The sequence below is a fragment of the Coregonus clupeaformis genome, chromosome 3 (assembly GCF_020615455.1).
Source record: "Coregonus clupeaformis isolate EN_2021a chromosome 3, ASM2061545v1, whole genome shotgun sequence".
In the NCBI taxonomy this organism is placed as follows: domain Eukaryota; kingdom Metazoa; phylum Chordata; class Actinopteri; order Salmoniformes; family Salmonidae; genus Coregonus; species Coregonus clupeaformis.
This window is the reverse complement of record NC_059194.1, coordinates 42,346,323-42,418,411: the sequence shown is the minus strand read 5'-3', so window position 1 is coordinate 42,418,411 and position 72,089 is coordinate 42,346,323.

Here is a 72,089-nt window from a genome sequence, read left to right as displayed (position 1 = left end):
TCCAAGCCACTAAGAGACTCAACTCACGCCAAGCCAGATGGGCCCTGTTTTTTAGTAGGTTTAACTTTATTCTTACATACAGACCGGGGTCAAGAAATGTTAAACCAGATGCTTTGTCCCGCCAGTTTGCTGACCCTTCGGAGACCAGCGAGCCTGAGGCAGTCCTGCCTTCCTCATGCGTCGTGGCGGCTGTTCAGTGGGAGATCGAGTCTCTTGTGAAGACTGCACTTGCCACGGACCCGGGACCGGGTGATGGACCTCCCAACCTACTCTTTGTTCCCGAGACGGTCCGGTCTCAGGTGTTGCAGTGGATTCACACCTCCCGTTTTGCTGGTCACCCTGGGATGAGACGCACGTTGACGCTGCTTAGGAGACATTTTTGGTGGCCTTCAATGGAAACTGACGTTCGGGCTTTTGTGGCAGCCTGTTCAACCTGTGCTCGGGGCAAAGCCTCCCATCAGTCCCCTTCGGGGCTGCTGCTACCCCTCCCAGTTCCCAGCCGTCCCTGGTCCCACATTGCCATGGATTTTGTCACCGGCCTACCCAAGTCTGAAGGTAATGATACTATACTTACCATTGTGGACAGATTCTCTAAATCTGTCCACTATATAGCATTACCAAAATTACCGTCTGCCAGTGAGACAGCGGACCTCCTAGTCCAACATGTATTCCGTCCCCATGGAATACCTGTGGACATCGTATCTGATAGAGGCCCACAGTTTACTTCCCGTGTTTGGAAGGTTTTCTGTTCTGCTTTGGGTGCTTCCGTTAGTCTGTCCTCAGGGTTTCATCCCCAGACCAACGGTCAAACAGAAAGAGCCAATCAAAACCTCGAAGCAACCCTTCGTTGTGTGGCTGCTCAACATCCATCATCCTGGGCCAAACATCTGCCCTGGATAGAGTACGCCCACAACTCCCTCACCGCCTCTGCCACCGGTCTTTCACCCTTCGAGGTTACCATGGGTTATCAACCCCCTCTGTTTCCTGCTCAGGAGAAGGAATTGGCTGTTCCTTCGGTTCAGGAGAACCTCCGCCGCTGCCAGAGAGTGTGGAGCGACGCTCGGGAAGCATTGCTTCGGACCACCGACAGGAACAAGACAACAGCGGATAGGAGCAGGACTCCCGCACCTGTGTTTCATCCTGGTCAAGAGGTTTGGCTGTCATCTAAGAACGTACCTCTTCGTACCAAATCACGCAAGCTGTCTCCTCGGTACCTGGGTCCGTTTGTGGTGGAGTCCATCATTAACCCCGCTGCGGTTCGTTTGAAGTTGCCTTCAGCCATGAAGATACACCCTACTTTCCACGTCTCCCAACTGAAACCTGTGTCCTCCAGCCTTTTGTGTCCGCCGGTTGATCCACCTCCACCTGTTCGCCTCATTGACGACCATCCGGCCTACACCGTCAGTAGGCTCCTGGACTCTCGGAGGCGGGGTAGGGGTCTCCAATACCTAGTCGATTGGGAAGGTTATGGACCAGAGGAGAGGTCTTGGGTCCCTAAGCGTTTTGTGTTGGATCCTCAGCTGATCACGGACTTCCATCACGACAACCCTGACAGGCCTGGTGGGTCGCCAGGTGGCGACCATTGAGGGGGGGTACTGTTATGTGGGCAGCTTGTCTCTCCCTTTTCTGTTTCCCTTCCTCCTTGTTTTGTCCCCTCTTTTCTGTTGTATCTGTATGTGTGTTTGTCCCCTTTATGTGGGTGTGTCTGGAGTGGATCAGGGGGCGTGCTCAGGATCTGCCTCTCCTGTGCAGCTGCGGGTTGTTTCCAGTGATTCCTGCCTACGCAGCTGCATCCTATTCTCTCATCAACCTGCACTACTTATTCCTGGGCATGGCTCTCCACCGGCGCCAGATCGTTGTTCTTACCAGAGCGGTAACTTGGCTCACCAGTAAAGTTATTTTGTCTTTGTCCTCAGCCTGGCTCTCCACTCTCCTTAACCTGTCGTTTGTTTTGTCTTTAGTTTCGGACATATCTCCCAACCTGCCTGCCTTCCTGCCTGTCGGTCTGCCTGCCTGCCTGCCTGCCTGCCTGCCTGCCTGCCTGCCTGCCTCAGCCTCTCCTTCCTCCGGAGCCGACTAGCCCACTCTGTTCCTTTACTTCAGTTGTTTTTGGACTAAGACAATTTTAACTTTGATTAAATATTTTTGTTTCTTCCACTCCCTTTGTCGTGTTGTTTCTCTGAGTGCTGGGTTGAACCATAGCCTAACAGTTTCTCCCATTCTTCTCTGCAGATTCTCTCAAGCTCTGTCAGGTTGGATGGCGAGCGTCGCTGCACAGCTATTTTCAGGTCTCTCCAGAGATGTTCCATCGGATTCAAGTCCGGGCTCTGGCTGGGCAACTCAAGGACATTCAGAGACTTGTCCCGAAGCCATTCCTGCATTGTCTTGGCTGTGTGCTTAGGGTCGTTGTCCAGTCTGAGGTCCTGAGCACTCTGGAGCAGGTTTTCATCAAGGATCTCTCTGTACTTTGCTCTGTTCATCTTTCCCTCAAACCTGACTAGTCTCCCAGTCCATGCTGCTGAAAAACATTCCCACAGCATGATGCTGCAACCACCATGCTTCACCGTAGGGATGGTGCCAGGTTTCCTCCAGACGTGACGCTTGGCATTCAGGCCAAAGAGTTCAATCTTGGTTTCATCAGACCAGAAAATCTTGTTTCTCATGTGCCTTTTACTGAAGAGTGGCTTCCTTCTGGCCACTCTACCATAAAGGCCTGATTGATACAGCCTGGAATTGAACCAGGGGGTCTGTAGTGACGCCTCAAGCACTGAGATGCAGTGCCTTAGACCACTGCGCCACTCGGGAGCCCATCTATTTGTGCACCGGAAGCTTATCTTTAACCCAAACAACAGATGGCGGCCTCTAATTTAATGTCAGTCCCAAGGCTCTTATTCTATTTAACAGGGCATGGGTTTTTAATTCAAAATGTATTACCAGGGTGGAGGAAATCCCATAAGCATTTAAAGTTTTATTGATTAGGAGTAAGTCTGGTCCCGTACTTTTTCCAAAAGTGGATATGCGCCAATCTTTGTCTGAGACTTTATTTCCCAGATCCTTTAGACAGTCATACAATGCTTTAAGCTTATCTTTATCAAATGATCCATAAAGGGACCACTCTAGCTTTCTCAGAATACTTTTTACACAACTTACGTACGCCTACGTGTGGGTGTGCAAGTTGTATATTATATATATATATTTTTTTTTTCATTGTTACTTTATAAAATCTCTAGTAACCCATTATACTCTTCTTCACAAATTCCTCCTTTACGCTAGTGTTCTATTCATACAGGGGTTTAAATATTTTCATTAGTGTTCTATTTAACAGCATATTCAGGAATAGTATTTCACATATCATATACAGAATCCCTATATTTACATTTACATTTTACATTTTAGTCATTTAGCAGACGCTCTTATCCAGAGCGACTTACAGTTAGGGAATACATATTATTATTATTTTATTTATTTATTTTTTATACTGGCCCCCCGTGGGAATCAAACCCACAACCCTGGCGTTGCAAACGCCATGCTCTATCAACTGAGCTACATCCCTGCCGGCCATTCCCTCCCCTACCCTGGACGACGCTGGGCCAATTGTGCACCGCCCATGAGTCTCCCGGTCGCGGCCGGCTGCGACAGAGCCTGGATATATATATAAAGTTATAAATCAACAGACAATTGACAGTGGGGCTTAGGTATTCACATCCACACCACTCCATGTGCATATTCAACGATTCCTAAATGATTACAGTAACAATAACACTCGTGCTATTGTCAGTGGTTCTCAGACCACGTAGACTTTTCTATCGTTACATCCAATGTATGTATCTTCAAATGGTTCTTTCCGCTACTTCCTATGCATATAAAACACCCGGTGCTCAATAACACCTCATGCTAGTAGTCCCAGACTACGATGGATGGTGGTGGACAGAACCCCTAGATAACGTTAGAGATCGAAAAACTCAGCTCAGAACTGGTCTTGGTATTCATTAAGATGTGCACCTCTTTCACACCGGAGCTAGTCCACTGACAGTTCTTATTTACTCAGTACTTAATAGTAATAATATCTCTTATTATCCACATTTCAATCCTCTTATTATCCAAATTCCAATTTTTATTATCCAAATTTCAATCAGCTTAACACGTCCTTTCAACACTCACACAACTCTCACATTCACATTCACTTAGTACTATTCCCAAACACACTAAGTGTTATATTCATACAGGTGTTTAAATATTTACAATAGTGTTCTATTTAACAGCATATTCTGGAATAGTACTCTCTCCTTTCATCTCTCCACATACACAGATTCCCTATATAACGTTATAAATCAACTTAGGTATTTACAGCCACACACCAGCAACAATCACAGCACAGCCAGCCCGAGAGGTACACATACAATGCAATGAAAATAGTCTGGGTAGCCATGATTAGCTGTTCAGGAGTCTTATGGCTTGGGGGTAGAAGCTGTTAAGAAGCCTTTTGGACCTAGACTTGGCGCTCCGGTACCGCTTGCCGTGCGGTAGCAAACAGTCTATGAATAGGGTGGATGGAGTCTTTGACAATTTATAGGGCCTTCCTCTGACACTGCCTGGTATAGAGGTCCTGGATGGCAGGAAGCATGGCCCCAGTGATGTACTGGGCCGTACGCACTACCCTCTGTAGTGTCTTGCGGTCGGAGGCCGAGCAGTTGCGATACCAGGCGGTGATGCAACCAGTCAGGATGCTCTCAATTGTGCAGCTGTATACCTTTTTGAAGATCTGAGGACCCATGCCAAATCTTTTCAGTCTCCTGAGGGGGAATAGGCTTTGTCGTGCCCTCTTCACGACTGTCTTGGTGTGTTTGGACCATGATAGTTTGTTGGTGATGTGGACACCAAGGAACTTGAAGCTCTCAACCTGTTCCACTACAGCCCCCTTGATGAAAATGGGGGCGTGCCCAGCCTTTCAAAGCACTTCATGGCTACAGGCGTGAGTGCTACGGGTCGGTAGTCATTTAGGCAGGTTATCTTAGTGTTCTTGGGCACAGGGACTATGGTGGTCTGCTTGAACCATGTTGGTATTACAGACTCAGTCAGGGACATGTTGAAAATACAACTAAACGTTTAAATTTTTTTGCTGTCACCTTGAAGCTTGATAGGTGACAGGAATCCAAAAACATACCAGCCAGACAAGCCAGTGTATAAATCAAACGGATTTGCATATGGAGTGGAAATTAGTTGACTTTGTGATCTGTAAGGTAAGTAACAATGTGTTAAACAGATTAAACATTTTCTTTGCTATTTCTGTAATGTATCAACGTTGAAGACATGGATTTCATGTTGTTGAAATGTTAATAAGTTACCCAAAAGTACAGTAGTTCGAAGTAATGTTTTTATCTTATTAGCTAAACAAAACTCATTAAAGCCAGAGGTGGGACCAAGTCATTATTATTCGAGTCACAAGCAAGTCTCAAGTCACAAGGTCCGAGTCTCAAGTCGAGTCCCAAGTAGAACGGGTCGAATCTCGAGTCAAGTCCAAGTCGTGCATTCTAAGAGCAAGTTGAGTCGAGTCACAAGTAATTTTTCGGTCAAGTCTCAAGTCAAGTAAAACATATATCTATACATGCAATGACTGCAAATCTTTGTCTATTTATTGAGGATACATAGACAGCCCTGTTCATTATTCTGTCTACAACACATTTTGATTATGTAATTGTAAAATATGGACCTTCTAGCAGTCGTAAGGGCATTTATTGTAGCTGGGGACTTTAATAAAGGTAATCTGAGGAAAACACTACCGAAATGTTATTAACACATCTCCTGTGCTACGCATGCATCGAACACTGGATTATTGCTACTCCCCCTTCTGGGATGGCTACAAGGCCATCCCTTTGGCAAATCAGATCACGCCTCCATTTTGCTCCTCCCCTCTTATTGGCAGAACCTTAAACAGGAAATACCAGTGGTAAGGACTACTCAACGTTGGTCTGACCAATCAGAATCTATACTTCAAGATTGTTTTGATCACACAGACTGGGAAATGTTCCGGGTTTTCTCTGTGAATAGTATTGATGTATACACTGACGCTGTGACTGAGTTCATTAGGAAGTGCATATAGGATGTTTTTCCCAATGTGATGATTAGAACAACTCAAAACCGTGGATAGATGGCAGCATTCGCACAAAACTGAAAACGCAAACCACCGCATTTAACCACGGCAAGGTGACTGGGAACATGGACGTATAGAAACAGACGAGCTATGAGCTCCGTAAGGCAATCAAAGAGACAAAATGACAGTACAGGGACAAAATGGAGTCGCAATTCAACGGCTCAGACACGAGACGTATGTGGCATTGATTCCAGAAATCACGGTCGCAGACACCAATGTCTCGCTCTCGGACAAACTAAACACCTTCTTTGCTTCGACGAAAACACAAAGCCACCGACGCGGGCCACCGCCACTCACAAAGACTGTGAGCTCTCGTTCTCTGTGGCCAACGTGAGTAAGAAATGTAAGCGTGTTAACCCTCACAAGGCTGCCAGACCAGACGGCATCCCAAGCCGCATCCTCAGAGCATGTGCAGACTAGCTGGCTGGAGTGTTTACCCACATATTAATTCTCTCCCTATCACAGTCTTTTGTTCCCATTGCTTCATAATGTCCACCATTGTTCCTGTTCCCAAGAAAGGTAACTGATATTTAAACGGTTATCAAAACATCATGCCAGGGTAAGCCTACATGAAACACAGCCCTTATTTTAAGTGTTTTTAAAATCCCCATATGGGAAAAATGAATGGTGGAAAAACGATTGGAACCATTTCCCTGTTTGACCACTAGGTGTTATGGGTATTATGACTCATGCTGTGGTACTCTATGACAGAGACATAGGACAAAAAAGCTGCAGATTAGGAGCAGCGTATGGAGGGGTGTGTGTTCTCAACTTGCAGCAGGCAGACAAGTTTGCTGTCACTCAGTCAGAATGCGCATCAGCGTTTCATCTTTTTTCCCTACCCTTGCCTCGCTAGTTAGATATTATGCACATTGTTAGCTTGATAGCAAACATCTTCGGCATGTGATTTATCATAGTAGCAGGCAGCAAATGATCAGACCGAAAACATGGAGGACAAGTGATCCGGTGAAATTAAAAAGCAAGTGGGCGGAGAAATGGCTCTTTCTATAAACTAGGGTACCCGTGAGGATTTCCTACACTGGACAACTTGTTACACCTGTTGACAAGTCATTGATAATAATCTGCACATTTTTTTCATGTCATTACATTAACATTAACATTACATCACATCATGTCATTAATGTGGTTCTTAAATAGTTATGCATAATACTTGTAGGATGCCATTTGGTGTCCAGCTGATTAGTTACTCTGTGATGTTTTCACACATCATCATCTGATCCAGAAAGGAATTTTCCAAATGACAGTCAAGTGACGAATAGCTGTTGTGATAGCGCATGCAATGCAACAACAGCCCAAGTGCTGAAAAAAAGGTGTTTGGAAGGAATGTCCAGAGTATTTTGGTGTCTCATTCGTTACACTGGTGAAGACAGTTGTGCCTCGATCCACGTTGGATCTAATATCCCTAGCGAATTGAGGTTGATCATCTGTTGTTGTCTGCTTGATTTACAGCAGGGTGTTGTTAGATTTAACAGAGAAAGCATCAAGGTAATGTGTTCATGTTTTCCTATGTTTTTGTGCCTTGGATTTGTAACGATCCCGGCTGTCTGAGTCGGGTCCTGTCTGGTGACTAGTTTTTCCTGTTCGTAATCTCCAGTTTCCCGAGGGTTCGGGAACGCTCCGGGGAGCGCTCTTGTTTTCCGCACCTGCATCCCATCAGCAATCTGCACACCTGGTCCTGATCATCACCCTTCTTAGGCTCTGGCCGAACATCCAGTTCCTGCCGGATCGTTAGCCATGAACAGTATGTTTGTCAGCGTATCAGCCTTGAGTTCTAGCGTTAGTTTTTGTTGTTTTGCACCTTGTTGAATTGCTGTGTACTTACCTCCGTTTTGTTCTGTCTGCAGTATCTCACCCGGAACCTTCACCCAACCTCTGCCTGATGGTCGGCGGCTGCCGAGCCATGTCTGGACCTACCACTGCACCCTCAACAACCCATCCACGCCACCCGCTCTGTCCCTGGATTATTCAGCCTCACTCGGAAGTCAATTAATAAACACTCACCTTTTTCTCTAAGTACCTTGTCCTGGTCTGCTTCTGGGTTCTGGCGTAGTAAACCGTGACAGAACGATCCGGCCAGTATGAACCCAGCGGACCTGGACTCTGTTCGCCATGCCATTTCCCATCAGGAGAAGATGTTGGGCCATCATAGCACGGTACTACAGGAGATCGCGTTGTCAGTTCGGAACCTTTCTACCGGTCTGACGGAGGTCCAGAACCAACGCAAGTTTCCGGTGGAGGATCCACTACCGGTTTCACCCATCTCGCCTGCCGCTTCGGGAGCTGTGTCCGTCCGTGAGCCCGAGGTTCCGACGCCGGATAGATATGAGGGGGAGCTGGGAAGATGCCGTTCCTTCCTTATGCAGTGTGGATTAGTGTTCGATCTACAGCCCTACTCTTATGCCACAGACAAGGCTAGGATAGCCTTTGTGATTGCGTTGCTGCGTGGTCGAGCGCTGGAGTGGGCTTCAGCCGTTTGGGAACGACAAGACCCCTGCATGGCTTCATACCAGGGGTTCACGGCCGAGATGAGGAAGCTCTTCGACCATTCCGTCCGAGGGAGGGACGCAGCTAGGCGCCTGTTTTCGCTTCACCAAGGAACTCGCAGCGTGGCCGACTTCGTGATCGAGTTCAAGACGTTGGCTGTGGAGAGTGGGTGGAACGAGGAGTCTCTGCAAGCGGCCTTTTACCAGGGTCTGTCGGAGCAGCTCAAGGATGAGTTGATCTCCTATCCGGAGCCTAGTGACCTGGACAGCTTGGTAGCCTTGTCTATTCGGGTGGATAATCGAGTCCGAGAGCGAAGGAGGGAGAAGCAATGGGGTCCGTCCAATCGATCAGCTTCTCAGTTCCCAGTCGGGTCGGGTGGTGGACCAGAACACGTCGATCATTCTCCACCACAATGGATTAGGGGAGAGGTCCTCTCTCCCGATTCTGAACCCATGCAAGTGGGGCGGCACGGGTTAACCAAGGAGGAGCGTCAACATAGACGTCAGACCAACTGCTGCCTCTACTGTGGTAGCTCGGGACATTACATCTCCACCTGTTCCCGGCGGTCGTCAAACTGCCCGGCTCGCTAAAGTTGGGAGGACTTTTAGCGAGCCAGTTTCAACCTCTCAGTACCTCTGTCAGACCCCGTTTTCCCGGCTACCCTTGTGAACAGGAATCAGAGCTTAGCGCTTAACGCTTTTATCGATTCAGGTGCCGATGGAAGCTTTCTTGATGCCGAGTTGGTGGAACAGCTGGGGCTTTCCAAGGAGCAATTGCCGGAAGCCATTGAAGCGACCACTCTGAACGGCAGTAGTCTGGCACGTATCACGATGAGGACTGAACCGGTTAAGATGCGGTTGTCGGGAATCATTCTGAGATGATTTCATTCTTCATTCTGCCGTCTTCCCATGTTCCTCTGGTCCTTGGATACCCCTGGCTGAAGGAACACAATCCCACGTTCGATTGGGTGACGGGCAAGGTAACGAGTTGGAGCCTTGATTGTCATGCTAACTGTCTCAAGACTGCCTGCCCCCATTCGGTTCCCAGTCAGGTGATTGAGGCTGAACCCCCAGATTTGTCCCTGGTTCCCGAGACATATCACGATTTGGGGGAAGTTTTCAGTAAGCAGAAGGCTCTGTCACTCCCTCCCCACCGACCATATGATTGTGCCATCAACCTGGTCCCTGGAGCTGTCTACCCCAAGGGAAGGTTATACAGTATCTCCCGACCTGAACGTGAGGCGTTGGAGACCTACATCAAGGAGTCCCTAGCTGCTGGTCTCGTTCGTCCCTCGTCATCACCCCTGGGGGCAGGATTCTTCTTTGTGGGTAAGAAGGATGGCTCTCTTCGACCGTGTATTGATTATCGGGGGTTGAATGACATCACGGTCAAGAACAAGTATCCCCTGCCCTTGATGAGTTCTGCCTTCGACTCCTTACAGGGTGCTACGGTGTTCACCAAGCTAGACCTACGCAATGCGTATCACCTGGTCCGGATCAGAGAGGGGGGACGAGTGGTTGACGGGTTTCAATACACCGATGGGTCACTTGAGTATCAGGTGATGCCGTTTGGACTGACCAATGCTCCAGCGGTATTCCAGAGTATGGTGAACGACGTCCTGAGAGATATGATCGGTCTCTTTGTGTTTGTTTACCTGGATGACATTCTGATCTTCTCGAAGGAACCTTCCGACCACGTCCAGCATGTCCGGCAGGTTCTGCAGCGATTGTTGGAGAATCGCCTGTTCGTGAAGGCCGAGAAGTGCGAGTTTCACGCCCACACGACATCCTTTCTCGGGTACATCATCTCCAGGGGAGAGATTAGGATGGACCAGGAGAAGGTTAGAGCGGTTCTGGAATGGGTCCAGCCCGGTACGAGATTGCAGCTCCAGAGATTTTTGGGGTTTGCGAATTTCTACCGCAGATTCATCCGGGATTACAGCCGTGTGGCCGCTCCGTTAACTGCCTTGACTTCCAGTATCAGGACCTTCAAGTGGAATCCGGAGGCGGATCGAGCGTTTCTGGATTTGAAGAGGCGATTCACCAACGCACCGATTCTCTCTCAACCGGACACGGCCCGTCAGTTCGTCGTTGAAGTGGACGCGTCTGATGTGGGAGTTGGCGCCATCCTGTCGCAGCGATGCTCCACGGACAGTAAACTCCATCCCTGCGCCTACTACTCTCGTCGCCTTTCGCCTGCGGAGAGGAATTACGATGTGGGTAACCGGGAGCTTCTCGCGGTGAAACTTGCCTTGGAGGAGTGGCGCCACTGGTTGGAGGGGGCGGAGCAACCGTTTATTGTCTGGACTGACCACAAGAATCTTGCTTACGTGCAATCGGCTAAACGTCTCAACTCCCGTCAGGCCAGGTGGGCGTTGTTTTTCGGACGATTCAAGTTTGCCCTGACGTTCCGACCTGGATCTAAGAACGGCAAGGCGGACGCCTTGTCCCGGATGTTCTCCAAGACGGAGGAGAGTGGGTCCAAGACCGAGACTATTCTCCCCGGAACTGCGTCGTGGGAGCAGTTATGTGGAAGATTGAGGAGGAGGTGCTGGCGGCCCTTCGGACTCAGCCCGGTCCCGGTAACGGTCCACCCGGTCGGTTGTTTGTGCCTGAGTCGGTTCGTCCGGCTGTTCTCAAATGGTCCCACGCCAGCAAGATGGCTTGTCACCCTGGCGTGGCTCGGACAATGGCGTTTCTTCGCAGACGTTTTTGGTGGCCTGCCATGGCCGAGGATACTCGGGGGTTTGTTGCTGCCTGTCCAGTGTGTGCGCAGAATAAGAGTACCAATCGGCCCAGCTCTGGACTACTTCACCCCCTTCCTATTCCCCGGCGACCATGGTCGCATCTGGCCCTGGACTTCGTCACTGGGTTGCCCGCTTCTGAGGGGAACACGGTCGTTCTGACTATCGTGGACAGATTCAGCAAGTTCGCCCACTTTGTGCCAATTGCCAAGCTTCCGTCTGCCTCGGAGACGTCCGAGATCCTGGTTAGGGAGGTTTTCAGGGTCCACGGTTTGCCCAGTGATATCGTTTCCGACCGTGGCCCTCAGTTTACCTCTGCTGTCTGGAAGTCCTTCTGTTTGGCCATTGGAGCTACAGTCAGTCTCACATCTGGTTTTCACCCCCAATCCAATGGTCAGGCGGAGAGAGCCAACCAGAAGATGGAATCCACGCTACGCTGTCTGGTCTCTTCCAACCCCACCTCCTGGGTCTCTCAGTTGCCTTGGGTTGAGTATGCCCACAATACTCTTCCTACATCTGCCACTGGGATGTCTCCCTTCCAGTGCCTGTATGGCTACCAACCTCCCCTGTTTCCTTCTCAGGAGAAGGAGCTCTCAGTGCCTTCTGTTCAGGCCCATATTCGTCGTTGCCACCGGACCTGGCATCGGGCCAGAAAGGCACTCCTTAGAGTTTCGGACCGGTATCAGCTCCAGGCGAATCGTCGCCGGATCCCCGCTCCCACCTATACCATCGGAGATAGGGGTTTGGTTGGCCACACGGGATCTTCCGTTACGGACTGAGTCTAGGAAGTTGTTACCGAAGTTCATTGGTCCGTTTGTGGTGGAGAAGGTGATCAATCCAGTGGCAGTTCGACTCAAACTACCGAGGACGCTCAGAGTCCATCCCACCTTTCATGTCTCCTGCCTCAAGCCTGTCTTCCTCAGTCCTCTGTTGCCTCCTCCGCCTCCTCCTCCTCCTCCTCGGATGATCGGAGGTGGTCCTGCCTACACGGTGCGTCGCATCATGGATTCCAGACGGCGGGGCCGGGGTTTCCAGTATCTCGTGGACTGGGAGGGGTATGGCCCTGAGGAGAGGAGTTGGATTCCGCGCGACAGGTCCTAGATGCGGACCTCATCAGTGACTTCTACCGCCTCCATCCTGGCGCTCCGGGAGTCCGCCCGGTGGCGTTCGTCGGAGGGGGGGTACTGTAACGATCCCGGCTGTCTGAGTCGGGTCCTGTCTGGTGACTAGTTTTTCCTGTTCGTAATCTCCAGTTTCCCGAGGGTTCGGGAACGCTCCGGGAGCGCTCTTGTTTTCCGCACCTGCATCCCATCAGCAATCTGCACACCTGGTCCTGATCATCACCCTTCTTAGGCTCTGGCCGAACATCCAGTTCCTGCCGGATCATTAGCCATGAACAGTATGTTTGTCAGCGTATCAGCCTTGAGTTCTAGCGTTAGTTTTTGTTGTTTTGCACCTTGTTGAATTGCTGTGTACTTACCTCCGTTTTGTTCTGTCTGCAGTATCTCACCCGGAACCTTCACCCAACCTCTGCCTGATGGTCGGCGGCTGCCGAGCCATGTCTGGACCTACCACTGCACCCTCAACAACCCATCCACGCCACCCGCTCTGTCCCTGGATTATTCAGCCTCACTCGGAAGTCAATTAATAAACACTCACCTTTTTCTCTAAGTACCTTGTCCTGGTCTGCTTCTGGGTTCTGGCGTAGTAAACCGTGACAGGATTGGACACTGAGTCTACTGTGCGCAATTGTGTGGGATAGACTATTGTGCAACACCCAAAGCTATACCTATTAATTATTCTGGATATAATGACGAAAAATTATATAGCTTAGTGGGCTTATTCACAATATAATTACAAACGTAATTATTCTTAAAGTGGTAATGGTAACTTTTTCTGACACTTTTTGCATGCTTTTTGGGGAGGGGGGGTTCTTTTTTTATTAGTCCATATATGTACAATGATATAAATTATACAATTGTGTAACATTGAGGTCCTTGAAAATTATAATTAAGTGCTTGAATTTGACTTGCCAATGTCTGTATGAACCCTGCTTAAAGGATGTATAGTCCTAGGCTTATGTTGTTATATAGGTGGAGTTATGGTCAATTTGCATATATTCGCTTTTATTCCTCCAAGAACAAATTTGGAACTGCATGAAAATCATTTTAATTTTTGTTTCAAACCATTTTGAAAGTTGTATCCCAATGTCACACATTGGCCCAACTATTTATAGAAAGACCCACATACAGCTTCACTCTATCGAATCAGAGCAGCAGAATCAACGTACAGCCCACCCTTTTCTTTCAGACAGTCAAACTAGCCAGTTGAGTTATTTAGAACCTCACACAATTGACTGACATGAGAAAGATGCGTGCTGGCACCAGAAAATTACCTTTTTTCAGATCATAGAAAATTACAGAAAATACTCCAATCATAATCGTATCCAGAAATTGGCCAAATCCGTTTTGATACTCGTTTTGTCCAACTACTCGGCACACTCCTATTTTCACTAGCCAAACTGTTGCAATTGCAAGGGCGATGCTGCGGCTACTGGCTCCGGCGGCGTCGAGAGTAATCCATGGAGACTGTGCCACAAAATGAGTGAAAAAAGGTTACAAAACCTGGCCGGATAATTTGAAGTCAAAGTCGAGTCCCATGTTTTGAGGCTCCAAGTCCAAGTCAAGTCTCAAGTTATTTTCTTTTCTATCAAGTCGAGTCTCAAGTCATCAAATTTGTGACTCGAGTCAGACTCGAGTCCAAGTCATGTGACTCGAGTCCACAACTCTGGTTTAGGAAGCAACATTTTTGCGGAAAAGTAAGGGGTGGAGAGAGAGAGAAAGAGAGACAGAGAGTTGTGTGCTTCTGTTAACAGTGTATCTGTTCCTTTCACACAACTCAACAGCGGTTGGGGCCAGAGTAAGACTAAGAGAAAAGAGAGATACCCAGTATTGTCCCCATGTGGTCAGTGCTGAGCTGTCACTATCCTATCCTGGCACTGATCTAGAGTCAGCAGAATCACACACTGTGTGGACGTGAGGTCATTGTGGACAGTCCTGTCACTGATCTACAGTCAGTGGAGGCAGCTGAACCGTTGGGATCACCTGTATAGGTGAAGTATGCATAAACACAAGCTATGCAGACAGCACGTCACTGTGGACCGAAGGGCAGTATAGTGCTCCACGGAAGCTTCAGAGGGATGGTTATGCACTGAAGGTGAGGAGAATGTGTGTGTGTGTGTGTGTGTGTGTGTGTGTGTGTGTGTGTGTGTGTGTGTGTGTGTGTGTGTGTGTGTGTGTGTGCATGTGCGTGTGTTCAGGTGAGCAGATGGCAGGATAGGTTTGCTATTTAGTATCATGGTAGTCTTTGAAATGTGACCCTCTCCATTCCGAGGGAGAGAGAGAGAGAAGTGTGTGTGTGTGTGTGTGCGTACATGCGTGTGAGTAGCCCTGTCTCAATAGGCAATCTGTGATCCTTGTCATCTCAACTTGCCCCCCTCCCCTTCTCTAAGTCATTGGGCGTTTGAGTGATCATTCATAGTTTGATTGATCACTCAGGGCGATGGATGTCACTGTTGCCCATCGTGATTCCTACAGTATGTGTCATTAGATTAGTGATGATGTATACGAGAGCCCTACAGGCTAAAAATGTCTCCCCCATGAGAAGGGAGGATAATGAAGGTTCACAGAAGTAACAAGTAAAGGTAGACCTACCAATTAGTTATAATGTTTTTACAGATAATAATTAGGTTTATTAAATCATTACCAAATCAGTAACAGAATGACCAGAAAATCTGTAACAGAATAACTGCATTGGCTACAATCTGTAACAGAATGACTGAATTGGCTACAATGGGAATACATAGTTGTCACAAACCACTGTTGGGTCCTCTGCTACTGTCCTCCTTTTCACTGGCATACTGTTATGTTCAGCTAATAGCAGTTATTTTTCTCTTTCTGTCATGTGGTGGTCAAAGCAAAAGTGCTGTTCTGTGTTGGGTTCGATTCCCACGGGGGGCCAGTATGAAAAAAAATAATTATGCACTCACTAAACTGTAAGTTGCTCTGGATAAGAGCGTCTGCTAAATGACTAAAATGTAAATGTGTTGTACTGCACTGTACTCTACTTGTGAAACATAGATCTATGATTGGTACAGATTTTGTCTGATCCGAACCAACCAAATGTGGTCTTGTTTGGGGGCGGAGCTCATTACAATAATAGCTAGTGTGTAGAATAATACCCAAACATGCTAAGGAGGATATTACATATTTCTACCTTTGTGTACCTATTCAGGATACATCTCCATGAAGAGAATGACATTCATAATGATGCATTTCTGTATAGTATAGATCAGGGACCCATGATGTCATTCTGTTACCATCATTCTGTTACCGGGTGTTAATCCACTTCAATAACCAAAAGTGTTTTTTTTCTAACTCAAGCTGTCATATCATAGCTGACACCCCATTCTTTCTGCAGACAACTTTGAATCTTAATTTGTAGTAGATATTTTTGGGAAAACGTGGTCACATAAAAAATGGAGGGAGATTTTACCGTCATTCTGTCACCAAACTTTACATCTGCACTGTTCTTCAAGCAAATGTTTTTTTTGGCATACTTTTAAAGTGAAAAATTGGAGTCTCAGCGTAATTATGTTACCGTGGAATTGCCCCTACCGGCTAGGTCTTTACTATTGGACCAATAGCGTACCGGTCCCCGATGAGACACTGTGGTGTGTGACATCATGGTTATGACATTCTGATGAGCAATGACATCATGATGACATAACAGTACCCACAGAAGTACAATGACTTTTAGTAGCATGGACAGGGGGGTAGCACTTTAGTTTACACTGCTGAAATAAGAGGGTAACGTCCAGAAAGTACCAGGAAACAACAGTGAAATAAGACGGCAACAACCAGGCAAGAATGCGGTAATGACCAATTAATATATATATATTCCCCTTTATTACTTTCCAACTCCGCCCCCCTTTCCCCACTTGGAGTAAACTAGTGAACAACAACGCCTAGGCCTCTACTTCCAGCCCATACCCACTATCTACATTTTATGGACACAGTCAATTTTACAGTAATTATATTTTGTTTGTTCTTTCTCCTGAACTTCTTCTACTCTCAACCTCTCCGATCATTTTCATGATGTCCATCCGGTTTGCTTCTATATGCCATATCTTTGTAACTGTGCTCCTTCACAAAAGCTCCCAACCTACAACCATACACTTATTATGGACACAGCGTGCCTACATTATTAGTTATCTTGTTATTGTTTGTTGTTAGTTGTTATTAGTCCCATCCTTCAATTCCATTCAACACCTCCCATCTATCTTTTAACACCATCCATATAGGATTTCTATTTGCCATATACAGTGGGGAAAAAAAGTATTTAGTCAGCCACCAATTGTGCAAGTTCTCCCACTTAAAAAGATGAGAGAGGCCTGTAATTTTCATCATAGGTACACGTCAACTATGACAGACAAAATGAGAAAAATTAATCCAGAAAATCACATTGTAGGATTTTTAATGAATTTATTTGCTAATTATGGTGGAAAATAAGTATTTGGTCAATAACAAAAGTTTCTCAATACTTTGTTATATACCCTTTGTTGGCAATGACACAGGTCAAACGTTTTCTGTAAGTCTTCACAAGGTTTTCACACACTGTTGCTGGTATTTTGGCCCATTCCTCCATGCAGATCTCCTCTAGAGCAGTGATGTTTTGGGGCTGTTGCTGGGCAACACGGACTTTCAACTCCCTCCAAAGATTTTCTATGGGGTTGAGATCTGGAGACTGGCTAGGCCACTCCAGGACCTTGAAATGCTTCTTACGAAGCCACTCCTTCGTTGCCCGGGCGGTGTGTTTGGGATCATTGTCATGCTGAAAGACCCAGCCACGTTTCATCTTCAATGCCCTTGCTGATGGAAGGAGGTTTTCACTCAAAATCTCACGATACATGGCCCCATTCATTCTTTCCTTTACACGGATCAGTCATCCTGGTCCCTTTGCAGAAAAACAGCCCCAAAGCATGATGTTTCCACCCCCATGCTTCACAGTAGGTATGGTGTTCTTTGGATGCAACTCAGCATTCTTTGTCCTCCAAACACGACGAGTTGAGTTTTTACCAAAAAGTTCTATTTTGGTTTCATCTGACCATATGACATTCTCCCAATCCTCTTCTGGATCATCCAAATGCACTCTAGCAAACTTCAGACGGGCCTGGACATGTACTGGCTTAAGCAGGGGGACACGTCTTGCACTGCAGGATTTGAGTCCCTGGCGGCGTAGTGTGTTACTGATGGTAGGCTTTGTTACTTTGGTCCCAGCTCTCTGCAGGTCATTCACTAGGTCCCCCTGTGTGTTTCTGGGATTTTTGCTCACCGTTCTTGTGATCATTTTGACCCCACGGGGTGAGATCTTGCGTGTAGCCCCAGATCGAGGGGAGATTATCAGTGGTCTTGTATGTCTTCCATTTCCTAATAATGGCTCCCACAGTTGATTTCTTCAAACCAAGCTGCTTACCTATTGCAGATTCAGACTTCCCAGCCTGATGCAGGTCTACAATTTTGTTTCTGGTGTCCTTTGACAGCTCTTTGGTCTTGGCCATAGTGGAGTTTGGAGTGTGACTGTTTGAGGTTGTGGACAGGTGTCTTTTATACTGATAACAAGTTCAAACAGGTGCCATTAATACAGGTAACGAGTGGAGGACAGAGGAGCCTCTTAAAGAAGAAGTTACAGGTCTGTGACAGCCAGAAATCTTGCTTGTTTGTAGGTGACCAAATACTTATTTTCCACCATAATTTGCAAATAAATTCATAAAAAATCCTACAATGTGATTTTCTGGATTTTTTTCCCTCGATTTGTCTGTCATAGTTGACGTGTACCTATGATGAAAATTACAGGCCTCTCTCATCTTTTTAAGTGGGAGAACTTGCACAATTGGTGGCTGACTAAATACATTTTTTCCCCACTGTATATTTCAACTGTACTGTGATGTCTTACAAAAGTTCTGAACCTTTCTATTCTCATTGTTTCTACAGATTGTGATTTGAAAATAAACATTTTTGCTAATAGTATTATTATGTTATTGATCGATTGACTATGACTTTTCAGATCACCCAGTAGTGCTATCTGCAGGGTTAGCTCCAGGTAAATATTGCAATCCTTTAGCCATTCCTGGACCTGTGTCCAAAAACAAGCTACAAATGGACAGTACCAAAACAAATGATCTAATGATTCTGTCTCTTCGCAGCAAAATCTGCAGAGCTGGGAAGATTGTATCCCCCATATAAATAACATTCTATTGGTAGCAAGAATTTTATATAATAATTTAAATTGAAAGATTCAAAGTTTTGAATCCGGTGTTGTTTTGAGTATCAGTTCATAAACACTATGCCATGGGATCGGTACGTCAAAAATCTCTTCCCAACTATTTTGCAATCTATATGGGATGGCTGTCAATCCCTTGGTCCTTAAATGAAACTGATATACCTTTTTATTTATCACAGTTTTCCTTAACCAATTATGTTCTTTAATGCAAGGCCGACAGACAAGTTCCTTACTTTCTCCTCCTTCCACTTTCCTCTTCCATTTTTGCAGTAAGGCTGCAATTATTTGGTTGTAATTTTGGATAGAGCAGACATTTCCATATGTTTTTGTTAGCTGCATGTGTGACATAACTCCACCAGTCCTACCGATGATATCATTTACAAAGATTATACCATTTTTAAACATTTTGTCAAAAAAAAATAGTTTTGGGTGAATTAGTATATTTCAGTTTAACCACAATATTTGTTGCATAATTTGTTCTGTCGTTTCTGGAGGATTAAATTGAAATTGCAACCAACTTTCTATGGCTTGTTTTAGAAATAGTGATATCTGGGAGATGATTTCCTTTTCAAATAACTGAAAGTGAGTGGTTGTAATCTGAATAAAGGGAAAAAGGCCATTCTTGAACATTGGGTGATACAATCTTACTAATTTGCTAGAGAACCAGTTCGGATTTAAGTATAACTTTTGTATGACTGAAGCTTTTAGTAATGCTTTAATATTTAATAATTTCTGTCCTCCGAATTCATATTCATTATATAAATAGGCCCGTTTAATTTTGTCTGGCTTGCCGTTCCAAATAAAATTGAATATTTTTTTCTCATATAATTTAAAAAACTGTTCGCTAGGCGTAGGCAAGACCATAAACAAATAGGTAAACTGGGATAATACTAAAGAGTTAATCAGGGTGATTTTTCCACAAATTGACAGGCACCCACCTTTCCATGGTAGCAAGATCTTATCTATTTTTGCTAACTTTCTATTATAATTTATTGAAGTGAGATCATTTATTTCCTTTGGGATATGTATTCCGAGTATATCCACATCACCATCAGACCATTTTATTGGTAAACTACATGGTAATGTAAATTTTTAATTTTTTATTGATCAAATACGTAATATAGTACATTTGTCATCATTTGGTTGTAATCCAGAGAGGTTATAAAATGTATCTAGATCCTCCATGAGGCTGTGGAGTGATTCTAGTTTTGGATTTAAAAGAAAACATGAACCATCACCAATTAATAGTTTGTTTGTAGCTGCTAAGTATTGATGTAAAGAGTGATTAATTATCCTGGTTGTTATGTAGGAACAACTATTCATTACTGAAGAACTATCAATAATAGAGGCTATACTTATTAAGAATGTATTTGGAACTTTCACTTATGCTGTATATAGGCCATCCTTACCTTTTGGATCTTTGCCTGTAGCTGGGTAGTTTCAGTCTTGTTTCCCAGTTATTTCAGCACTGTACTTAAGTAAATATTATGTACTACCATACCTGTTACTTCATGCGCAGTTTCACCATATTTTCAGAGTATTTTCAGGCACGGTATTCTAAACGTTTGACTGGTACTGTATGTCTACAGGTGTAAGGTTTGTTTAGTGTAGAGATTGTACTGTACCTTCACATAGGACCTGAGGTGGTGTTCCAGTCCTTCCTTCTGACACTGAGCTACAATATGAACCATCACTCTGGAAACAGAGGAACATACAGTATTACTCCTAGCTAACAGCCTCATTCAAATATTGTTGTTGTTGTGTTATTATAGTATTTTGCCTGTGCCACCGTTTGCAGAATGCTTACTGGCATTTGAATATAGCATTAGAAGAAGGAATCCGGACACAAAGTGAAAACAGTAGACACATTTAAATGTAGGTGTAGACGCACGGTGTGTTTGAAATTCCATGATCAGAACTCCATGATCAGAATACAAAAACTGCATTAACTGTCAAGTCTAGACTCAGCCTTGGTGATTTGGTGAGTAGTACAGACCTGTGTGTAGATACTCAGTATAGACCAGGTGAGTTGACACTTTGAACAACGGCTGAAAAAATACGTTGTATCTAAGGAGCTAGAAAACAGTTAATTATTTATTGAGACTGAGTAGAGACCCATTACCAGTCGGTGTCATGGATTACATTTCAATGTTAGTCACTCAGAATTCTATTCTATTCCCTTCCCATTATAATGATACGGTTATGATCTTAGTATTTTTTATCATTATCCCCCCCAAAAAAACGGGCTAGTTTGCCTGTCTGTAAAGAGAAAGGTGGGCTGTATTTTGATACTGCTGCTCTGATTGGATAGAGCGAAGCTGTATTTCTCCGTCCAGTTGCTTCACTTCATTCACCCAATCACTTCTCCTTACATGTTTCGGTCTTTTGACGTCAATCTGACATAAACTCTATCCCATCTAGCCATGACCAGATCCTAGGGATGTCCCAACTCTGTCACCCTCACACGGAACGCACCCCATGCTACTAACCAAGTGGTAGCAGTGTCTGTTAGAAGTCTTCACGGGTCCGGGAGGACCCGATTTTCCCAAGACCCGACCCAGGCCCAATCGGATTCGGGTCTGAAAATTCTAACTTACCAGGGTCTGGGTTGAGTCTTGTTTACGCAACCAATAAACTTTGATTTGATTTGTTTTATTGTCATCGGGTCTCGGGTCTATGTAACTACAGCTGATAGACCCGAGTGGACCCGAATGGACACGACCACGGCTCTGCATATAGGGTGACCACATGTCCCGGATTGTGCGGGACAGTCCCGCATTTTGGAAACAAATTCTAACAAAAATGTGTCCCATATTTTAGTAAGTGTGGTGAATGATGGACGGAGTCAGGCGCAGGAGTAAAATAACCGGATGCAGATTTATTCCTTCCAGACATACAATGCGCCTACAACGGCAATCGAAACAGGTACAAGGGAAACAATCCTCCCTGACCAAACACAGTCTCAGAAAATACAATAAATGTAATGACACAGCGGAAAATCAACCCTGGCAAAATAAATGAGAGAGTATCTCAACCGAGCTACTCTCCTCCCACATAGAACAATCACTCACAAAGACAAGGGGGCAGAGGGAACACTTATACACAGACTAATTAGGGGATGAGCACCAGGTGTGTGTGATTGACAAGACAAGACAAGTGGAGTGATGAGAATGGGAGCGGCAGTAGCTAGTAAGCCGGTGACGACGAACGCCGAAACCTGTCCAAACAAGGAGGGGAGGCAGCCTCGGCGGAAGTCGTGACAGTAAGACATTCCAACCTGTCTCTTGCAGTCACACTGCGCTTATTAAAAAATATATATCATAAGGATGTGGTAGCCTAAGTTATTCTACACACTTCTCCAATCGTTGTTGAGATCTGATATTCTGCGCAGGTCAAGACGAGACGTAGGCAATGTCATAGGCCTATCATCAACCAATCATATTTCTCAAATCCTTTCTGCCTAAATTCCAGCTAAAATTGGAGAGGACAGTTAGGCTTGCTACTGATGAAGAGCTACAAAAGTAAGTAGATAGCCAGCCGTATTAGACTAAAAGATATAAGGTAATGTCGTCAAACTTGTGAGGCTCTCCATGCTCATTAGTTCTCATTCAGCATATTTGCTGCTACTTCACTCACCAACCAGAAATGTTTCCTTGGCTAAATCTTATAAGATTTTCATAAAACAGCCACACGTGGTCTCCCGTCTCTGCATAAATGTAGCGTAGTGCTGCTGCAGCGCATTGGAGCGTCGCTCTGCCTCTTCTTACAATGAGGGGGTTTAATTCATCTGGTCCATGAGGCCAGGGGTTCGATTAATCTGGCCCGTGGTACACCGGACTATGGCCCATCACGTCATTGGGCGAAAGCAGTGCTTGACTTGTACTGAAATGGGTGCTGGTACTCATGTTACGTGCTGATACTGTTTACATTTAGGTTCAGGACCTCCACAATACTTTTGAGCTAATATTCGATGTAGATGAGCTGAGCCACGTTAGTCCTAGAGCTGTGGATGTGGATGTCAGTGATCAGGTAGAGGGAGTATGAGGATAATCAACGTTTGAGACGTTGGAGGAGTTGGGTGGGGGGATATTATTGGGGGTCAAAGGGGCTCCCTACATCTCCACAACATGAGGGAAATACTGTGGTACTTTTGTATCTAATTACTGAAAGTGACGATTCTCTCTCTTCAGACTAGCACCACATTGTCGCCTTATCATCCCCAGCCTAAGATCTCTTCTCTCTTCTCTAATGCAATTCTTCCCCAGGTCATTGTTGTAAATGAGCATTCACCTTACCTGGATAGAAATAGGTAAACATATAAATCCTCTCTCATCTTATCTCTCTCTCCATCACTTTCTCAAAACACACACACACACACACACACATACACATACACATACACATACACACACACACACACCCACACACACATACATACACAGACAGTCCATTGGAAATCCAATTAGGGTTTCCCAACACTAATCTCAGACTGGCCATCAGCATTCCCGATAGTGCTGTTTGCCAGGAAACGATCTCCTATACGTGCCAATAACCCCAATCAAAGAACTGGCTTTTGTTAAGCCCATTTTGATGCTGCACATTAAAGGGACCACCATCTCTAAATCAATTATTCCAACATAACCTCTGAGGTGGGCTTGATGTACAAGGAAGCGGGAGTGGTAAGTGGTGAGTGGGGGGTTGGGTAGTGGTGGGAGGAAGAGGAAGGGGGAATTGGGTTGGCAATCGGAAAGTGGCCATTTTGTGTGTTTTTGTCTTTCTACTCAGGAGCGGCTTCAACGCTCAATGCTTTGTAGTGTTTTAGGAGTCAATCAAAGTTGCGCTCTCCCTTTTTCTCACCCACTCTTTCTCTCTCTCTCATGGAAAATACAGTGGCTTGCGAAAGTATATACCCCCCTTGGCATTTTTCCTATTTTGTTGCCTTACAACCTGGAATTAAAATTTATTTTGGGGGGGTTTGTATCATTTGATTTACACAACATGCCTACCACTTTGAAGATGCAAAATATTTATTTTTTGTGAAACAAACAAGAAATAAGACAAAAACAGAAAACTTGAGTGTGCACAACTATTAGAGCCAACATTTGCAGCTACTACAGCTGCAAGTCTCTTGGGGTATGTCTCTATAAGCTTGGCATATCTAGCCACTGGGATTTTTGTCCATTCCTCAAGGCAAAACTGCTCCAGCTCCTTCAAGTTGGATGGGTTCCATTGGTGTACAGCAATCTTTAAGTCATACCACAGATGCTCAATTGGATTGAGGTCTGGGCTTTGACTAGGCCATTCCAAGACGTTTAAATGTTTCCCCTTAAACCACTCGAGTGTTGCTTTAGCAGTATGCTTAGGGTCATTGTCCTGCTGGAAGGTGAACCTCCGTCCCAGTCTCAAATCTCTGGAAGACTGAAACAGGTTTCCCTCAAGAATTTCCCTGTATTTAGTGCCATCCATCATTCCTTCAATTCTGACCAGTTTCCCAGTCCCTGTCAATGAAAAACATCCCCACAGCATGATGCTGCCACCACCATGCTTCACTGTGGGAATGGTGTTCTCGGGGTGATGAGAGGTGTTGGGTTTGCGCCAGACATAGCATTTTCCTTGATGGCCAAAAAGCTCAAATTTAGTCTCATCTGACCAGAGTACCTTCTTCCATATGTTTGGGGAGTCTCCCACATGCCTTTCAGCGAACACCAAACGTGTTTGCTTATTTCTTTCTTAAAATAAATGGCTTTTTTCTAGCCACTCTTCCGTAAAGCCCAGCTCTGTGGAGTGTACGGCTTGAAGTGGTCCTATGGACAGATACTCCAATCTCCACTGTGGAGCTTTGCAGCTCCTTTAGGGTCTCTTTCTTGCCTCTCTGATTAATGCCCTCCTTCCCTGCTCTGTGAGTTTTGGTGGGCGGCCCTCTCTTGGTAGGTTTGTTGTGGTGCCATATTCTTTCCATTTTGTAATAATGGATTTAATGGTGCTCTGTGGGATGTTCAAAGTTTCTGATATTTTTATAACCCAACCCTGATCTGTACTTCTCCACAACTTTGTCTCTGGCCTATTTGGAGAGCTCCTTGGTCTTCATGGTGCCGCTTGCTTGGTGGTGTTGCAGACTCTGGGGCCTTTCAGAACAGGTGTATATATACTGAGATCATGTGACACTTAGATTGCACACAGGTGGACTTTAGTTAACAAATTATGTGACTTCTGAAGGTAATTAGTTGCACTAGATCTTACTTAGGGGCTTCATAGCAAAGGGGGTGAATACATACAGTGAGCTCCATAATTCATTGGACAGTGACAATTTTTTTGTTATTTTGGTTCTGTACTCTAGCACTTTGAGTTTGAAAGGATACAATGACAATGAGGGTGAAGTGCAGACTGTCAGCTTTAATTTGAGGGTATTTTCATATATATCGGATGAACTGTTTAGAAATGATAGCACCTTTTATACATGGTCCCCCATTTTAAGGTACTACAAGTATTTGTTAAATTGGCTTCACAGATGTGTGTCGTTAGGCAGGTGTATTCATTTGTGTCGTTAGTGAATGCAGGAGAGCTGTTGATGAATAGCATTGATTCTAGACTTTGCTATTGCCTTTGGAGGTTGTTGTTGTGGTGTGACAACATGAGGAAGACAGCAGTGTCGATGCAAATGAAGCTGGCCGTCATAAGGCTCAGAAATGAAAATCAATCAATCAGGAACATTGCAAAAACCCTGGCCATGCCCAAGTCAACAGTTTGGTTCATCATTAACAAGAAAAAAACAACCGGTGAACTCAATTATGTCAAAAGACCCGGTAGACCGAGGAAGACCACTGTAGTGGATGACCGGAGAATACTCTCTATGGTGAAGAAAACCCCCCTGACAACAGCCCAACAGATCAAAAACACTCTCCTGGATGCAGGTGTAGATGTGTCAAAGTCTACCATACGTAGAAGACTACACCAGCAGGACTACAGAGGGTACACTACAAGATGCAAACCACTGATAAGCCTGAAGAACAGAAAGGCGAGATTACAGTTTGCTAAAAAGCACCTAAAAGAGCCCCAAGAGTTCTGGAAAAAAGTATTGTGGACAGATGAGACAAAGATTAACATGTACCAGAGTGATGGAAAGACAAAAGTGTGGAGAAAAAAAAGAAATGCCCATGATCCAAAGCATACCACCTCATCCATGAAACATGGTGGAGGGGGTGTTATGGCTTGGGCCTGTATGGCTGCCAGTGGAACAGGCTCACTTGTCTTCATCGATGATGTGACTGCAGACAGAAGTAGAACAATGAATTCTGAAGTCTACAGAAATATTTTATCTGCTCAGATAAAACCAAATGCCTCCAAACTCATTGGACGGCACTTAATCACGCAACAAGACAATGACCCTAAACATACTGCTAGAGCAACAAAGGGGTTTTTGATGGCCAAAAAGTGGAAAAACCTTGACTGGCTGAGTCAATCACCAGATCTGAATCCAATTGAACATGCATTTTACATGCTGAAGAGGAGACTTAAGGCAATAAGTCCCCGAAACAAGCAGGAACTGAAGATGGCTGCAGTACAGGCCTGGCAGAGCATCACCAGGGAAGATACCCAGCGTCTGGTGATGGCGATGCATCGCAGACTTCAAGCAGTCATTGCATGCAAAGGATATGCGACCAAATATTAACAATGATTACTTTATTCTACATTATGTTAAACTGTCCAATGATTTTTGATGCCCGAAAATGGGGGGGACCATGTACAAAAGCTTCTATAATTTCTAAACGGTTCATCCGATATGTATGAATATACCCTCAAATTAAAGCTGACAGTCTGCACTTCACCCTCATTGTCATTGTATCCTTTCAAACTCAAAGTGCTAGAGTACAGAACCAAAATAACAAAAAAATTGTCATTGTCCAATGAATTATGGAGCTCACTGTATGCACGCACCACTTTTCCGTTATTTATGAAGTAATTTTTTTCATTTCACTTCACCAATTTGGTGTCCATTACATGAAATCCAAATAAAAATCAATTTAAATTACAGGTTGTAATGAAACAAAATAGGAAAACGCCAAGGGGGATGAATATTTTTGCAAGGCACTCTACAAATGATGAGGGGGCTAATAGATAGGATTGTTGGGAATGTTCGTTAGGGACAGCAGTCAGATCAGGGAGGGATGAGATACAACCACCAGTCATTACTGGAATCTTTTACATTTTTGAATAAACCAGAGCATCTCGTCTTGCGAAAATAGATTTTCATATTAGAGTGGAAATGAAAGTGTTGAGTTTGGTAGCGGCCTATTATAGCCTAATAGTATAATCTGTTCATATTTGATTTAGGGAAGTCTGGAATGGTTTCTGGAATGAAAGTGTGTTGTTCTTGTTGTCAAAGGTTATTTTATTTAAAGCCAGAGTCGGCAATATTTTCAGCTGTTCAATGATCGATATGTGTTTTTGTATAATTTGATGTTGTTAATGGAGGGCTGGGCAAGTAAGGTGAGAGACAAGGGGTGGAAAGGTGGAGAGGAGGATAGGTGAGGTAAGTCGGGTGAAAGTTAAGAGTTGGACAGGTAGGTGGGTCGGTAGCCCTCTTTCAGTGAATCACACCATGCCTTGAGCTGCACATCGACAGCCCCACCACAGGTCAATGGGGGGGGGAAACGAATTTCTCTCTAAAGTCAATAGGGAAGGAACTGTACAGTCGATAGGGAAGGACACACACACACAAAGGTTAAATAAGGTTTTCACAGCACAACTTAAGTGGAGAAAAAGTTGCTATTATTATGAATGGCCATTCAACATTGTGGCCAACGCAAGACTGATTGATGTCTGAATATAATATTACTGTGGACTGGATATCATCTTTATCTGATCCACCATAACAGCCTTCTGTCAGTGTCACACTGAGAGCTACTATTGATGACATGCAACACACCCACTGTAAGTGTTAATAACTTTTGTTAATCAATATAGCAACTCATCAATGCCAGAGGCTCAGACAGTCATTTTTACAACAGTACGTGATGCTTCTTGCTGCTAGTTTGGAAATACATGTCTGGGTCAATTTGGCAGTTCTGGCCCCATGCTGAGACTGTGCAATGTACCCTTTCAGTGCATGTGTGCGTACGTGTAATAATGCACTCTAATGATTTTACCACCCCCTCTCTCAACAACCCTCGTAGAAACCCTCAGCCCTGAGAGTGACTTCAGAAAGACAAAAGGTTTGTTCTCTGTCTACTGTAACTGTAAAAATACCTAATATGAAAAAGGCAACGTGTTAATGTATAGTAATATATGACAATACTGTTTGACATGGCTAGTATAATGCTAATCTAACATAATGTATGGTATTTTCTATGCACAGTGAGGGAAATAAAGTATTTGATCCCCTGCTGATTTTGTATATTTGCCCACTGACAAACACATGATCAGTCTATAATTTTAATGGTAGGTTTATTTGAACAGTGAGAGACAGATTAACAACAACAAAATCCAGAAAAATGCATGTCAAAAATGTTATAAATTGATTTGCATTTTAATGAGGGAAATAAGTATTTGACCCCTCTGCAAAACATGACTTAGTACTTGGTGGCAAAACCCTTGTTGGCAATCACAGAGGTCAGACGTTTCTTGTAGTTGGCCACCAGGTTTGCACACATCCCAGGAGGGATTTTGTCCCACTCCTCTTTGCAGATCTTCTCCAAGTCATTAAGGTTTCGAGGCTGACGTTTGGCAACTCTAACCTTCAGCTCTCTCCACAGATTTTCTATGGGATTAAGGTCTGGAGACTGGCTAGGTCACTCCAGGACCTTAATGTGCTTCTTCTTGAGCCACTCCTTTGTTGCCTTGGCCGTGTGTTTTGGGTCATTGTCATGCTGGAATACCCATCCACAACCCATTTTCAATGCCCTGGCTGAGGGAAGGAGGTTCTCACCCAAGATTTGACGGTACATGGCCCCGTCCATCGTCCCTTTGATGCAGTGAAGTTGTCCTGTCCCCTTAGCAGAAAAACACCCCCAAAGCATAATGTTTCCACCTCCATGATTGATGGTGGGGATGGTGTTCTTGGGGTCATTGGCAGCATTTCTCCTCCTCCAAACATGGCGAGTTGAGTTGATGCCAAAGAGCTCGATTTTGGTCTCATCTGACCACAACACTTTCACCCAGTTCTCCTCTGAATCATTCAGATGTTCATTGGCAAACTTCAGACGGGCCTGTATATGTGCTTTCTTGAGCAGGGGTACCTTGCGGACGCTGCAGGATTTCAGTCCTTCACGGCGTAATGTGTTACCAATTGTTTTCTTGGTGACTATGGTCCCAGCTGCCTTGAGATCATTGACAAGCTCCTCCCATGTAGTTCTGGGCTGATTACTCACCGTTCTCATGATCATTGCAACTCCACGAGGTGAGATCTTGCATGGAGCCCCAGGCCGAGGGAGATTGACAGTTCTTTTGTGTTTCTTCAATTTGTGAATAATCGCACCAACTGTAGTCACCTTCTCACCAAGCTGCTTGGCGATGGTCTTGTAGCCCATTCCAGCCTTGTGTAGGTCTACAATCTTGTCCCTGACATCCTTGGAGAGCTCTTTGGTCTTGGCCATGGTGGAGAGTTTGGAATCTGATTGATTGATTGCTTCTGTGTACAGGTGTCTTTTATACAGGTAACAAACTGAGATTAGGAGCACTTCCTTTCAGAGTGTACTCCTAATCTCAGCTCGTTACCTGTATAAAAGATACCTGGGAGCCAGAAATCTTTCTGATTGAGAGGGGGTCAAATACTTATTTCCCTCATTAAAATGCAAATCAATTTCTAACATTTACAGTGAGGGAAAAAAGTATTTGATCCCCTGCTGATTTTGTACGTTTGCCCACTGACAAAGACATGATCAGTCTATAATTTTAATGGTAGGTTTATTTGAACAGTGAGAGACAGAATAACAACAACAAAATCCAGAAAAACATATGTCAGCAATGTTATAAATTGATTTCCAATTTAATGAGGGAAATAAGTATTTAACCCCTCTGCAAAACATGACTTAGTACTTGATGGCAAAACCCTTGTTGGCAATCACAGAGGTCAGACGTTTCTTGTAGTTGGCCACCAGGTTAGCACATATCTCAGGAGGGATTTTGTTCCACTCCTCTTTGCAGATCTTCTCCAAGTCATTCAGGTTTCGAGGCTGACGTTTGGCAACTCGAACCTTCAGCTCCCTCCACAGATTTCCTATGGGATTGAGGTCTGGAGACTGGCTAGGCCACTCCAGGACCTTAATGTGCCTCTTCTTGAGCCACTCCTTTGTTGCCTTGGCCGTGTGTTTTGGGTCATTGTCATGCTGGAATATCCATCCACGACCCATTTTCAATGCCCTGGCTGAGGGAAGGAGGTTCTCACCCAAGATTTGACGGTACATGGCCCCGTCCATCGTCCCCTTTGATGCGGTGAAGTTGTCCTGTCCCCTTAGCAGAAAAACACCCCCAAAGCATAATGTTTCCACCTCCATGTTTGACGGTGGGGATGGTGTTCTTGGGGTCATAGGCAGCATTCCTCCTCCTCCAAACACGGCGAGTTGAGTTGATGCCAAAGAGCTCGATTTTGGTCTCATCTGACCACAACACTTTCACCCAGTTCTCCTCTGAATCATTCAGATGTTCATTGGCAAACTTCAGACGGGCCTGTATATGTGCTTTCTTGAGCAGGGGGATCTTGCGGGCGCTGCAGGATTTCAGTCCTTCACGGCGTAGTGTGTTACCAATTGTTTTCTTGGTGACTATGGTCCCAGCTGCCTTGAGATCATTGACAAGATCCTCCCATGTAGTTCTGGGCTGATTCCTCACCGTTCTCATGATCATTGCAACTCCACGGGGTGAGATCTTGCATGGAGCCCCAGGCCGAGTGAGATTGGCAGTTATTTTGTGTTTCTTCCATTTGCGAATAATCGCACCAACTGTTGTCACCTTCTCACCAAGCTGCTTGGCGATGGTCTTGTATCCCATTCCAGCCTTGTGTAGGTCTAATATCTTGTCCCTGACATCCTTGTAGAGCTCTTTGGTCTTGGCCATGGTGGAGAGTTTGGAATCTGATTGATTGATTGCTTCTGTGTACAGGTGTCTTTTATACAGGTAACAAGCTGAGATTAGGAGCACTCCCTTTAAGAGTGTGCTCCTAATTTCAGCTCGTTACCTGTATAAAAAGACACCTGGGAGCCAGAAATGTTTCTGATTGAGAGGGTGTCAAATACTTCTTTCCCTCATTAAAATGCAAATAAATGTATAACATTTTTGACGTGTTTTTCTGGATTTATTTGTTGTTATTCTGTCTCTCACTGTTCAAATAAACCTACCATTAAAATTATAGACTGATCATTTCTTTGTCAGTGGGCAAGCGTACAAAATCAGCAGGGGATCAAATACTTTTTTCCCTCACTGTATATGTTAATCTATTTAATTGTATATTGATTACACACTACAGCTGCACCAGGTAATGTAATTGTGAAGATGGTGTCACGCGATGATATAGTGTGTGGTTTTTCCACTACGACTCGGGAAACCATGCAGTTTATTAGGCTACAGATGGAATAAGTTATGATGACCTTCACAGGAGGTTGAAAGTGCAAGTTGTTAAGCTTGATGCTTCTTTCCAATAAATATTGAGAGTCGTATTTTGGTGACATGATGATCGAAGCTTGGCTGCCGTTTGACAAATAAAAATTATCTCGCTCTTTTGTCCATAATTATCTCATCATGTAGGTAGCCTACCTGCACTGTATCTGCGAGCTGTTGGATAGAGCGTACGTGCCAAGACCAGAGTGGGCACATTCGCTATATAACGTTTTTTTTGTTTGTTGACAAAACAATCAGTAGAGTTGAAAATGTGATGGAAACCCATTAACCCCATTAACCTCTACGGGATTGAGCACGCACCCCTGAGGGGCCCCCGTGTTGAGGATTAGTGTTTACAGATTAGATCAAAATCAGGAGAAAGAGAAGAAATGGAATACCTTGACTAAATGTCCTTTCTGTCCATCATTTCAACACAGAGATAAAGGAGAAAGAAGAAAGGAGAAAGGAGCGAGAGAGAGAAAGAGAGGGAGAGACAGAGAAAGAGAGATGAAAGGCCTATTGAAGCCTACTTAATCTGGTGCATGCCTGCACATGCATGTGCGCAGAACTGTCTCTTTAGCTGTATTACGACAGGAGCTTTCTGAGATCCATGAATCAAAAGTTCATCCTGAGCATAACCAACCATAATCGTTTTCTCCACTTCTAACCAGAATCCATTACTCCAAAAGAATCTTTATGAACTCTGTTCTTCCTATTACACAAAGTAAAGAGAGAGACCAGTCATACACTCTCATCTCCCTCCTTATTCTTCTATCTCTATGGCTGCGTTTACACAGGCAGCCCAATTCTGAATTTTTTTCAGCTCTGAAAAATATCTGATGTGAAAAGATCTGATGTGATTCGTCAAAAGACTAATTAGTGGAAAAAATATAAGAGTTGAGCTGCCTGTGTAAATGCAGACGATGCAGTCCATTGTCAATGGCCTTTCAGTAAGAGTGTCTAGTTCAGGGGTGCTCTGGTCTTCGAGGGCCACAGAGTTTGTGTTCATACCTTTTACTGTAACCAGACTTCATTAGACCTTGGAAACTAGGTGTCCATTCTCCAATCTCCTGCATAATTGATCAATTAAGTACCAGGAAGAAACCTAGTGTACCATGGAGTTGAATAAGGACATAGTTTGAACAAAGTGTTATTATTTATTGTTTTACCCCCTTTTTTTGTGATATCCAATTGCGATCTTGTCTCATCGCTGCAACTCCCCAACGGGCTCAGGAAAGACAAAGGTCGAGTCACGCGTCCTCTGAAACATGACCCGCCAAACCGCGCCCACTTAACCAGCTGCACCAATGTGTCGGAGGAAACACTGTTCAGCCTGCATGCACCCGGCCCGCCACAAGGAGTCGCTAGAGCACGGTGAGCCAAGTAAAGCCCCCCCTGGCCAAACCCTCCCCTAGCCAGGACGACGCTGGGCCAATTGTGCGCCGCCCTATGGGACTCCCGGTCACGGCCGGTTGTGACACAGCCTGGGATCAAACCCGGGTCTGTAGTGATGCCTCAAGCACTGCGATGCAGTGCCTTAGACCGCTGCGCCACTCGGGAGGCCCGAACAAAGGGGATTTTAAGTGGTATGTAAGTGACTCTTTGTACAACACACTGTGATGAACTGTAAGATTAGAGGTTAATGGATTTTACCATAGCAAGACTTTGCCTTCATCGCCTCCTAATTAGTGTTCATCATATCAGCCCTTAAGTCCATCTCGTCACAATTAGCTTCTTGCTTTTCCTGTCCACTGGCTCTTTTCACAGGGTTCACACGGGATTGGTAGGAGTTTCAAATTCCTCTCATTCACAACGGGGGTGTTTTAGGAAAGGGAAAGAAAAGGTGATACCAAGTAAGTTGCACAACTGAATGCATTCAATCAAAATGTGTCTTCTGCATTTAACCCAACCCTTCTGAATCAGAAAGGTGCGGGGGGCTGCCTTCATCGACATCTACGTCATTAGCGCCCGGGAAGCAGTTGTTGTTGGGGGTTAACAGCAGATTTTTCCACTTTGCCGCCTCAGGTATTTGAACCAGCGGCTTTTCACTTAATGGCCCAGCACTCTTAACCACTATGCTACCTGGGACAGATTGGCATTCTGGCAATTCTGGCAAATGCCAGAGGGGCTGGACTATTTTTTTGTTTGGTGGGCTGGTTGAAATTGACACACACAAATATATTTTTATGTAAAAATAACAATAATAAAAAGGTTTCATGGCTGGCGGCCCATGGGCCTGTTAAGATATATACAGTGGCTTGCAAAAGTATTCACCCCTCTTGGCATTTTTCCTATTTTGTTGCCTTACAACCTGGAATTAAAATGGATTATTTGGGGGTTTGTATCATTTGATTTACACAACATGCCTACCACTTTGAAGATGCAAATATTTTTTGGGTGAAACAAACAAGAAATAAGACCAAAAAAAAAGAAAACTTGAGCGTGCATAACTATTCACCCCCCCCAAAGTCAATACTTTGTAGAGCCACCTTTTGCAGCAATTACAGCTGCAAGTCTCTTAGGGTATGTCTCTATAAGCTTGGCACATCTAGCCACTGGGATTTTTGCCCATTCTTCAAGGCAAAACTGCTCCAGCTCCTTCAAGTTGGATGGGTTCCGCTGGTGTACAGCAATATTTAAGTCATACCACAGATTCTCAATTGGATTGCGGTCTGGGCTTTGACTAGGCCATTCCAAGACATTTAAATGTTTTCCCTTAAACCATTTGAGTGTTGCTTTAGCAGTATGCTTAGGGTCATTGTCCTGCTGGAAGGTGAACCTCCGTCCCAGTCTCAAATCTCTGGAAGACTGAAACAGGTTTCCCTCAAGAATTTCCCTGTATTTAGCACCATCCATCATTCCTTCAATTCTGACCAGTTTCCCAGTCCCTGCCGATGAAAAACATCCCCACAGCATGATGCTGCCACCACCATGCTTCACTTTGGGGATGGTGTTCTCGGGGTGAGGAGAGGTGTTGGGTTTGCGCCAGACATAGCGTTTTCCTTGATGGCCAAAAAGCTCAATTTTAGTCTCATCTGACCAGAGTACCTTCTTCCATATGTTTGGGGAGTCTCCCAATCTTCCGTAAAGCCCAGCTCTGTGGAGTGTACGGCTTAAAGTGGTCCTATGGACAGATACTCCAATCTCCGCCTTGGAGTTTTGCAGCTCCTTCAGGGTTATCTTTGGTCTCTTTATTGCCGCTCTGATTAATGCCCTCCTTGCCTGGTCCGTGAGTTTTGGTGGGCGGCCCTCTCTTGGCAGGTTTGTTGTGGTGCCATATTCTTTCTATTTTGTAATAATGGATTTAATGGTGCTCCGTGGGATGTTCAAAGTTTCTGATATTTTTTTATAACCCAATCCTGATCTGTCCTTCTCTACAACTTTGTCCCTGACCTGTTTGGAGAGCTCCTTGGTCTTCATGGTGCTGCTTACTTGGTGGTGCCCTTTGCTTAGTGGTGTTGCAGACTCTGGGGCCTTTCAGAACAGGTGTATATATACTGAGATCATGTGACAGATCATATGACACTTAGATTGCACACAGGTGGACTTTATTTAACTAATTATGTGACTTCTGAGTTGGCGGCGTGCGCATTGATGTTGGCTGGTGTGGATAAAATGCCAGGGGTAGCGTGTTCATAAATCATTCTCTCTAGGTTGGTTGAGACATTAGTAGGTCTAGAGACCCAATGCATCTGTTAATACTGTATAATCACTCACATAGAATGACCCGACTCAAGCAAGTCAGACCTGGGGCATGCAATATGTCAGCTACGAGGACAGGAGAGCGGAGGGGAGGAGAGGACACATCGAAGAAGAAATTATAATGACCACCAGCAGCCCTAATCCAGGTAACTGCCAAAATAAATGAAACACCAACATAAAGTGTCTTAATAGGGCGTTTGGTCACCAAACGCCAGAACAGCTTCAATGCACCTTGGCATAGATTCTACAAGTGTCTGGAACTCTATTGAAAGGATCGACACCATTCTTCCTTGAGAAATTCTATAATTTGGTGTTTTGTTGATTGTAGTATAAAACGCTGTCTCAGGCGCCGCTCTTGAATCTCCCATATGTGTTCAATTGGGTTGAGATCTGGTGACTGAGACGGCCATGGCATATGATTTACACAGTTTTCATGCTCATCAAACCATTCAGTAACCACTCGTGCCCTGTGGATGGGGGCTTTGTCATCCTATGGGGGCATAGCCATGATAACCAAAATAACGGCCAAAATAATGGCCTGCCCAGCATTTTTATACATGACCCTAAGCATGATGGGATGTTAATTTCTTAATTAACTCAGGAACCACACCTGTGTGGAATCACCTTCTTTCAATACACTTTGTATCCCTCATTTACTCAAATGTTTCCATTATTTTGGCAGTTACCTTGTACTGTATGTTACCTCTCATTGTCATACTCCAATAGTAATACACTTTATACAGTAGTTTAGGTCTGACTCATCTTGCCCACTACCTCTCTTTAGTGCCAATTTGGGTGTTGCACAGCAGCAATTTTGTGCGGAAATCACGTCCAGTTCCATCTATCAGCAATGTAAGAGACTCGGAATGAGTCACACCACCTCTGCATTGTGTGGGCCTATACACAGAGCGGCGTTCAAATCAGCCCGCTTTGATTATCCACTCGTTCTCCTTGTATATTATGTCTCCAAACAGTAGACCTAATTAGCGGGCGAATTAAGCTTCAAATGAGCATCAACTGCACTAACAATGTGCTGCCGCATTAAGTAGGCAAATTGAATATTTCCATAAATTAACAGCCACAAATTAATATCTGCCTAATGCACGCGAGACGGCTGCGCGACACTTGTCGAGTGCAGTTGGGGAAAAAACTCTGAACACAGAGAGTGGCTGTGAGTGTTTGTGTACTTAATGAAGGCACTTGGAGGAACTCATGTCCTAACTAGCATTTGCACAGTGCAAAGTTTCCAGAGAGAATAAATAAAGGAGTGAGAATGTGTGTGTGTGTGTGTGTATGTATGTGTGTTCAACAAGCTGTGTCTCCCAAAGAAATGACCTGTCTCTTAGATACATGTAGTCTCTACACAGAAAATTCGATCAAATGTCAAAATGTTCCATCGTTGTTGTTGTTTCCTGATAGAATAGATGCCATCTGATAGATTAATTCCCATTTCCCAGTCTAAGGAACTTACTGTACAACATTCCCCAATAGGTTTTTCTTCTCATATGGTAGACTATTGGATACGTGTTTCAACAATTATGAAAAACTGTGTTGACATGTTGACGGTCTTTGGCCTGTGCTTTCATGCATAGTGTAAGGGTTGTGTAGTGTAGGGGTAGTGTAGGGGTTAGCGGCTAGGGTCTAGGGCCCTTAAATTCTAATCTGGACCTCGAAGACAGTTCCACTGTTTTTTTTCATTCTTCCCCTCTAACCAGGGACTGATTTAGACCCGGGACACCAGGTGGGTGCAATTATCAGGTAGACTCCAACACCATCATTAAGTTTGCTGACAACACGACGGTGGTAGGCCTGAATGACGATGAGACCGCATATAGAGAAGAGGTGAGTGACCTGGCAGTTTCGTGCCAGGACAACAACCTCTCCCTCAACGTCAGCAAGACAAAGGAGCTGATCGTGGACTACAGGAAACGGAGGGCCGAGCACGCCCCCATCCACATCGACGGGGTGTTAGTGGAGCGGGTCAAGAGCTTCAAATTCCTCGGTGTCCACATCACTAAGGAATTAACATGGTCCACACACACCAACAGATTTGTAAAAAAGGCACGTCAACTCCTCATCCCCATCAGGAGGCTGAAAAACTGTTGCATGGGCCCTCAGAACCTCAAAAGGGTCTACAGCTGCACCATTGAGAGCATGCATCTTAATTGGTTGCATCACTGCTTGATATGGCATCTGCTTGGCATCCGACCGCAAGGCACTACAGCGGGTAGTGCGTACGGCCCAGTACATCACTGTGGCCGAGCTCCTTGCCATCCTGGACCTCTATACCAGGCTGTGTCAGAGGAAGGCCCTAAAAATTGTCAAAGACTCCAGCCACCCAAGTCATAGACTGTTCTCTCTGCTAACGCATGGCAAGTGGTACCGAACCCTGAACAGCTTCTACCCCCAAGCCATAAGACTACTAAATAGTTCACCAAATAGCTACTGGTACTATCTTCATTGACTCTTTTGCACTAACTCTTTTGACTCATCACATACGCTGCTGCTGCTGTTTATTATCTATCCTGTTGCCTAGTCACTTTACCCCTACCTAATGTATATGTGCATATCTACTTCAATTACCTTGTACCCCTGCACATCGACTCGGTACTGGTACCCCATGTATAAAGCCTAGTTATCATTATTCCTTGTGTTATTATTTTTCTATATTTTTATCTCTGCATTGTTGGGAAGGGCCCGTAAGTAAGCATTTCACTGTTATGCGACAAATAAAATTGGATTTGATTTTAAACAAAAAAACAGCAGTAGTCCAGACCTCGTAGGGTAAAATGTGAATACCCCTGGTCTTAAGGTTGTTTCTGGACTAGGTTGTAGACTCTTGGCCAAAGATGGTGGATAAATTATTTTTTTATTTTAAGGTTCTTGTCTGTGTAAGTGGGCGTTCTCTCTCTCATGTGGGCATGCTTTCCCACGTGAGCTCACGATTCCTCCATAATCTCTGGCATCCTCTCGCGAGAGAGGGAACAGCTGTCTCTGGTTTACTTTTTGTCCCCTCCCCGCTCGCCCCACCCGTGCCACCCCGCCCCGACCGGTGAGATGTCTTCTTTCTCTACCATCTCTGGGGCACCCCCTTCCACGGGGCGGGGGCAATGAGTAGACCAGAGCGGCTCCGCCCTGATAAGAAAACATTTCTCGCTTTAAGTGGGATGTCTCGCTTTATCTATCATCTCTGTCTTGGCCCCTGTGGAGCTCTGCAATGACACTTCCTGTTCACTGGGCGTCTGGTCGATGGACATTGATTTGTCAAATTTTTCCTTCCTATATAGGACCTTTCCTTAGTCATTACTGGGTAAATAAAAGCAAAAGCCCCTCTCTCTCTCTCTCTCTCCCTCTCTCAATTACAATTTCAATTACAATTTGCTTTATTGGCATGACGTATTGATACATATTGCCAAAGCACAATGTTAAAATAGAAAAAGTATTTATCTCACGCCCTTCATTTCCCTCTCTCCCTCAGTCTCTCTGTCTCTCTCTCTCTCTTTCTCACTCTCTCTCTCTCCAGCTCTCAATTTCCTTCACTAAGTCTCTCTCTCTCTCCCCCCTCACCTATCTCCTCCCGTTTTATCTTTCTGTCTCTCCCTCTCTCTTTCCCACTCCTCTTTCTCCCTCTCTCTCTCTTTACACCTCTTCTTTTACCTCTCTCCCTCAGTCTCCTTCCCTCTCTGTCTCTCTCTCCCTCTCTCCCCTATCCCTGGCTGTTTATTGTTATTTAAGCACTACAGTGCTTATCGACTCTTTCATTAGTCAGTGCAGGTTGGTGTTCCGGTGTTGTGGATGTAATTACCAGGGCGTTTTACCGGGTAATGGTGGGGATTCCAACTGAGCAGAGGAATTCAGGAGGAGATGGTTGATGTTACCTTTATCGGGTGAAGAGAGATCTGATTTAAACACTCACTACATTCATCTTAATGGATTTCCATGTGGGCGAGGATATTGGACATTTTATCAAAGCCTATTAGATGATAACTTGTTTTTAACTAGGACAGAGGAATTTATAACTGAATTTTTCCAACATAACATAGGTACAGCAAATCCCCTTATTGTATGGGACACTTTTAAATGTGCCTTTAGAGGCCATGCAATTCAGTACTCATCTCTAAAACAAAAGCAATTTAGGTCAAAAGAGTCCATACTAACAAGATCTGGACTAACAGAACAGATAGATGGCAATAGAAACTGTACCATGGAGGCTCAGAATAAATTAGAGGAAAAACTAAACGAAATGGAGGAACCTATTCAAGAAAGATGTAATATATTATAAAAATAAATCAAACTAGATGGAATATGGGTAAAATTGCACCAAATTATTTTTTAATCTTCAACATAGAAATGCTACCAAAAATAATTTATTGAAACTGGTTATAAATGATGGAGTCACCCATGATTCACCAAATTATATTTTGGAAGAGGAAGCAAAGTACTTTAAGCATATGTTTTCGTTTCAGTCTCCTCCATATCCTCTAACCGAAGCTAATTGTATGGAAAAATGTTTTATTGATAATGTAAAATTAACAGCCATACAGAAAGATTCATGTGAAGGCAAAATTACAGAGGAGGAACTTCTTGATGCAATTAAAGCCTTTAAGTCCAGAAAAACTCCAGGGCTGGATGGCATACCAGTTGAGGTATACCAAACCTTTTTTGATATACTCAGAGAACCGTTATTAGCATGTTTTAACAACTCCTATGTAAATGGTAGATTATCAGACACTCAAGAAGAAGGTCTGATTTCATTATTACTGAAACAGGATACAAGTGGGAAATATAAAGATCCAGTCCATGAAAAAATTGGAGGCACCTTACACTTCAGTGGTTTGATGCAAAAATTCTAGCAAAATGCATAGCACATAGAATAAAAAAGGTATTGTCGGACATTATTCATTCTAATCAGACAGGTTTTTTACATGGACAATACATTGGAGATAATATAAGGCAAGTACTGGAAACAATAGAACACTATGAAAAATCTGGAAACCAGGCCTGCTTTCATAGCTGACTTTGAAAAGGCTTTTGATAAAGTATGACTGGATGTATAGTATAGTAACCCTAGGTGTAATATAGTAAATAATGGCTACTTCTCAGAAAGTTTTAAACTGTCAAGAGGAGTAAAACAAGGTTGTCCACTATCTGCATACATATTTATTATGGCCATTGAAATGTTAGCTATTAAAATCAGATCCAACAATAATATCAAGGGATTCGAAAATCAAGGGCTTAAAAACAAAGGTGTCATTGTACGCTGATGTTTTCTTTTAAATCCACAACTTGGATCCCTCCACAGCCTCATAGAGGATCTAGATCATTTTTCTAACCTCTCTGGATTACAACCAAATGATGATAAGTAAGGAACTTGTCTGTTGTCCCTGCATTAAAGACCATAATTGGTTAAAGAAAATCGTGATTAATAAAAAAGTAAACCAGTTTCATCTAAGGACCCAAAAATTGACAGCCGTGCCATATAGATAGTGCCAAAATAGTTGGGAAGAGATTTTTGATGTACCGATTCCGTGGCACATGGTTTATGAACTGATACACAAAACGATGCCGGATTCAAAACTTAGAATTTTTCAATTTAAATGATTATACAAAATTCTTGCAACCAATAGAATGCTCTGCAAATTTTGCTGTGAAGAGACAGAATTATTAGATCATTTGTTTTGGTACTGTCCATTTGTAGCTTGTTTTTGGTCACAGGTCCAGGAATTTATCTGGAGCTAACCCTGCAGATAGCATTACTGCGTGATCTGAAAAGTCATAGTCAATCGATCAATAATATAATAATACTTACAGCAAAAATGCTTATTTTCAATTTACAATCTGTAGAAACAATGAGAATAGAAAGGTTCAGAACTTTTGTGAAACATCACAGCACAGTTGAAAAATATATGGCAAATAGAAATCCAATATGGATGGTGTTAAGAGATAGATGGGAGGGGTTGAATGGAGATGAAGGTTGGGACTAATAACGACTAATAACAATAAGATAAATAATGTAAAACATACTGTGTCCGTAAAACGTATATAGGTTATAGGTTAAGAACTTTTGTGAAAGAGCATAGTTTGAAAGATACGGCAAATAGAAATCAAACCGGATGGACATCAGATCATAGATGGGATAGGTTGAGTGTAGAGGACAGGAGTAAAAACAAACCAAATATAATTATTGTAAAATAGACTGTGTCCATAAAATGTATATAGTATGTATAAGCTGGAAGTAGAGGCCTAAGCTTTGTTGTTCACTGGTCTACTCCAATTAGGGGAGGGGTGGTAGGGTTAAAAAGTAATAAAGGAAAATACAATTTTTTAAAAGTATATGTATATATATATATATATATGTGTGTATGTATCTATATTTATGTATATGTACTGTATGTATGTCTATATGTATGTATTTATATTTGTATGTATATGTGTGCATGTATGTACAGTGGGGAAAAAAGTATTTAGTCAGCCACCAATTGTGCAAGTTCTCCCACTTAAAAAGATGAGAGAGGCCTGTAATTTTCATCATAGGTACACGTCAACTATGACAGACAAATTGAGAAAAAAAAATCACATTGTAGGATTTTTAATGAATTTATTTGCAAATTATGGTGGAAAATAAGTATTTGGTCACCTACAAACAAGCAAGATTTCTGGCTCTCACAGACCTGTAACTTCTTCTTTAAGAGGCTCCTCTGTCCTCCACTCATTACCTGTATTAATGGCACCTGTTTGAACTTGTTATCAGTATAAAAGACACCTGTCCACAACCTCAAACAGTCACACTCCAAACTCCACTATGGCCAAGACCAAAGAGCTGTCAAAGGACACCAGAAACAAAATTGTAGACCTGCACCAGGCTGGGAAGACTGAATCTGCAATAGGTAAGCAGCTTGGTTTGAAGAAATCAACTGTTGGAGCAATTATTAGGAAATGGAAGACATACAAGACCACTGATAATCTCCCTCGATCTGGGGCTCCACGCAAGATCTCACCCCGTGGGAGTCAAAATGATCACAAGAACGGTGAGCAAAAATCCCAGAACCACACGGGGGGACCTAGTGAATGACCTGCAGAGAGCTGGGACCAAAGTAACAAAGCCTACCATCAGTAACACACTACGCCGCCAGGGACTCAAATCCTGCAGTGCCAGACGTATCCCCCTGCTTAAGCCAGTACATGTCCAGGCCCGTCTGAAGTTTGCTAGAGTGCATTTGGATGATCCAGAAGAGGATTGGGAGAATGTCATATGGTCAGATGAAACCAAAATAGAACTTTTTGGTAAAAACTCAACTCGTCGTGTTTGGAGGACAAAGAATGCTGAGCTGCATCCAAAGAACACCATACCTACTGTGAAGCATGGGGGTGGAAACATCATGCTTTGGGGCTGTTTTTCTGCAAAGGGACCAGGACGACTGATCCGTGTAAAGGAAAGAATGAATGGGGCCATGTATCGTGAGATTTTGAGTGAAAACCTCCTTCCATCAGCAAGGGCATTGAAGATGAAACGTGGCTGGGTCTTTCAGCATGACAATGACCCAAACACACCGCCCGGGCAACGAAGGAGTGGCTTCGTAAGAAGCATTTCAAGGTCCTTGAGTGGCCTAGCCAGTCTCCAGATCTCAACCCCATAGAAAATCTTTGGAGGGAGTTGAAAGTCCGTGTTGCCCAGCGACAGCCCCAAAACATCACTGCTCTAGAGGAGATCTGCATGGAGGAATGGGCCAAAATACCAGCAACAGTGTGTGAAAACCTTGTGAAGACTTACAGAAAACGTTTGACCTGTGTCATTGCCAACAAAGGGTATATAACAAAGTATTGAGAAACTTTTGTTATTGACCAAATACTTATTTTCCACCATAATTTGCAAATAAATTCATTAAAAATCCTACAATGTGATTTTCTAAGATTTTTCTTTCTCATTTTGTCTGTCATAGTTGACGTGTACCTATGATGAAAATTACAGGCCTCTCTCATCTTTGTGAGTGGGAGAACTTGCACAATTGGTGGCTGACTAAATACTTTTTTTCCCCACTGTATATGTATACAGTGCCTTGCAAAAGTATTCATCCCCCTTGGCGTTTTTCCTATTTTGTTGCATTACAACCTGTCATTCTTTTTATTCTGGTTAGAGACATTTTGCGCTATTCTGTGAAGGGAGTAGTACACAGCATTGTACGAGATCTTCAGTTTCTTGGCAATTTCTCGCATGGAATAGCCTTCATTTCTCAGAACAAGAATAGACTGACGAGTTTCAGAAGAAAGTTATTTGTTTCTGGCCCTTTTGAGCCTGTAATCGAACCCACAATTGCTGATGCTCCAGATACTCGTTCCAGATACTCAACTATTCTCAAGAAGGCCAGTTGTATTGCTTCTTTAATCAGCACAACAGTTTTCAGCTGTGCTAACATAATTGCAAAAGGGTTTTCTAATGATCAATTAGCCTTTTAAAATGATAAACTTGGATTAGCAAACACAACATGCTATTGGAACACAGGACAGATGGTTGCTGATAATGGGCCTCTGTCCGCCTATGTAGATATTCCATAAAAAATCAATCGTTTCCAGCTACAATAGCCATTTACAACATTAACAATGTCTACACTGTATTTCTAATCAATTTTATGTTATTTTAATGGACAAAGAAATTGATTTTCTTTCGAAAACAAGGAAAGTGACACCAAACTTTTGAACAGTAGTGTATATATATATACAGTGGGGAGAACAAGTATTTGATACACTGCCGATTTTGCAGCTTTTCCTACTTACAAAGCATGTAGAGGTCTGTAATTTTTATCATAGGTACACTTCAACTGTGAGAGACGCAATCTAAAACAAAAATCCAGAAAATCACATTGTATGATTTTTAAGTAATTAATTTGCATTTTATTGCATGACATAAGTATTTGATCACCTACCAACCAGTAAGAATTCCGGCTCTCACAGACCTGTTAGTTTTTCTTTAAGAAGCCCTCCTGTTCTCCACTCATTACCTGTATTAACTGCACCTGTTTGAACTCGTTACCTGTATATCCCTGCTGCAGTGTGTGCAAACCTGGTCAAGACCTACAGGGAACGTATGATCTCTGTAATTGCAAACAAAGGTTTCTGTACCAAATATTAAGTTCTGCTTTTCTGATGTATCAAATACTTATGTCATGCAATAAATGCAAATTAATTACTTAAAAATCATACAATGTGATTTTCTGGATTTTTGTTTTAGATTCCGCCTCTCACAGTTGAAGTGTGCCTATGATAAAAATTACAGACCTCTACATGCTTTGTAAGTAGGAAAACCTGCAAAATTGGCAGTGTGTCAAATACTTGTTCGCCCCAATGTATATTATCAAAAAGATATATGGAGAATTGGAAGTGATGCAGACAATTACATTGATGGAAGCTACGATCTATCTACCCCCTAATTTTTTTAACAAAACAAAAACACTCACTACTCTCTCTCGCTCTCTTCCTCTCTCTACATTCTCCATCTCCTCAGCCATGATATGTTCTTTCAGTAAAGTACGGTATAAGTACCCTTACTCCCCGCTCATTTCACTCACAAAGAAACATACTTACACTGAACATTTTCTCCCTTTCCGTGCCCACTGAACACAACCCAGTATGGACCTAACTGAGGGGAATGGAGTCTTGATCAAAAGACTGTCATCCCTCTCATGCATAGTCCTTACAGCAGGGTTGGGGTCAATTCTGAATTGAGTTGTGAATTGCTCTTTGATTCCAGTTAAATTATTGAATTTAAATTGAATTTGAATTAAAGGAAGTAGAATTCAATTAAAGTGGCTTGTTTGTTTATTCTACACATCACTATACAAATGTTTATTTTGACATAATGTTTGCTTACCAATAACATGTAGCATATGGTTGAAACATTTCCTTTTTAAAATTCATTCTCCTAAAACAATTTTAAATAGTTACAGTGGTCTGGAAATATACAAAGATCATGTATGTTGTCTTTAATAATTAATAATGTCCTTAATGTTTTTAAATATCAGAAAATAAATCATAGAATGCATTAGATGAAACACTGCAGTATAAGGGAACAATCTAACATCTCATGACAAATAACAATACTTTTGAAATCTTTTAGTTATAATCAATGTAACACTTTATTTGGATAGTCCAACTGTAGATGCTCTACAGACTATCTACAGAATATCAGTAACATTAGGTGTGTTAGGCAGTATTCTCACCCAGTGTGTGTTAGGCAGTATGCTCACCCAGGGTGTGTTAGGCAGTATGCTCATCCAGTGTGTGTTAGGCAGTATGCTCACCCAGTGTGTGTTAGGCAGTATGCTCATCCAGTGTGTGTTAGGCAGTATGCTCACCCAGTGTGTGTTAGCCAGTCCAGTCTCACCCAGTGTGTGTTAGGCAGTATGCTCACCCAGTGTGTGTTAGGCAGTATGCTCACCCAGTGTGTGTTAGGCAGTATGCTCACTTAGTGTGTGTTAGGCAGTATGCTCACCCAGTGTGTGTTAGGCAGTATGCTCACCCAGTGTGTGTTAGGCAGTCCAGTCTCACCCAGTGTGTGTTAGGCAGTATGCTCACCCAGTGTGTGTTAGGCAGTATGCTCACTTAGTGTGTGTTAGGCAGTATGCTCACCCAGTGTGTGTTAGGCAGTCCAGTCTCACCCAGTGTGTGTTAGGCAGTATGCTCACCCAGTGTGTGTTAGGTAGTATGCTCACCCAGTGTGTGTTAGGCAGTATGCTCACCCAGTGTGTGTTAGGCAGTATGCTCACCCAGTGTGTGTTAGGCAGTATGCTCACTTAGTGTGTGTTAGGCAGTATGCTCACCCAGTGTGTGTTAGGCAGTATGCTCACCCAGTGTGTGTTAGGCAGTATGCTCACCCAGTGTGTGTTAGGCAGTATGCTCACCCAGTGTGTGTTAGGCAGTCCAGTCTCACCCAGTGTGTGTTAGGCAGTATGCTCACCCAGTGTGTGTTAGGCAGTAAGCTCACCCAGTGTGTGTTAGGCAGTCCAGTCTCACCCAGTGTGTGTTAGGCAGTATGCTCACCCAGTGTGTGTTAGGCAGTATGCTCACCCAGTGTGTGTTAGGCAGTCCAGTCTCACCCAGTGTGTGTTAGGCAGTATGCTCACCCAGTGTGTGTTAGGCAGTATTCTCACCCAGTGTGTGTTAGGCAGTATGCTCACCCAGTGTGTGTTAGGCAGTATGCTCACCCAGTGTGTGTTAGGCAGTATGCTCACCCAGTGTGTGTTAGGCAGTATGCTCACCCAGTGTGTGTTAGGCAGTATGCTCACCCAGTGTGTGTTAGGCAGTCCAGTCTCACGCAGTGTTTTCCATCATCGCTGGCCTTCGTATAAATAGCCAATAAGACTCATTGTAAGCCGGCTACTTTTCCAACTTCATACTGGACTTTGCTAAAGGCCCGTAGATCTCTAAATTACTTCCTTTTTGTTTACAAGGCCCTACTTCATAAACTTCCATCTTATCTAACTTTGCTGTTGAAGTATAGTTGGCTAACCCTTTCACAGGATTGCTTAACTCAAGGTTGCTAGGGTCCACACCGAGCTGGGTAAATCTGCTTTTAGTTTTAATGCACCGTACAGTGAAGAGGCGATTCCGGGATGCTGACCTTCTAGGCAGAGTTGCAAAGAAAAAGCCTTATCTCAGACTGGCCTATAAAAAGAAAATATTATGATGGGCATATATATATACAGTGGGGAAAAAAAGTATTTAGTCAGCCACCAATTGTGCAAGTTCTCCCACTTAAAAAGATGAGAGAGGCCTGTAATTTTCATCATAGGCAGTATGTCAACTATGACAGACAAATTGAGGGAAAAAAAATCCAGAAAATCACATTGTAGGATTTTTTATGAATTTATTTGCAAATTATGGTGGAAAATAAGTATTTGGTCACCTACAAACAAGCAAGATTGCTGGCTCTCACAGACCTGTAACTTCTTCTTTAAAAGGCTCCTCTGTCCTCCACTCGTTACCTGTATTAATTGCACCTGTTTGAACTTGTATCAGTATAAAAGTCACCTGTCCACAACCTCAAACAGTCACACTCCAAACTCCACTATGGCCAAGACCAAAGAGCTGTCAAAGGACACCAGAAACAAAATTGTAGACCTGCACCAGGCTGGGAAGACTGAATCTGCAATAGGTAAGCAGCTTGGTTTGAAGAAGTGGGGGCAATTATTAGGAAATGGAAGACATACAAGACCACTGATAATCTCCCTCGATCTGGGGCTCCACGCAAGATCTCACCCCGTGGGGTCAAAATGATCACAAGAACGGTGAGCAAAAATCCCAGAACTACACAGGGGGACCTAGTGAATGACCTGCAGAGAGCTGTGGCCAAAGTAACAAAGCCTACCATCAGTAACACACTACGCCGCCAGGGACTCAAATCCTGCAGTGCCAGACGTGTCCCCCTGCTTAAGCCAGTACATGTCCAGGCCCATCTGAAGTTTGCTAGAGTGCATTTGGATGATCCAGAAGAGGATTGGGAGAATGTCATATGGTCAGATGAAACCAAAATAGAACTTTTTGGTCAAAACTCAACTCGTCGTGTTTGGAGGACAAAGAATGCTGAGTTGCATCCAAAGAACACCATACCTACTGTGAAGCATGGGGGTGGAAACATCATGCTTTGGGGCTGTTTTTCTGCAAAGGGACCAGGACGACTGATCTGTGTAAAGGAAAGAATGAATGGGGCCATGTATCGTGAGATTGAGTGAAAACCTCCTTCCATCAGCAAGGGCATTGAAGATGAAACATGGCTGGGTCTTTCAGCATGACAATGATCCCAAACACACCGCCTGGGCAACGAAGGAGTGGCTTCGTAAGAAGCATTTCAAGGTCCTGGAGTGGCCAAGCCAGTCTCCAGATCTCAACCCCATAGAAAATCTTTGGAGGGAGTTGAAAGTCCGTGTTGCCCAGCGACAGCCCCAAAACATCACTGCTCTAGAGGAGATCTGCATGGAGGAATGGGCCAAAATACCAGCAACAGTGTGTGAAAATGTTTGACCTGTGTCATTGCAAACAAAGGGTATATAACAAAGTATTGAGAAACTTTTGTTATTGACCAAATACTTATTTTCCACCATAATTTTTAAATAAATTCATAAAAAATCCTAAAATGTGATTTTCTGGATTTTTTTCCCTCTTTTTTGTCTGTCATAGTTGACGTGTACCTATGATGAAAATTACAGGCCTCTCTCATCTTTTTAAGTGGAAGAACTTGCACAATTGGTGGCTGACATAATACTTTTTTTCCCCACTGTACAGTGGGAGAACAAGTATTTGATACACTGCCGATTTTGCAGGTTTTCCTACTTACAAAGCATGTAGAGGTCTGTAATTTTTATCATAGGTACACTTCAAATGTGAGAGACGGAATCTAAAACATAAATCCAGGAAATCACATTGTATGATTTTTAAGTAATTCATTTGCATTTTATTGCATGACATGAGTATTTGATACATCAGAAAAGCAGAACTTAATATTTGGTACAGAAACCATTGTTTACAATTACAGAGATCATACGTTTCCTGTAGGTCTTGACCAGGTTTGCACACACTGCAGCAGGGATTTTGGCGCACTCCTCCATACAGACCTTCTCCAGATCCTTCAGGTTTCGGGGCTGTCACTGGGCAATACGGACTTTCAGCTCCTTCCAAATATTTTCTATTGGGTTCAGGTCTGGAGACTGGCTAGGCCACTCCAGGACCTTGAGATGCTTCTTACGGAGCCACTCCTTAGTTGCCCTGGCTGTGTTTTTCGGGTCGTTGTCATGCTGGAAGACCCAGCCACGACCCATCTTCAATGCTCTTACTGAGGGAAGGAGGTTGTTGGCCAAGATCTCGCGATACATAGCCCTATCCATCCTCCCCTCAATACGGTGCAGTCGTCCTGTCCCCTTTGCAGAAAAGCATCCCCAAAGAATTGTAACGATCCCGGCAGTCTGAGTCGGGTCCTGTCTGTGGACTAGTTTTTCTACTCGTGATCTCCAGTTTCCCGAGGGTTCTGGAACGCTCCGGGGAGCTCTCTTGATTTCCGCACCTGCATCCCATCAGCAATCTGCACACCTGGTCCTGATCATCACCCTTCTTAGGCTCTGGCCTAACATCCATTCCCTGCCGGATCGTTAGCCATGAACAGTAGGTTTACCAGAGTATCAGTCATAGAGCTTCTAGCGTTAGTTTTGTTGTTTTGCACCTTGTTGGTTTGTTGTTTACTTACCTCCGTTTTGTTCCATCTGCAGTCACTCGTCCGAACCCTCATCCAACCTCTGCCTGGTGGTCGGCGGCTGCCGAGCCATGATTGGATCAACCACTGCACCCCCAACAACTAATCAACGCCGCCCGCTCTGTTCCCTGGATTATTCAGCATCACTCTTGACTTTGTAAATAAACACTCACCTTCGTTTCAACTTACCTTGTCCTGGTCTGCTTCTGGGTTCTGGCTTTGTAACTCGTGACAGAACGATCCGGCCAGTAATGAACCCAGCGGACCTGGACTCTGTTCGCCATGCCATTACCCATCAGGAGAAGATGTTGGGCCATCATAGCACGGAGCTACAGGAGATCGCGTTGGCAGTTCGGAACCTTTCTACCGGTCTGACGGAGGTCCAGAACCAGCGCAAGTTTCCGGTGGAGGATCCACTACCGGTTTCACCCATCTCGCCTGCCGCTTCTGGAGCTGTGTCCTTCCGTGAGCCCAAGGTTCCGGCGCCGGATAAATATGAGGGGGAGCTGGGAAGATGCCGTTCTTTCCTTATGCAGTGTGGGTTAGTGTTCGATCTACAGCCCTACTCTTATGCCACAGACAAGGCTAGGATAGCCTTTGTGATTGAGTTACTGCGTGGTCGAGCGCTGGAGTGGGCTTCAGCCGTTTGGGAACGACAAGACCCCCTGCATGGCTTCATACCAGGGGTTCACGGCCGAGATGAGGAAGCTCTTCGACCATTCCGTCCGAGGGAGGGACGCAGCTAGGCGCCTGTTTTCGCTTCACCAAGGAACTCGCAGCGTGGCCGACTTCGTGATCGAGTTCAAGACGTTGGCTGTGGAGAGTGGGTGGAATGAGGAGTCTCTGCAAGCGGCCTTTTACCAGGGTCTGTCGGAGCAGCTCAAGGATGAGTTGATCTCCTATCCGGAGCCTAGTGACCTGGACAGCTTGGTAGCCTTGTCTATTCGGGTGGATAATCGAGTCCGAGAGCGAAGGAGGGAGAAGCAATGGGGTCCGTCCCATCGATCAGCTTCTCAGTTCCCAGTCGGGTCGGGTGGTGGACCAGAACACGTCGATCATGCTCCACCACAAAGGATTAGTGATGAGGTCCTCTCTCCCGATTCTGAACCCATGCAAGTGGGGCGGCACGGGTTAACCAAGGAGGAGCGTCAACATAGACGTAAGACCAACTGCTGCCTCTACTGTGGTAGCTCGGGACATTACATCTCCACTTGTTCCCGGCGGTCGTCAAACTGCCCGGCTCGCTAAAGTTGGGAGGACTTTTAGCGAGCCAGTTTCAACCTCTCAGTACCTCTGTCAGACCCCGTTTCCCGGCTACCCTTGTGAACAGGAATCAGAGCTTAGCGATTAACGCTTTTATCGATTCAGGTGCCGATGGAAGCTTTCTTGATGCCGAGTTGGTGGAGCAGCTGGGGCTTTCCAAGGAGCAATTGCCGGAAGCCATTGAAGCGACCACTCTGAACGGCAGTAGTCTGGCACGTATCACGCATGAGGACTGAACCGGTTAAGATGCTGTTGTCGGGGAATCATTCGGAGATGATTTCATTGTTCATTCTGCCGTCTTCCCATGTTCCTCTGGTCCTTGGATACCCCTGGCTGAAGGAACACAATCCCACGTTCGATTGGGTGACGGGCAAGGTAACGAAGTTGGAGCCTTGATTGTCATGCTAACTGTCTCAAGACTGCCTGTCCCCATTCGGTTCCCAGTCAGGTGATTGAGGCTAAACCCCCCAGATTTGTCCCTGGTTCCCGAGACATATCACGATTTGGGGGAAGTGTTCAGTAAGCAGAAGGCTCTGTCACTCCCTCCCCACCGACCATATGATTGTGCCATCAACCTGCTCCCTGGAGCTGTCTACCCCAAGGGAAGGTTATACAGTATCTCCCGCCCTGAACGGGAGGCTTTGGAGACCTACATCAAGGAGTCCCTAGCTGCTGGTCTCGTTCGTCCCTCGTCATCACCCCCTGGGGGCAGGATTCTTCTTTGTGGGTAAGAAGGATGGCTCCTTCGACCGTGTATTGATTATCGGGGTTTTGAATGACATCACGGTCAAGAACAAGTATCCCCTGCCCTTGATGAGTTCTGCCTTCGACTCCTTACAGGGTGCTACGGTGTTCACCAAGCTAGACCTACGCAATGCGTATCACATGGTCCGGATCAGAGAGGGAGACGAGTGGTTGACGGGTTTCAATACACCGATGGGTCACTTCGAGTATCAGGTGATGCCGTTTGGACTGACCAATGCTCCAGCGGTATTCCAGAGTACGGTGAACGACGTCCTGAGAGATATGATCGGGCTCTTTGTGTTTGTTTACCTGGATGACATTCTTTTCTTCTCGAAGGAACCTTCCGACCACGTCCAGCATGTCCGGCAGGTTCTGCAGCGATTGTTGGAGAATCGCCTGTTCGTGAAGGCCGAGAAGTGCGAGTTTCACGCCCACACGACATCCTTTCTCGGGTACATCATCTCCAGGGGAGAGATTAGGATGGACCAGGAGAAGGTTAGAGCGGTTCTGGAATGGGCCCAGCCCGGTACGAGATTGCAGCTCCAGAGATTTTTGGGGTTTGCGAATTTCTACCGCAGATTCATCCGGGATTACAGCCGTGTGGCCGCTCCGTTAACGGCCTTGACTTCCAGTATCAGGAGCTTCAAGTGGAATCCGGAGGCGGATCGAGCGTTTCTGGATTTGAAGAGGCGATTCACCAACGCACCGATTCTCTCTCAACCGGACACGGCCCGTCAGTTCGTCGTGGAAGTGGACGCGTCTGATGTGGGAGTTGGCGCCATCCTGTCGCAGCGATGCTCCGCGGACAGTAAACTCCATCCCTGCGCCTACTACTCTCGTCGCCTTTCGCCTGCGGAGAGGAATTACGATGTGGGTAACCGGGAGCTTCTCGCGGTGAAACTTGCCTTGGAGGAGTGGCGCCACTGGTTGGAGGGGCGGAGCAGCCGTTTATTGTCTGGACTGACCACAAGAACCTTGCTTACGTGCAATCGGCTAGACGTCTCAACTCCCGTCAGGCCAGGTGGTCGTTGTTTTTCGGACGATTCAATTTTTTCCCTGACGTTCCGACCTGGATCTAAGAACGGCAAGGCGGACGCCTTGTCTCGGATGTTCTCCAAGACGGAGGAGAGTGGGTCCAAGACCGAGACAATTCTCCCCCGGAACTGCGTCGTGGGAGCTGTTAGGTGGAAGATTGAGGAGGAGGTGATGGCGGCTCTTCGGACGCAGCCCGGTCCCGGTAACGGTCCACCCGGTCGGTTGTTTGTGCCTGAGTCGGTTCGTCCCTGCGGTCCTCAAATGGTCCCACGCCAGCAAGATGGCTTGTCACCCTGGCGTGGCTCGGACGATGGCGTTTCTTCGCAGACGCTTTTTGGTGGCCTGCCATGGCCGAGGATACTCGGGGTTATGTTGCTGCCTGTCCAGTGTGTGCGCAGAATAAGAGTACCAATCGGCCCAGCTCTGGACTACTTCACCCCCCTTCCTATTCCCCGCGACCATGGTCGCATCTGGCCCTGGACTTTGTCACTGGGTTGCCCGCTTCTGAGGGGAACACGGTCGTTCTGACTATCGTGGACAGATTCAGCAAGTTCGCCCACTTTGTGCCAATTGCCAAGCTTCCCTCTGCCTCGGAGACGTCCGAGATCCTGGTTAGGAGGTTTTCAGGGTCCACGGGTTGCCCAGTGATATCGTTTCCGACCGTGGCCCTCAGTTTACCTCTGCTGTCTGGAAGTCCTTCTGTTTGGCCATTGGAGCTACAGTCAGTCTCACATCTGGTTTTCACCCCCCAATCTAATGGTCAGGCGGAGAGAGCCAACCAGAAGATGGAATCCACGCTACGCTGCCTGGCCTCTTCCAACCCCACCTCCTGGGTCTCTCAGTTGCCTTGGGTTGAGTATGCCCACAATACTCTCCCTACATCTGCCACTGGGATGTCTCCCTTCCAGTGCCTGTATGGCTACCAACCTCCCTTGTTCCCTTCTCAGGAGAAGGAGCTCTCAGTGCCTTCTGTTCAGGCCCATATTCGTCGTTGCCACCGGACCTGGCATCGGGCCAGAAAGGCACTCCTTAGAGTTTCGGACCGGTATCAGCTCCAGGCGAATCGTCGCCGGATCCCCGCTCCCACCTACACCATCGGAGATAGGGTCTGGTTGGCCACACGGGATCTTCCTTTACGGACTGAGTCTAGGAAGTTGTTACCGAAGTTCATTGGTCCGTTTGTGGTGGAGAAGGTGATCAATCCGGTGGCAGTTCGACTCAAACTCCCGAGGACGCTCAGAGTCCATCCCACCTTTCATGTCTCCTGCCTCAAGCCTGTTTTCCTCAGTCCTCTGTTGCCTCCTCCGCCTCCTCCTCCTCCTCCTCGGATGATCGGAGGTGGTCCTGCCTACACGGTGCGACGCATCATGGATTCCAGACGGCGGGGCCGGGGTTTCCAGTATCTCGTGGACTGGGAGGGGTATGGTCCTGAAGAGAGGAGTTGGATTCCGCGGCGACAGATCCTAGATGCTGACCTCATCCGGGACTTCTACCGCCTCCATCCTGGCGCTCCGGGAGTCCGCCCGGTGGCGTTCGTCGGAGGGGGGGGTACTGTAACGATCCCGGCAGTCTGAGTCGGGTCCTGTCTGTGGACTAGTTTTTCTACTCGTGATCTCCAGTTTCCCGAGGGTTCTGGAACGCTCCGGGGAGCTCTCTTGATTTCCGCACCTGCATCCCATCAGCAATCTGCACACCTGGTCCTGATCATCACCCTTCTTAGGCTCTGGCCTAACATCCATTCCCTGCCGGATCGTTAGCCATGAACAGTAGGTTTACCAGAGTATCAGTCATAGAGCTTCTAGCGTTAGTTTTGTTGTTTTGCACCTTGTTGGTTTGTTGTTTACTTACCTCCGTTTTGTTCCATCTGCAGTCACTCGTCCGGAACCCTCATCCAACCTCTGCCTGGTGGTCGGCGGCTGCCGAGCCATGATTGGATCAACCACTGCACCCCCAACAACTAATCAACGCCGCCCGCTCTGTTCCCTGGATTATTCAGCATCACTCTTGACTTTGTAAATAAACACTCACCTTCGTTTCAACTTACCTTGTCCTGGTCTGCTTCTGGGTTCTGGCTTTGTAACTCGTGACAAGAATGATGTTTCCACCTCCATGCTTCACGGTTGGGATGGTGTTCTTGGGGTTGTACTCATCCTTCTTCTTCCTCCAAACACGGCGAGTGGAGTTTAGACCAAAAAGCTCTATTTTTGTCTCATCAGACCACATGACCTTCACCCATTCCTCCTCTGGATCATCCAGATGGTCATTGACAAACTTCAGACGGGCCTGGACATGCGCTGGCTTGAGCAGGGGGACCTTGCGTGCGCTGCAGGATTTTAATCCATGACGGCCTAGTGTGTTACTAATGGTTTTCTTTGAGACTGTGGTCCCAGCTCTCTTCAGGTCATTGACCAGGTCCTGCCGTGTAGTTCTGGGCTGATCCCTCACCTTCCTCATGATCATTGATGCCCCACGAGGTGAGATCTTGCATGGAGCCCCAGACCGAGGGTGATTGACCGTCATCTTAAACTTCTTCCATTTTCTAATAATTGCGCCAACAGTTGTTGCCTTCTCACCAAGCTGCTTGCCTATTGTCCTGTAGCCCATCCCAGCCTTGTGCAGGTCTACAATTTTGTGCCTTCTTAAAAGTTAATTTGTGGAATTTATTTCCTTCTTAATGCATTTGAGCCAATCAGTTGTGTTGTGACAAGGTAGGGGGGGTATACGGAAGATAGCCCTATTTGGTAAAAGACCAAGTCCATATTATGGCAAGAACAGCTCAAATAAGCTAAGAGAAACAACAGTCGGTCAATACGGAACATTTCAAAGAACTTTGAAAGTTTATTCGAGCGCAGTCACAAAAACCATCAAGCGCTATGATGAAATTGGCTCTCATGAGGACAGCCACAGGAATGGACGACCCAGAGTTCTCTGCTGCAGAGGATAAGTTCATTAGAGTTACCAGCCTCAGAAATTGCAGCCCACATAAATGCTTCACAGAGTTCAAGTAACAGACACATCTCAACATCAACTGTTCAGAGGAGACTGCGTGAATCAGGCCTTCATGGTCGAATTGCTGCAAAGAAACCAATACTAAAGGACACCAATAATAAGAAGAGACCTGCTTGGGCCAAGAAACACGAGCAATGGACATTAGACCGGTGGAAGTGTGTCCTTTGGTCTGGAGTCCAAATTTGAGATTTTTGGTTCCAACCACTGTGTCTTTGTGAGATGCGGTGTGGGTGAACGGATGATCTCCACATGTGTAGTTCCCACCGTAAAGCATGGAGGAGGTGGTGTTATGGTGTGGGGGTTCTTTGATGGTGACACTGTGTGATTTATTTAGAATTCAAGGCACACTTAACCAGCATGGCTACCACAGCATTCTGCAGCGATATGGCATCCCATCTGGTTTGGGCTTATTGGGACTATCATTTGTTTTTCAACAGGACAATGACCCAACACACCTCCAGGCTGTGTAAGGACTATTTTACCAAGATGGAGAGTGATGGAGTGCTGCATCAGATGTCCACAATCCCCCGACCTCAACCCAATTGAGATGGTTTGGGATGAGTCGGACGGCAAAAGAAAAAACAAATACCTTATTTACAAGTATTCAGAACCTTTGCTATGAGACTCAATTGAGCTCAGGTGCATCCTGTTTCCATTGATCATCCTTGATGTTTCTACAACTTGGAGTCCACCTGTGGTAAATTCAATTGATTGGACATGATTTGGGAAGGCACACACCTGTCTATATAAAGGTCCCACAGTTGACAGTGCATGAGGTTGAAGGAATTGCCCGTAGAGCTCCGAGACAGGATTGTGTTGAGGCACAGATCTGGGGAAGGGTACCAAAACAATTCTGCAGCATTGAAGGTCCCCAAGAACACAGTGGCCTCCATCATCAGTTTGGAACCACCAAGACTCTTCCTAGAGCTGGCCACCCGGCCAAACTGAGCAATCGGGGGAGAAGGGTCTTGGTCAGGGAGGTGAACAAGAACCGGATGGTCACTGACAGAGCTCTAGAGTTCCTCTGTGGAGATGGGAGAACCTTCCAGAAGGACAACCATCTCAGCAGCACTCCACCAATCAGGCCTTTATGGTAGAGTGGCCAGACGGGCTGTCATGTGCCTTTTACTGAGTGGCCACAGTGTATGTAAACTTCCGACTTCAACTGTATTTGCTCCTGAGAGTCTCATCTTTCCATAGAGGGGTAACAGTTTGTAGGCCAAACCGTTCGGCCACTACAGATGTTTTCATGAGAAGACCAATCTTTGGGATGTGGACAAACACCACTCTAGCTTTGGTATGTCTCCTGGTCTGCCAAACACCACTCTAGCTTTGGGATGTCTCATGGTCTGCCAAACACCACTCTAGCTTTGGGATGTCTCATGGTCTGCCAAACACCACTCTAGCTTTACACCACTCTAGCTTTACACCACTCTAGCTTTGGGATGTCTCATGGTCTGACCAACACCACTCTAGCTTTGTCACCTTTCATCACAGATGCGGAAGTGCGACATCGGCGGATGCATCCAATGCAACAAAAAAATAGATGATCTTTAGCTTAAAGATGGAGATATTCCAATGTTCCCGACATCGACATGTATTTCTTTATACTACTGATATAGGCTCATTCATATATTTTCAATCAGAATGATTTTAAAAATAAAGATAAGCATTATTGTTAGATTAAAGGACTAACTCTGGTAGGCCTAAAACATTCTTCCTCATCTCAAGTCCAACTGTGGGAGCCGGTGGGTACTGCCTTGATAGGCCTGCAGTAGTTAATTATAGCCATACCACACCACACCTTTATTTGGGTAATATCAAAATTAAGTCAAGTCATTGTTTATAGGAAAAATACAAACAGGTTATTATATTGTGACATTAAATTAAGTTCAGCATCCTGTCCTCTTTGGTTTTTCCTTTTCATGGTTTGAGTCATTCTATTATACTGCTTCAAACACAACGTTACAGCTGGAACTTCATTTGGCCAATGAAAATGGCTCAACATATTGTTCATTTGGCCAATGAAAATGGCTCAACAGAATGAAACCGTCCAAAAAGCTTTGCACAGGCTAGGCCTATATTACAGTTCTTACCAATAGATGCCTTCCCCTACAAATGACAGCAACAGGCTAAGGATATTTATTTTACAACAGGCCTACTTTTACCCTTAAACTAAATACAGAGCACTAAATAAAGAGACAGTTACAACTTAATTTAGCCAACAAAAATGTCAGAACAAAACTGAACACTTTTTGCATATGCTATTTAAAAACCCCTAGAGTCGATGTCCCCGCCCTGTGGACATCTAATTAGCATAATATAAAAATCCCCATCAAAATCTGTCAGTTTAAGCTAGAGATCTGTTTGAGATAGCTAGAGATATCTGTTTGAGATAGCTAGAGATATCTGTTTGAGATAGCTAGAGATATCTGTTTGAGATAGCTAGAGATATCTGTTTGAGATAGCTAGAGTTATCTGTTTGAGATAGCTAGAGTTATCTGTTTGAGATAGCTAGAGTTATCTGTTTTAGATAGCTAGAGATATCTGTTTTAGATAGCTAGATATCTGTTTTAGATAGCTAGATATCTGTTTTAGATAGCTAGATATCTATTTTAGATAGCTAGATATCTATTTTAGATAGCTAGATATCCATTTTAGATAGCTAGAGATCTGTTTTAGATAGCTAGAGATCTGTTTTAGATAGCTAGAGATCTATTTTAGATAGCTAGAGATCTGTTTTAGATAGCTAGAGATCTGTTTTCGCATTGGATGCGTCTCAATTCACTGGATCCGCCGATGTCGCACTTCCTCATCTGCGGTTAAAGGTGACAGAGCTACAGCGGTGTTGGTCAGACCAGGAGACGTCCCGAAACTCTGTCTTCTCACAAAATCGTCTGTAGCATCCGAACGGTTTGGCCTACAAACTATTATCTATGGAAAGATTAAATCTTACAAACATGTACATGTCGGTACGAACACATACATGGTGGTTGTTTTGCTTTAGGACGTCCACATGCCTCACAAGACTCATCTGAAGGTCCCCCAGTACCAGTTGAAATAATTAATGGACGTATATATGGAGACTGTTTAGTGCCAAGAATAAGGGGTTAAATACATGTACAAAAAAGTTCAAACGTTTCCTGATCTTTCTCTCAGAGATAGGACAGACACTTCATACTTCAAGGTTCTTAAAATTGAAAATCAAATAGCAATTCCATATAGCTTAGTAGAGCCCCCCCCTCATCTTCTCATCTTTGTCCACCCACAGAGGACAATCCCCTTGTCGGCTTCTTTTCACTATACACTTTCTCCTCTAACTTTCACTTAAATGAAAAATAACTACATCTTCGCAATCAACAGTAGCCTTGATCTTTCTCTCTCAGCATGTGAGGTGAAGAGCCGAAACAGTTTCAGCTGGACATAAGCTATATGTTTTATTGAGTTGTAATTGGCTGACAGACATGCTCGCGCAGTTCTCATCACACAGAGAACAGGTCCAGTTGGTAAAAACATTTTAATTGCACATACCAGAGACCTGTGCAATTTTTATTTTATTTTTTCTATAATTTTTTTATATTTTCTTATCCAGAGCGACTTACAGGAGCAATTAGGGTTAAGTGCCTTGCTCAAGGGCACAGACATATTTTTCACCTAGTCGGCTCGGGGATTAGAACCAGTGACCTTTCGGTTACTGGCACAACGCTCTTACCCACTAAGCTACCTGCCGCCAATTATATTAGACCTGACCCAGATCCGAGACAAAAGTCAGAATTTAGGACCCGGACCTGCTCGTTCCCGCTTTGGATCTCGTTATTTCAGGTCTATTGAAACCGTGAAGACCTCTAATTTAAGGTAATGGTGTTGCGATAATAGGATAAGGTAATGGTGTTGCGATAATAGGATAAGGTAATGGTGTTGTGATAATAGGATAATGTAATGGTGTTGTGGTAATAGGATATTTAAGATAATCATCTCAGTTAATGAAACACTATATTATTCTGCCCCATTGCTAAATGGCTATCTGAGCTGATACACTAACTATAGCAAATGGATAGCTACTCTAATTGAGGCTATAGCAATTGATTGGTAATCACACACACTCAGCTAACTATCTACCAACACTAACCGTAGCCCTAACCTAACCTTAACCCTTATAACCCTAAACTTAACCCTTGCCCTAACCCTTGCCCTAACCCTTATTCTAAACCTAACCCTAACCTTAGCAAGCAGTTGCTTATCAACAGATATTTTATTGATAGTATGACCTAGAGCATCAACAGATGGACAATCCGGACTATCCAAACAAAGTGTCACCATAATCAAACTAATATTAAAAATTGTATGTGTAATTTTTGCATTAATAAGTGGCAGATCCTTTTGATAAAAGATTTGTCAAATGAATGAGACTTTCATGTTTCAGTTGAATTGGTTTGAATTGGTTTGAATTAAATTGTACTTCATTCAATTCAAATTCAATTCTAATTCTGCTTCCTGTAGGGTGTTGCCAATTCAAATTCAATTGAGTTCCTATTCTTAATAAATCCTACTTGGTCACTATGTATAATATTAGGTAATGCCTTCTCTAAGCATATCGCAAGGGTCTTAGTAAGACTCTTACGATCCACATTAAGGAGGCTGATAGCTCTAAAATTCCCAGGTTCTGTAGTATCTCTATCCTTTTTAGGAATCAGCGATATCAAAGCCGCATTAAAGGTGTCCGGAACGGAGCCATTTTTAAATGCCTCCTGGTAAACCACTGTCAAATACAGGTACAAGAAAGTGAATATACTTCTATATTCTACAGGAAGGCCATGCAGACCAGGTGATTTCCCTGCTTTCATAGATAAAATGGCGTCTCTAACCTCCTCTTCAGTTATAGTACAGTCCAGGTCCTCTACCGGGCTATCTGATAATCTAGGTAATTCTATACCAGACAAAAAAGTATCTATATCTATGGGGCTCGCTGAACAGGAGGATGTATATAAATCTTCATAAAAACGTTGAAACACACTGTTTATCTCTCTGGATGAGGTCACCATCTTATTGCCCTTCTTAATTGCTGGAATTACGTTAGAAGTGTTTTTAGTTGTCTTGCTAGTAGCCTGCCTGTCTTCTCACCTCCCTCATAAAAACTGGTTCTATTTAGTGCATATTCTGCCTTTTTGTTATACATTTCATGCAACTGAAATTTCAATTTGCAGGCAGTTTGAAATGTGTTATCAGTGAAATGTCTTGCCAAATCCCTTTCCAAGACACATATCTCGGTTTCTAATATTTTTACTGCTTCAGCCCCTTCTCTCCTCTTTTTGGACGCATGTGCTATTATTTTCCCTCTAACATATGCTTTAGAGGTTTCCCATACTGTGGGAATATTTTCAGTTGAGCCTATGTTGATCTCAAAAAAGGATCTAAGATCATCTGCTAGTGATTGGCTAAATGTCTCATCTTGTAATAGCATGGTGTTGAGTCTAAATCCACCCTTCCTCACATTTTTGGAGTTTATATCAACATGTAATTCTACTGTAGCATGATCTGTGAGGGCAATGGGCCCAAGCTTGTAATCAATCACATTATTAACCATTCAATTAGATCTCAATAAGAATTCTGGAGTGTGTCTTATGACAGTGGGAGAAAAAGGATATTCTCTATCATTAGGATGGACTAATCTCCATATGTCTGTAAGGCCCATATCTTCTGCTAGCATATGTATTGCAAGTCTATCCTTTGGCGTGGAGTTACCTGTACATTTACTTCTATCAGTCATATTGTCCATCACTTGGTTAAAGTCTCCAGCAAGGACGATCTACCGCTCCATATTTCCCAGTATAACGTTGACCTCATGAAAAAAATCTGGGTCCTCCTTGTTGGGAGCATATATGTTGCATAACACTACCTTAATCCCATTTATAAGAGCCTCAATGCAGATAAGCCTGCCACACTCATCAAAGTGTTGCGTCAACATTACAAAATTAACTATTTTGTTTATCAGAATAATCACCCCATTTTGTTTGGAATTAAATGAGCTATGATAAAGTTCTGCAACCCAGCCTCCTCTAAATGTCAGTGCCTCTGTATCTGTTAAATGTGATTCCTGTATGAACACAATATCCGCCTCTTTTTATTTAAAATATGTCCAAATCTTTTTCCTCTTCACTTGGTTACCACAACCATTTATGTTCCAAGAGATTATGTTTACATAACCATTAGCCATATTTGCTCTGAGTAGTTACAGCCTGTGAGCGTGATGTGTCCCATTTAACACACGTGACAACTCTAATGAATATCATTATATAACATTTCACAATATATGCTCCAGCTGTACAATAAAACAGTGTAAATAAACGTAGAAAATCAATCCCAAAATAAAACAAAGCAACTAGGAACGTAACGTTGCTTCTCGATGAGTCAATCATCACAGAATTGTCTTTGATGCTGCAGAAGATAACCTGCAGTCTCAACAAAAAATTCCTTATGGTCCGTGAGGCACTTGAAAGGCTAAAATAACAACACTCCCCAGAGTCCCGCAAACACATAGGCTACCTTCATTCGTCTTCTTTATCTAGCCTAAACAACTTGCTCTAGCAAGAATCTCTCGGAAATGTTAGCAATTAAAATCAGATCCAATAATAATATCAAGTAATTAGAAATCCAGGGCTTAAAAACAAAGGTGTCATTGTACGCTGATGATTCATGTTTTCTTTTAAATCCACAACTTCAATCCCTCCACAGCCTCATAGCGGATCTAGATACATTTTGTTTGTTCCTATCAAAGTAAGTGCCTTATTACATTATCATTATAGTTTATGTGTACTGTGTTGTCGTTTCTACTGTAACACACCTATGTATGTAAGGAGCGTAATGCATTTACTGTTGTATTCACATGTTTTCAAGTACTGGTGACAAATCATGCATTCCGATTCTTCAATAGATTGTAATGGACACATATGATGTGTGTAAAATACTTGTTTGAAGGTTTAACTGATTATGATGAGCTAATGCTAAGCTAATTGCCAGTTATGTGTGGCGCCATGTTTGTTGACATCATACAATGCATTCTGGTTGTCACGTAAACGTCTGTCAGACCAAAGATGTTATAATAACACGAGGTGATGGGATGGTCTTTTGAGTAAACTTCCGGAAGTGAATGTGAATGATGATGGTAGACGACACACCCCCTTCAACATGCATACTGCAAACAGACCCAACTCATCTTGTAACCTCTTATCTTTGGTTGACGCGAAAAAACTAACATGGCGGAGTGCACAAACTACCCATCGTCGGATTACTTAACATTTTTAGATAGTGTTTTACTCAATTATATCGATCAACTGGTGAGCTCAGCCGTGATTTGATGAATTGTAAATAGTAATTGCTATTAGCTAATTCATATTATGGTTTCTGTCAGCCGAGGGTTAGCTAAATATGACCTCTATCACGGCTCAGGATATGACCCAGATGCAGACACAGGAGGCGGATAGCACAGTTCTCAATAATAATTTATTAGAACACGGGGCAGGCAAAGGGCAGGTCGAGGACAGGCAAAGGTTTGTAATCAGGTCAGAGTCAGGCAGGTACAGGACGGCAGGCAGGCTCTGGGTCAGGCCAGGCAGAATGATAACTAAGAAATAAACACTTGAGAAACAGGAAAACGGGAAAGCATGCTGGTAAGACCTGACAAGACAAGACGAACTGGCAACAGACAAACAGAGAATGCAGGTATAAATGCACTGGGGATGATGGAAACAGGAGACAAAGGGCTGTGAGACATAGGGTTAATTCTGGACACATGAAAAGTGGGAGGGTACGGGGCAACAGAAGACAAACAGTAGAGGGGCTAAGAACTTTAGAGATGGGGAAAGGACCAATAAAACAAGGGGAAAGTTTGCGGGACACCACCCGGAGGGGCAGATCCCGAGTGGACAGCCATACCCTCTGCCCAAGACTGTAGCGGGGAGCAGGGGTCCGCTGGCGGTCCGCCTATCATCGGTACCTGGAGGTGGTCTTGAGAAGAGCGGCCCAGGCTCTCTTCCAGGTACGGCAACAGCGAAGGACGAACACCAGGGCAGAAGGTGTGCTGACCTCTGCCTCTTGCTCCGGGAAGAGCGGGGGCTGATATCCCAGGGAACACTCAAAAGGCAAGAGACCCGTAGCAGAACAGGGAAGGGTGTTGCGAGCATATTCCACCCACACGAGTTGCTGACTCCAGGTGGTGGGATTGGTGGAGACGAGGCAGCGAAGAGTCGTCTCCAGGTCCTGATTGGCTCGCTCCCACTGGCCATTGGACTGGGGGTGGAAACCAGAGGACAGGCTGGCCAACGACCCAAAATGGGTGCAGAATGCCTTCAAGAACCAGGACGAGAACTGAGGACCGTGATCGGAGACCATGTCGACCGGCAGTCCATGGATCCGGAAGACGTGCTGCACCATGAGCTGGGCCGTCTCCTTAGCTGAGGGCAACTTAGGAAGGGGAATAAAATGGGTGACTTTGGAACCAGGGGCGGTGAGGGATTGGAAGTGGTTGAAGGAGGCCAGCCGGAGCTTGCCGTGGGGTCTTGTTCTGCGCACACACAGTACATGTGGCAACGAATGCAGAGACATCAGGAACCATGGTGGACCACCAAAAACGTTGTCGGACGAAATCCAAGGTCCGACGGGAGCCAGGATGACAGGTGAGTCTCGAGGTATGAGCCCATTCCAGAACAGGAGCACGGGCAGAGTCCAGAAAAAACATCAGGTTAGCTGGACCCCACCGGGAACACTGTGCCTTGCGGACCAGACTCTCGATTCCCCAGACGATAGCAGCCGCTAGACAGGACGTAGGGAGGATAGTCTCTGGGTCTGATGGTGTAGTAGTGGGGCTGTACAGACATGAGAGTGCATCAGGCTTCACATTCTTGGACCCTGGGCGGTAGGAGATAGTGAAATGGAAGCGAGTGAATAACAGGGCCCATCTCGCCTGCCTGGAGTTGAGGCGCTTGGCGGTGCAGAGATATTCCAGGTTCTTATGGTCCGTCCACACCAAAAATGGCTGTTCCGCCCCTTCTAACCAGTGCTTCTAACCAGTGCCTCTGAGGCGTCGTCCTCCACCACGAACTGACGGGACAGGTCCAGATGGATTAAGATGGGGGCTGTAGTGAATCGCTGCTTGAGGCCAGAGAACGCCCGGTCAGCTGCTGGAGACCATATGAACGGCACCTTGGGAGAGGTGAGTGCAAAGAGGGGGGAAGCAAGGGTGCTGTAACCCCAGATGAAATGACGATAGAAATGGGCAAACCCCAGGAAACGTTGCAGCTGCACTCTGAACGGGGGTTGAGGCCAATCAACCACCGCTCTCACCTTGTCAGGGTCCATCCCTGCAGCGATGACGTATCCTAGGAAGGAGATCGTGGTGCGATGGAACTCACACTTCTCCGCCTTCACGAACAGCTGGTTCTCCAGGAGACGCTGGAGGACCTGTCGGACATGGAGGACGTGCTCTTGAGCTGACCGGGAATAGATGAGGATGCGCTGACTTCAAGCAATGCGCATGGCAAAACGGGCTCCAGCCCAGGATAGAACCAGTAGCCTAGTAGATTAGAGGATTGTGCCTCTGGAGCCAGGAGAACCCCAAAACCACAGGTGCATGAAGGGATTCAATGGGCAGGAACTGCATACCCTCACTGTGATTGCCCGACATTCTCAGGTCAATGGGAAACGTAGTGTGGGTGACTCTGCCAATAGAGCGCCCATCCAACGCTCTGACGTCCATGGAAATGGAGAGGGGTTGTGTGGGGATACCCAGCTCTGACACCAGGGTAGCGTCCATAAAGCTCAGAGTCAATGAGCACCCGGAGAGATTTGGACCGGTCACCCCCAACAGGGTAGCATGGAGAGGGGTACGAGCAATGGAAGGTGGGAAACTCCTCGTATGGCTCACCAGCGTACTCGTACCTACTTGATGAGCCTGGGTTTTTAATGGGCAGGTAGCTAAGAAATGTCCCATAGCTCCACAATATAGACAGCTCTGGGTGTTACGTCAGCGTATTCGCTCAACAGGAGACAATCTAGCCCTGCCCAATTGCATGGGCACCGAAGGAGGCAAGTCGGCAGCCCTCTGTGATTCCCGAGAGAACTCGGGTGACATTGGGTTCACTCGGACATGTAGACTTCAGGGGTTTCCGGGATTCCTTGGAGGTGAGGTGGGCAATGTATTGAGCGCCTGGTCATTGCGTTCTGCCAGGGTATGGAGTTCCTTCATAGTGTGTGGCTAGATTCTCTCTTTGTGCTTTGGCTCCAACAATAAGTACCTCGGTCTTGTCTTGATTTAGCTGGAGGAAGTTGTGTGCCATCCAAGTATTTAAATCACTAATCCAGTCTAATATTTATCCGTGGATCTAAAATCCTCTGGTGACACAGCAATGTAAAGTTGCGTATCGTCTGCGTAGCAGTGAAAATCAATGCTGTGCTTTCTGATAACGCTGCCAAGAGGTAACATATATAAACTGAACAGTACCAAACCCAAAATCGAACATTGTGGAATGCCACATGTGATATGTATTTTCTCTGACAAAAAACCCTTGACCGGTTAAATAGGTCCTAAACCAATTTAGAACCGGAGAGGCCAACCAACCTCTCCAGTCTGTCCAGAAGGACATCATGGTCAACAGTGTTGAATGCAGCACTTAAATCTAAGAGTACACGGACAGAGAGCTGTTTGGTATCTGTGTTGGCGCTAAGATCATTTACCACTTTAACTAAGGCGGTCTTTGTGCTGTGGTGGGCACGAAAACCAGATTGATCTTCAGGTCGGAAAGTCAGAGCTCTAGAAAGAGGCCCGAGTTCAAATTCTGAGTTGGATGTCCGTTAAAATCTATTTTTTCCAGTCGGAGCACGTTTGTCTTTGAGTTCCCAGCTGTTTTGAACGCACTGAAGTCGGAAGTCGGAGATTTCCGAGTTCCTAGTTCCCAGTTCCCAGTTGTTTTGAACGCGCCATTTGTCCAGCTCAGTTATCCCTCAAACATATACTGAACAAAAATATAAACGCAACATGCAACAATTTCGAAGCTCTTATTGAGTTATAGTTCACATAAGGAAATCAGTCAATTCAAATGAATTCATTAGGTCCTAATCTATGGATTTCACATGACTGGGAATACTGATATGCATCTGTTTGTCACAGATACCTTAAAAAAAAAGGTAATGGCGTTGATCAGAAAACCAGTCAGTATCTGGTGTGACCACCATTTGCATCATGCAGCACGACACATCTCCTTCACATAGAGTGGCTGTTGATTGTGGCCTGTGGAATGTTGTCCCAGTCCTCTTCAATGGCTGTGCAAAGTTGCTGGATATTGGCGGGAACTGGAACACACTGTCTTACATGTCAATCCAGAGCATCCCAAACATGCTCAATGGATGACATGTCTGATGAGTATGCAGGCCATGGAAGAACTGGGACATTTTCAGCTTCCAGGAATTGTGTACAGATCCTTGCAACATGAGGCCTTGCATTATCATGCTGAAACATCAGGGGATGGTGGCAGATGAATGGCACGACAATGGGCCTCAGGATCTCGTCATGGTATAACTGTGCATTGAAATTGCCATCGATAAAATGCAATTGTGTTCGTTGTCCGTAGCTAATGCCTGCCTATACCATAACCCCACCGCCACCATGGGGCATTCTGTCCACAACGTTGACATCAGCAAACATACACGTGGTCTGTGTTTGTGAGGACATACTGCCAAATTCTCTAAAAACGACGTTGGAGGTGGCTTATGGTAGAGAAATGAACATTCAATTCTATGGCAACAGCTCTGGTGGACAAGCTTTTTGTTGGTATGGAACATTTCTGGGATCTTTTATTTTAGCTCATGAAACATGGAAACAACGCTTTACATGTTGCGTTTATAATTTTGTTCAGTGTAAATTGTCATCAACAATGAAATGGGCTACTTCTATGTGAATTAATGAGGAGGCGGAACACACCTCAATTCAAACTGTTGTTAGAAAATAAAACTTGTTAGAAAATAATTATAAATTAACAAGTTAAAACATAGCTGATAGATAATTAGGCTAATGGTTTGAGGGCAGCATGGGTTAACTGTCCCGTTGCGTTACAATGACATTTTGGAACAGTAAGTGTTATCTGACATCACGCATAAAAAAAAAGTGGAACTCACAGGTGAAAAGGTTTGTGGGAGTGCTGCTTTGAAATGGAAATGTAAAAAAGTGTGTGAGCTACGGGGGTAGTGCATGTCACGGATCCCCCCAGTACTGCTGCTCATTCCGTTCACCAGCTCCGGAGGTCTACGTCACTGGTCTTCTAGGCTTCACTGACCTGGATCATTACAACCAACCCCTGAATGTCTTGTCTTATTACGCACACCTGGTTCCCATTTCCCCTGATTAGTATGTGTATATATGTTCCCCATTGTCCTTGTCGATTATTGTCCCATGTCCGTTGGTCTCGTGAGTACCGTGTATTGTGCTCTTGGTATTACGGGTCTCGTTTAGAGGTTTACACCTCGCTCTTTTGTTTGGGTTACATCCTTGTGATTTATATATACGTGTTTGTTTTGGGCTTCGTCCCCATCGTTTTTTCATGAAGTACCTTGTGTTGGGTGGAGTAATTTAAAAAACTAATACGTATTCCTGCACCTGTCTTCTAATCATTATACAACGTGACAGAATAATCAACCCTATAAAATGGACACAGCGGGAAAGGCAGAGCTGGCGACCATCGTAGAGACAGTCCAGCATCACGAGGACTGTCTCTCCAGACTCGGCAGCGTCATGGACAGCGTTCTGGCAACCGTCCTGCGTTTGGAGAGGAATAATAATAATAATAATAATATAATATGCCATTTAGCAGACGCTTTTATCCAAAGCGACTTACAGTCATGCGTGCATACATTTTTGTGTATGGGTGGTCCCAGGGATCGAACCCACTACCTTGGCGTTACAAGCGCCGTGCTCTACCAGCTGAGCTACAGAGGACCACGGATGTGCAGTCTCCAGCACCGGTTCGGTTCTGGCATCAGCCCCCACACCACCACTACCTGCCTCCGTCCCATCTGAGCCGGTCCGCGGAATACCCCTGTCCCTCCCAGAGCGCTTCGAATGCGCGCCAGCAAGATGCAAGGAATTCCTTCTGCAATGCGACCTGTACCTCGCTTGCTACGCCGAGGCTGTCTCCGGGAGAGACGGGGTTTGCCACAGTCATCTCGGCACTGACCAGAAGGGCCCTGGACTGGGGGGCCGCAGTCTGGGAAACGGGCGGACCCGAGGTCGAGTCCTACGAGCGCTTCGCCCTCCTCTTCCGCTCGGTGTTTGATCATCCTGTGGAGGGTAGAGAGTGGGGTGAGCGTCTACTCCGACTACGCCAGGGATCTAGGACCGCCTCTGAGTTCGCCCTGGAGTTCTGGACCATCGCGGCCTCCACCGGATGGAATGAGGCGGCTCTGGTCACCGTTTTCCGCAGCGGACTGCAGGAGGAGGTACAGAGGGAATTAGCCTGCCGTGATGACAACCTGTCACTCGACCAGCTCATCAGCATGGCGATTCGGTTGGACAACCTCCTGCGGTCCCGACGAAGACCTGCGTGGATTCCGGAGCCCATGGCTACACCTGCTCCGTGGCCAGAGCTGAGGCAGAGTGTAGGAGAAGAAGGAATCTGGGCCTCTGCTCCTATTGTGGAGAAAGGGGTAATTTCTCCCCGACCTGCCCTCTATCCACTAATAGGCGAGGAGGTGACAAGCCAGGGAATTCCCCTGCTCCAACCCAGGTAGGATGCAAGATCTCCTCTCCTTTTCTGTCAACTCAACCAGTGTGTTTTTCCCATTCAATTCCCTGAATACCCTAGCCCCTCACTCCCGTTAGCTCTGATTGATTCCGGAGCTGCCGGGAATCTTTTAGATAGCGCACTGGCCACTGCATTACGCATTCCTTTGGTTCCCCTACGGTCACCCATTCCTGTTCGAGCCCTGGATAATCGTCCAATAGGGACGGTGCTCGTACATCACATCACTGTTCCCGTTTCTCTGCTGACCCATGACACTCATTCTGAACAGATCACCTTTTTGATTATAGACACCCCCACGCACCCCGTTGTTTTAGGTCTCCCTTGGTTGAGATAGCATAACCCTGTTATTTCCTGGTCTGAGAGGAGACTGCTGGGTTGGTCACAGGAGTGTCAGGGGAGGTGTCTCGTGGTGTCTGTCAACACCACTATGGTGAAAGTCCCGACCTTGCCACTCAAGTGGATTTACCAGAGGAATACCAGGATCTGCACTGGGTTTTCTCTAAGACCCAGGCTACACGCCTGCCTCCTCATCACCCCTGGGACTGTGCCATTGACCTGCTGTCTGACGCAGCCCTCCCAAGAGGACACGTCTATCCCCACTCCTACGCAGAGACTAAGGCCATGGAGACCTACGTACAGGAGAGCCTCCAGCAGGGGTTTATCCGCTCCTCTACTTCACCAGCCTCCTCAAGCTTCTTTTTAGTTAAGAAGAAAGATGGGGGACTGCGCCCCTGCATTGATTATCGAACACTGAATAAAGCCACCGTTAAGTTCAGCTATCCTTTACCCCTCATCCCAACCATCATCGAACAAATGCATGGGACACAGTACTTCACGAAACTAGACTTGAGGAGCGCCTACAATCTGGTTCGCATTCGTGCAGGCGACGAATGGAAAACGGCCTTTTCCACGACCACGGGACATTACAAGTATCTTGTAATGCACTTTGGCCTGTCTAATGCTCCTTCGGTCTTCCAGGCCTTTATTAACGAAGTGTTTTGGGACGGGGGTGTAGTAGTTTAAATAGACAACATTTTGGTCTATACTGCTGACCGAGCCCAGCATGTCTCGTTAGTCAGGTCTGTGCTGGGAAGACTGTTGGAGCATAACCTACATGTTAAACAAGAGAAATGTTTGTTTTTCCAGCGGTCCGTGTCCTTTTTGGGCTACCTCATATCCACGGAGGGAGTGGAGATGGAGAAGCAATGCGTCAGCGCCGTCAGGTCATGGCCCATCCCCAACTCTGTGAAAGCAGTCCAGCGATTCCTGGGGTTCGCCAACTATTTCTGGAGGTTCATCCGGGGCCTCAGCACGGTGGTCGCGCCTCTTACCTCCCTGCTGAGAGGAGGTCCCCATCGGCTTCATTGGACGGCAGAGGCGGAGAGGTCGTTCGAGATGCTGAAGGCATGCTCCAGTGCTGGCACATCCCGACCCCTCACTCCACTTCATTGTTGAGGTGGATGCCTCCGAAGTAGGAGTCGGGGCAGTGCTATCCCAGCACACCGGAACCCCTCCAAAACTGTGGCCCTGCGCCTTCTACTCCAAGAAGCTGAGCCCCGCCCAGAGGACCGGAAACTCTTGGCGGTCAAAAATGCTCTGAAGGACGTGGAGGCACTGGCTGGAGGGATCCAAACACCCTTTCCTGGTGTGGACGGACCAGCGCAAACTGGAGTACATCAGGGCAGCGAAGAGGCTAAACCCGAGACAGGCCAGGTGGGCTCTATTCTTCGGCAGGTTCCAATTCACGCTTTCCTATAGGCCAGGCTCGAAGAACGTGAAGGCGGATGCCCTGTCTTGCCTCTATGATGCAGAGGAGAGGCAGGGAGAGGAGACCCCCATCATCCCTCTGTTCCATATCATCGCGCCAGTGGTGTGGGACGTGGACGCCGACATACGGCAGGCCCTGCATACAGAACCCGCACCTGCACAGTGCCCAGAGAACCGCGCCTACGTGCCCACGGGTGTGCAGGACCGCCTCCTTTCCTGGGCTCACACGGCGCCTATGTCGGGTCATCCTGGGATAGGCCGTACCATCGCCTGCCTGACTGAGAAGTACTGGTGGCCCACCTTGGCTAGGGACGTCCGGGTTTACGTCTCTTCCTGCTGCATCTGTGCCCAGTCAAAGACATCCAGACACCTCCCTTATGGAAAGCTCCTTCTCCTGCCGGTTCCACAACGACCCTGGTCTCACCTCTCGGTGGACTTTGTCACTGACCTTCCCCCCTCCCAGGGGAACACCACCGTTCTCGCCGTTGTGGACCGGTTTTCCAAAGCTTGTTGCCTCCTTCCTCTGCCTGGGCTCTCGTCTGCCATGCAAACCGCGGTGGCTCTTTTTACGCACGTCTTCCAGCACTATGGGATCCCGGAGGACATTGTGTCTGACCGTGGCCCTCAGTTCACCTCACACGTATGGAAAGCATTCATGGAATGCCTGGGGGTCACGGTCAGTCTCACCTCCGGGTACCGTCCTCAAGCTAATGGGCAGGTGGAGAGGGTCAATCAGGAAGTGGGCAGGTTCCTGAGGTGTTACTGTCAGGACTGGCCGGGGAAGTGGGCAGATTTTCTACCTTGGGCTGAGTACGCGCAGAATTCCCTCCGCCACTCCTCCACTAACTTCACTCCTTTCCAGTGCATGTTGGGGTATCAGCCGGCCCTGGCACCTTGGCATCCGAGCCAGACCGAGGCTCCTGCGGTGGACAAGTTGTTTCGGCGCGCTGAGGAGATCTGGAACGCTGCGCACACTCGTCTCCAGTGGGCCGTGCATCGGCAAAAGGAACAGGCCGACCTCCACCGCAGTGAGGTGCCTGTTTTCTCTCCAGGCGACCGGGTCTGGCTCTCCACCCAGAACCTGCCCCTCCGCTTGCCCTGCCGAAAGCTGAGCCCGCGGTTTGTGGGGCCGTTTATAGTCCTGAGGAGTGTTAATTAGGTAACGTACCGTTTGCAACTCCCTGCTGATTACCGCATTAACCCGACTTTTCATAT